This window comes from Mustela lutreola, chromosome 2, assembly GCF_030435805.1.
Source record: "Mustela lutreola isolate mMusLut2 chromosome 2, mMusLut2.pri, whole genome shotgun sequence".
NCBI lineage: Eukaryota > Metazoa > Chordata > Mammalia > Carnivora > Mustelidae > Mustela > Mustela lutreola.
Window position 1 is genome coordinate 91,007,029 of NC_081291.1, and position 72,089 is coordinate 91,079,117.

The following is a 72,089-nucleotide window of genomic DNA, read 5'->3' on the forward strand; positions in this document are numbered from 1 at the left end:
AGATGACTTGAAGTGGTTCTAAGCAGTCAGTGAACTCTCATCTCCCTTGATCAGTGACTTGGTTGTGGGGAGGTTATTTACCAGTGAAATCAAAGTCATTTCTGGCCAATGAGAGGAAAGTCAAAGTCTACTGGCTAGGCTTTACTAGAAAACTTCAGTTTTCTGCTAAAAAAATGGACAGACCCAGATAGAATGGCCTTTGCTTTTTGTCCTTCCTTCTTCATTCAGACTGAAATATTTTGGGTGATGTTTATAGGCATGGCAGTTATCTTATGACCATGAGGCCCCAGGTCAAGTACCCTGAGAGTAGAGAGATGGAAAGACAAGGAGAACCTGGTTCTTGACAACATTACCGAGCTGCTGCATCATCTCTGAACTATGTACTTCTGACCTCTTCTTGAGTGAGAAAAATAAGGCCCTATTGGTTTAAGCTAGAGAAGTTGAGCGTTCAATCATTTGCAGCCAAATATATTCCCAACTGATGAGTCCAACAGAACTCTACTAATGAATCATTAAACACTACACCAGACACTAATGATGTACTATATGTTAGCTAATTGAATTTAAATTTGAAGAGAGAGAGAGAGAGAGAGAGAGAAAGATTCTCTGAGGAAATAACATTTACTGAAACCTGAGAGACAAACACATGCTATTTGAGTGGAGAATGAGACAAAAGTATTGCAGGTAGAGGGGCAGCATGTGTAAAGACTGTTGGCAGGAAGAAGCTTGGCATGTTTGACAAAAACTAAAAGAAGGGCTGGTGATCTGAAGTTAAGAGGGCAAAGCATGGCCAGATCAGGCTGGGCCTTGTAGGATGGGATAAAGAGTTTTCTTTTGCAATCCACACTACACGATTTCAACATTTAGAAGATCGGAGTAATGCAGCCCACCCTCCAGTCCCATGTCAACAACGCCAACCATGTGCTCTCCCAGAGTACACGGCATGTGCTACTGATCTCTTGCTGCGCCTGGACAAACACTTCCCTTTATCTTTCCCTCAACCCGATTAATTGTGAATATGCAGGCAGAGTAGGAAAATGGGACAAAATATTTGGTAGTTTGATTACTGGCTGGCTTGCCTTGGTGCTAGCTATTGATCATATAAAGAGAAAAGTAGGCATCTTTGCCCTTGGAGTATGGATTGCACCATTTTTGCCTTGACAATGGAAGGCGGCTTTTCTTTTTTTTTCTTACTATGAAGAGAGTTGATAAAGGCACTATTTTTGAACTGTGTAGAGAAACCCCAAGGCATGATGCAGTATTTTTGAGACTGGTAACCAGAGGGGACTGACACCACCTCTAGAGCTGAAGGTGCCAGGAGAGAGAATGTTGCTTGAGGACTCATAAGGGTGGACATAGCAGAGACCAGAGAAAGAAAGAGTTAAGTGATAAGGGCTTCCTGAAGGAGCTGTGACCTGTCGAGGGACAATCAGCTCACAGAGACTCTGCAAGGAAGGAACCAGAAGAATAAGCATCCACCTTCCATCTCCTACTCACTCCCATCTCCCCCACCAGTGGTCCTCATTGGCAAAGTCCAGCCAAAAGCCGGAAGCATGGGAGGAGATCCCGCTGACTTTTAAATGGTGAGCAAAGGGAAGGTAGGTTTTAATGTAACAGAAAAACAATATAAGAAGGAAATTTTCCATTACTTTTGGAGAAATAACACTATTTGTTTATAACTATTATAATTTTTAAGAGTCTAAATTGTGTCCATTTCACTCAGGACACATCATCTCTACTTAGAACTCCAGGCTGCCGGAAAGAGGCAGAACCATCTATGTTAGTCAGGTGTCTTTGGGCTCCAGGAGATGAAATGACACCAAGCCAGTTGGGAGGCATGCTGGTGGATGGTTCCCTCCTTCACTCCCCACATTTGCTTTAACACATGTGCTGAGCCCTCCTACCATCCCCACCCTACTGTTGATGGTGCATGGAGCCATTTCAGACCAATGACCGAAATGGGGACTTTTAGAAGCTTATCCATGGGATCTCAGAACACGCAGTGAGAAAATTCTCTAGTGGGGACAGCTGAAACCTAGACTCATGTCCAGTGGATTGACCTGGGCAACTTGGCTTCGGTCACCATGACTAGGCATTCACTCAGGGAAACACTGAAGTAAAGAATAATGAAATCCCCAAGTGCTGATGGTAGGAAACATTCACATGCACCCCATGAGCCTATAAGCACATTCCTTCTCTACATTTCCCTTGGCAAAGGTGGGTGGGACTTGCATTGTCCTTAGTATGGGCTGCACCCCAGAGTGGGTATACTTGAGCCGCAGGGTGGCTTGCCTTGAACATTGCTGTGTTTAGAGAAGGCCCAGTACACCTGGGCCTATTGAGGAAGAGTAAAGATGAGACAAGATAGAACACCAAATAAATCCCACACACAGGATCAGAGTACCTTGACCTCCTCCCATTAGAAAATCATGGACTGGTAAATGTAGACATCACTTCCCAATGCTTGGGTCTTGCTGCCATCTCCACCGAACCACCCAGTATGTCTGCTTTTGCCCCCCCCCCCCAAGTCTGGAGTTGCCGTCTCACCACCATATTGTTTCACAACATCTGAAGAACACGTCCTTTCTAGGATAGTTTCTGACCCATTCCTGACGCGTACTAGCAGATCCGCCAGAGCGAACTTCACATCCGCAGCTTCATGACTCTAGGTGATGAGATTTCTACAAAAGAAAATCAATATTTAGTTGCCACAGTGGAGATTTATTTATTGTATTTGCTATTACAGTCTGATGGCTAAAATACGTCAGTGGCCATAATTGTCATTGGTTGGTGCACAGATGAGTTAATGGAAACAAGGAGGGCTGGGTAGGAAACACACAGTTTTCACTCAGAGCTGGACTCCATATTTGCACCTGCACAGCAAAAGAAAGTCATGGACTGACTATCTCTCAGGCACCAGCAGAGATTTTACCAACTGGGTTTGGGCTGAGAGGGAAACTTCTGGGACTTTGCCCATGAGGCTTGTGTCTTTCCCCTTCCTCCTTTCCACAACCCTCCACCCTTTTTAAATCCTACTTGCCAAAATTGCCCCCAGAACATGCCCATGCTTCTCCCCTCAATGATCCATAAGTCCAGCCTTCAGAGATATCTCCTTTTGGAACTCTGTCACCTTTATTGTCCAAGGCCCCAGCACCTCCTTTCCCACCACCTCCACGGCCCTGACTTCGGCTGTCACTGACCAAATACTGCTGTTCGAGAGTTTTTCCGAACTGAATTGTAATCTCTTGGCAGTCAAGGCCTCTTTGTGATCCATCTCAGTCATGGGTCCTTATAGTCATTGTCATGGATGATAAATTAAGGTGTGATTCTATCCTCTGTGATAGAAAGAAATGCCACACCTCCTATTTTTCTCCTTTGCTTACTGAAGTTAAGATATACTTGGTCATCCAACTTTCTTTTTACCCTCACCTTTCAGGAAAAACTGCTTTGGGATTGTAAACATTGCTTCCTACCAGTTATCAACACAGGGACCCCAACCCTCCTAAGGGTTTTTTTTTTTTCTGGGAATTTGCAGGGGATGAAGTTATTTGTTTACTGAAATTGAATGGACAAGGTGCTTAAGGCAGCATTCACAATTCACATGTTCTCAAACCTCCAGAGGTTCTCCAGAGGGGAGGAGATAGTAATCCGTCAGCCTCAGGAGTTGAAATCAGAGCCTGGGTTCATCTGGAGTGTCCCAGTGGAGTCACATTAATAACGAAAACCCAGGTTCTCTCTCTCTCCTGTAGGGCCATCACTTCTGGGCCCCCACGGAGGATGTCTCCAATGTGTTCTCAGAAAAGTGCTCTTGGCCACCCTGTGACGGCCACCTTGTTCCCTGGTCCTGCTTGGGTAGCCAGTCTCCAGATGCCCCCTCCCCAACAATTCTTGCTTTCTGGTTTTCGTGCTTTTGTGTAGTTCCCTCCCACACTGGATCAGGCCAACCTAATAGCCAACAGTATTGAGGATATGATGGTGTGTGACTTCTGACTAGGTCAAAGAAGACACTCAGGAAAAAAAAAAAAAAAAAGACATTTTTAATCCTCCTAAGATGGGAAAAATTACCATTCCATTGTAAAAAGAGATTGAAATAGAAAGACAGGGCAGGGGATAATGGTATGAGAATTATCACACAATTTATCAAGATACAAGTACTTAGACAGTCTTTTGTTTCTTCACATCCCACAATAATTATTCTGCTGTGGCAGAATTGTCTGTCCATTTCAGGCAGATCACCCTCGTTCAGCTGTGTATGTTTCTATGCAGCCTCATTCCCTTGCCTAAAATTGGTACCTCACTTTGCTGATTTATTCTGAACACCAAATATATATGGGCTGCAGACATTCCTGTGCTCACTTTGTTTTCATATCTGCAATCTTTTCTGGGGATGCCCCAGTTTACAGGTTAGACACTGAGCAGGTGCAGCGGGGCGGACGAGGGAGGGAAGGCTCTGAGTCCTGGCTGGGTTGTCCTCAACTATGTGCCTCTGGACCACTTTGCCTCTCCCTGCAGGTCTCAGTTACTTTATTTTCAGTAACCCTTCAGGGTTGTGGCAAGGATCAAAGGAGAGTTGGACAAAGAAGCCCTTTGTGAATTGTGATGTTCTATAGAAGCACAAACCTCGAGGTACCGAGGGGAAGGTAGAAATGAGCAGGACTCTGTCCTTGACCATGGGCCCTGGAGCATGAGGTTCTCCATGCACACAGTGGTAAACCTTACTAGCACTTTGCTTCTCTTCCCTTGGTACCAGCCAGCCCAACTAAGCGGCTTCATCACCCTCCCAGGCCACTCGGCCTTTCCCTGGGTCTCACAGGCACTAAGCCAACGATAGAGCAGCCAGGGGAATTGTTTACAAATCTAATCCCATCAGGTCACTCACACACTTAAAACATTCTGGCAGTTTCTTCCAATTGTCTTGAAACCTAGTTTTAAGTTCTCTGTACCCTGAGTTTTCTTTCTAGCCTGAGTTCAGACCCTTCCCAAAGACTCCGTCCCCATTCCTTCTCGGAATGCAAAAGGATTCTCATTGCCTCAGGGCCTTTGTTTGTTCCCTGATCTCAGCTAGAAGAGCCCTTTCCCTGTGTCTCTCTCTACACCTTGTGTCCTTTCCTATCTCTGTGCAGACTTCAGCAGCCCGCAATCTCAATTAGATCATTCTAGTATTCTTTTTCATTTATTTCACAGCTCTTTGTAATACGTATTTTTCATTTGCTTCGTGTATGTCTTCCTGACCCCCTGATAGGCTCTGAAAGCTGTGATTATGTGTGTTTCATTCATTTTTGTATCTGTCAGGGTGTTTTGGATGAAAGCAACAGAAATCAGTCTGGCTAATGGAAGAAAAAGGAAATTCATTGGAAGGACATCTGGAGTTAGTAGACAGGCCAAAGAACAGGGCTTGGAAACAAGCAGGAACAAGGCAGCTCTAAAAAGTAGGAAGCTAAAATGGCAGGAAATGTTCTGGTAAAAACAGCCTGACTGGAGTGTGAGATCCCTGAATGCCAACTTGTTTTCAGCCTCTTTAATAATCTGTTTTGATTTAAAATCCAGAGTGAGAACATTTAATTGGCCTGACTTAGATTGTGGGGCTCACCCTCAGCTTGGGGAGGGAGAGGAGCCTCCCTGGACTGGATCCAAAAGAGAGAAATAATCTCCATTCTAAACAAACAAACAAACACATCCTCGTCGGTCTTCCAAAGGGGAGAATGTGTGCTGCCTAGCCTCAAACGAGGTATCTATCAGGCCACTGTACCGATGCCGGCTGAGCATCCAGACAGGGTAGCTACCCAAAAAAAACACTTGTTCAGTGACTAAATGAAAACCTACTTGAGGGCAAAGTTTAGAGCTTGCTCAGTACATGTACTTAAAAAGAAGTGATTGTAAATACCAGTCTTAGTCCTTCAGAATATAAACCTCGTGGTGCATTTAACAATACTTGGAACTACACATCCTGACTTAGTGTCATGGAATCCATAAGCAGTTGGAGATACTAGGGGGTAGTGTACCTTCAGCTGAGGATAAACCAAAAATATTCCTGAAATGTCATACCCAGTACTACTTTTAATGAACTCAGAAGATGGTAATTTTTATCTCTTTGGGTAACTTTCTCTGGCATTGTCCAGGAGAATTTCCTCTTCGACCTTTAAGGATATACAACCCATCACACACTGAGCCACCTCACAAGAGATTGGGCAATAAGACAGGAGGCATTTGAAGGGTGTTTTCTCTCTTGGTGTCTCAGGAGGACCAAAAAAATCTATGACCCTCCCTTAAACTGATATATTTACTGAGGAGGAAACTAGATACATGAGAAAGGAATGTGGGGCAATGAGTGAGGGCTTGGTCTTATCTGGCTAGTTGGTGGAACATTCTTATACCTCATGGTTTAAGGATTTATTTTCTTTTCAGGATTTGTGAGTAAAATATTTTCAATTTATAGGAGAGGGGGAGAGAACAGATACATTTACAGATTCCATTTCCAGGACCCTTTGGCTACATTCCCAGTGCCAGAAAATTTTCTCCAAGGGTCCTAGGCCAGACATCTGGATTTCCAGATGAGTTTTGTAGCCAAGAAAATTTTAGAGAGGAGACATGTTTCAGTCATCTTTTGTAGATTTACATCCCATTCCCAAAACAGTGACATAAAACGGCAGTGCTTTCTAATTCTTCATGATTCTGTGGACAGACTTATATCAACTGAGTTGTTCTTCTGTTCCACATGGTACAGCTGATATTTGACTATATTCTGCTGCGAGGCTAACTAGATCTGGGTCATCAAAAATGGCCTCTCATCCTCTAGGCCCTCTCACCAGTCAGTAGTTTAGCCCGAATTTCTCAATATCATGGCAGTTGACTTTCAAGAAGGAGCATTTCAAGAGGACAAGCCCCGACGTGAACTCAGTTATCAATTCTCTGTTGGCATTACCTTGCTAATGTCTCAATGATCAAACCAAGTCTTGTGGTCAAGTGCAGAGACAGGGAGGGGAGTACAAAAGGGAGTAAAAGCCAAAGTGTGGTTCATTGGAGACCAAAAATGTATCAATCCACCCCCAAAAGAGCAGGGAGCTGGGCAGCTGAGTCTTCCCAGTTGTCAGTGATTGTCAATGATTTTGCCATTCCAGAAATTCACTGTGATTGGGGTACATCTAGCCCCATCATTTTCTCTGCAATTGCCTCTTATCTACAGACCCTGCCAAAGAAATGAGTTGAGGTTGTCATGTTTTTATTTCAAAATCTTTTCTCCTTTATTTCTATTATAAACGACTGGTATTTTTAAGGTTGTTTATTATGCAACATTATTATGCCAATAGCTGACTGATACAAATCTCGATGTTAAAGGTCCTGATTGGCCAATTTTCTGCTCCACTGATCATTGAGGGCCTCAGTCTCCTTAATCTTGTGGTTCTACCAACCCCTAGGGTAGGATCCTGAGCTGCATGTTTGGAACCTGATTATAAGCCTATTCAGGCTTTGGGAAGAAGAAAAACATTCATCATCTTTGGGAAGAAGAAAAACACATGAAGAACCACATAGGTAATATTTAAAGGCCCAAACTTGGAAGTTGAGAGTATCAATTTCACTTACATTCAGCTGGCAAGAGTATAGTTAACTACATGATCACCCCTAACTGAAAAGGAGGTTAAAAATATAACCTCTACCTGAGTAGCCAGGAAAACAGCTTTTGGTAAACTACTGGCAATCTCTACTTATAGATGGGGAAAATGGCTAAAAATCTTTGAAGGTTTTCATGGATAGTAAGAGAGCGTGAGTTATCATAGTGACATAATTTGTGAAACAAACTAGACAGGGAAGCAGTTATTTGATTTATACAAGTAATGGAGAAAATGTGATAGTCCTATTTCTTCTATGCTGAGGACTTGGGGACTTGAACATTAAAGAGCGTATTTGGGAAACAAAATGACTACCTTCAAATGTTTTAAAGTATGTCATGGTGAAAAGAGATAAAATTTATTCTGTTAAGTCTCCAGGAATAGATATAAGATAATAAAAGGAAACTACAGAGAAATATTTTTATGTTCACTATGAGAAAAGGAGGTTCTAGCAGAGAGATCCAAATTGATTTATGCCTCAGACACATTTGGGGCTAGAAGCTACTGAAAAAATGCTAGCTCTTGTCGAGTACCAACGATGTGCCCGGTACAGCTCAAGCACTTTCACATACTCTTCTTTCCAAACTCTGAAAGTCTATAAATGAAGAGGCCATGCCCTACATTTTCTGAAGTTTTCTGAAGAGGCCACTTCCCTCCACATTCATTCCTACTACTTCCTATCTGAGAGTTTCCTCTTTTCCTGATGTTGTCTCCAAATTCCAGAGGCAATTTACTTCAACTCTGTGTACTTTTCTTCAAATCCTATTTTTGGGGACCCACTGATGATCCTGCAGAGAACATATATGAGTTAAATGTGTGGGGTGGAACTTCCAAGGGAGAAAACCCCGGGGATGTTGTATGTATACCAAGTTGTGGGTTCCATGGTGGGTGGAGAAGCTGCCATGGCAGGGAAAGAAGGAATCCTACAGCTTAGTAACTTTCCGATTCCCAGCAGAAAGCCAAGATCCTTGAGAGGGACGAGTATAGCTTTGTGGTGACCCTCATGACTACTGCGTTACCACACGGGGGAGTCTAGAGAATGCTGCCAAGGAGAGTGAGTGGGCTGGTTTGGAAGCTCTGTCCAATGCACAGATGTCCAGTGTCTTCCACATACCTCTTTTGGGAACTAGTGGTGAAAGAAGCCTTTTCTGATACATTAGGAGTTCCTCTTTCCTAATGAGAGTGAAGATGCCAAATTTTCTGGATTTCTCAGATTTTTCCACTTGATTCTCTTTAAGTTCAATAGTCACTTCAGTCAATCCAGAACCTCTGTTATGTTATTCTTCCAGGGGGAATCCCAAACGGGAGACAGAAAGTGACATTAAGGTAGAGACCCTAAAACTCCAAATCTCCTTAAATGGTGTGAGAAACTTTAATGTTTTGTACACACCTGCAATAAGTGGTAAGAACTTCCGGCATATTCCCAGGAAATTGAGAGAGAGCTGAGAGGGTGAGGTAAGAACCTAGATGGACGCATAAATATCCCAGTTAAGCTGTCAGGGAGACAATTCAAGGATCCTGGAGTCATACAGTGGTGCCCTGAAGAGCCTAGTTGGAGAGCAAAGGTGATCTATCTCTCACCCACCCACAGTCCACCTCCCAGTCTCTTCTTGTGTCTTTGAAGCCCTAGAGCTTCCTATTTGGCTAGAGGTTAATAGATGTTTGCTATGCTTGGGAGTCACAGGTTCTAAAGTGTGATTGGGAAAGTTCTGGTCTCACTAGGGGCTGGAAATATTTGAAAATTGAGCTTAGAATAAATCCTTATTCCTATGTGAAGCTCCCACTCTGAGATTACACCAGCCTCATTACACATTAGCCATACATTTGAAATGAACTCACCACATCAACTGGCAACATTTTGTTAGTAAAGGAAATAAGGAAAGGCAGTCTTCTTTCAAAAAGAAAGAAGTGTCCCCAGGAAATCTCAGGTTTCCTCCTCTAGGTAATTTGTTTAAATGTTCCTGTCATTAAAGCATTTGCATTGTCTCTAGTCTCTTCGGGGAACAGGCTAAGGAAGACAATAGGGAAAAAGAAATGTTGAGATCTCCATTAAGTTGCCCTCCAGTTTGAGCTATGTAGTTAATTAGGCTGATTTTGGCCGCAAGTAAGCAAAAAACCAACTCAAAAAATAATTTATAATCTCCCACAGAATGGCCCAACAATGTTTGCAAGGACACTGATTCTTTCATCTTCTACTCTGTCATTCTCAACATGTTGGCTTGCCTCCATGCTAACTCTGCTCAGTCACAGGACAACTGTGACCATATGTTGCTGCCATAGCCTCATACAGTTTCATACAGGTCGAGTCTAAGATGTCTATTAGACATCCAAGTGTGACTGTGGAGAAGGCATTTGTGTGTGTCTCTGGAGTTTAGGAGAGAGATCTGGTCTGGGTGTATAAATTTGTGAGTCACTGGCATAGAGGGGGTGTTTAGAGGCATGAGACTGGATGTCATCAAGAAAGTGAATGCAGACCAAGGAAAGATCAAAGATGGGTCTCTAGTATTAAAAGGTTAGAGAGAAGTGGCAGAGCTGGCATAGGAGCATGAAAAGAAGCAAACAAAGGGATGGGAAGAAAACCAGAAGAGTGTGGCAGCTAGAATCCAAGCACAGGAAGGACACCGAGGAGGAAGGAATTATTAACTGTACCCAGTGCTACTAACGGTCAAGAAAGAGGACTAAAATGCAAGAATTAAGTCTAGCAACACAGTCATTGCTGTCCTTAATAAGCACAGTTTTCCTTTAGTGTAGGGGCAAAATCTTGTTTGGAGTGGTTTAAGAGAAAATGGTTGGAAAGGAGTTAGATACTGTGAGTTTAGAAAAATCCTTTCAGTTTTGCCACAAAGGGAAGCAAAAAAGATATAATTGAAAGATTTTTTTTTTGATGGGAAGATAACAGCATATTTGTATAAATAGGAATGATCTTTAAGAGAGTGAAAATTAAAAATAAAGAGGAGAAGAGACAAGTGATTGGTGTCTGAGTATAGGAAAATGACTGGGAATTTCTATTAAAACAAGGTATTTCTTTCTAGAGAAGTACAGATAATCCATCTATAGTATTAGGTGGGAAAGCAGATGGTGGCTGGTGGGAGTTCATAAAATCTCTTCTTTAATTGTAAAGAACAAGGTCATCAGCTAAGAATGAGGATAAACGGGGTGGAATTGGAGGTTTGAGAAGAAAGAAAAAGATGTGAAATCATTGTGTGAAGGTAAATAGGAAATACTTAGTGATTGGCAGCAACAAGAAAGGCACATTTGAAGTTCATGCCTATAAAATGGGGATGATAATAAAAACACCACGTCAGGCTGTCATGAAGATTAAATAAGTCAATTTATGTAAAGTAGTCAGAACAATGCTTGGCATGCGGTAACACTGTGAAAGTCTTAACCATTATTCGTAGTAACAGAAAGGGATAGGTTTGTTAATTCAGCAGAACTTGAGCAGTGGGTGAGATTCCAGCTGTGTTATATTATTTATTATCATAGATCATATGTCTAATAATAAATATAAGTAATAATAAATACAAGAAATAGCAGTTAAACTAGGAGAAGGCAGAGCACCTCTATCTTGGGATGACTTTGAAACACTCACTCAACGTCTACTTTATGGTGGTCCTTAATTCATCTAGGTGTTAGAGATCAGGAGAACTGTTGTCTTGTGGGGGTGGGGTGAGTCAAAAGGGGAGTGAGAAGGTCTTCTGAGATGCAGAAGAGAATTCTGTTTCTTCAACTGGTGGTGGTTACATAGGTGTGTTTCATTTGAAAAAAAAAAAAGTATCAAGCCATACACTTGAGATATATGTACCTTTCTCTCTCTCTCTCTCTCTCTGTGTGTGTGTGTGTGTCTCAATAAAAAAAAAAATTTAAGCACATAAAAATTTACTTAAAAAATTTTAATGAGCATAGAAACAGGGAGATGAATGTCTGCTAATGTCAGTAGGCTTCCTCGGAGAATGATAAACTTTATCCTTATTTAAATTTTCATTTTTTGGACTTAAGCTATCTCAAGTAGGTTTCTTCAGCCTGGAGGATGAGTCATTGATTCCCAAGCCCCTTCTTCTAGAAGCCAGTCCTCCATAATGACAGATTGGGGACCCAGAACTCTTCCCTTCTCTCCCTTGAATCCTGGTCATCTTCAAAAGTAGATGAATCTGTACCCTGCAGAAAGCTAAGTCATTTTCAAATTATTAATCTCTACCATCTCATCAAGATCAACATTTATCAAATTCTGGTAAGGGTCTTGAGTTCTTGGAATGAAGATAGTGTGAACCACTGGTGACTAAATCTCATCTAAGAAGTCACTTCAAAACAGAGGCTGAGTCTAACTATGAACATTCTAGAGTCATCTTGCCCACCAAATGTTCTGCCTCCACAGAGGAAAAGCAACATCTACCTTGGGCCTAGAGTGTGAGATGGGGATGCTAGAGGCTGGATCATTAGCCAACACAGGGTCAGGACTCACAGTCTGAGATGTCTTATGATCAGCCCAGACACTGGGGACTGTGGTTAAAGCTATGGTCTCAGAAGCTTGGTGATATATACCTCCACCTCAGTACCCTTGATGGCTTCATTAGAAAATAGAAACCAACTCAAGGTTCAATTCCTCCCAAACGACTTCAAGAGGACACACATCCAGCGCATGAAGCAAAGGTGGCAGAGCAGGGAGGTGTTTGCTGCCAAGCAGAGATCAGACCCTCAGTACTGAGCTCTAACCCCCTCCAGATGGCTCAGCCGCCAAAACCTAACCCAGACCTAGACAAATGAGACAACACCTTCTCTAGACAGGCTCAGATTGACCCAACTTCAGCCAATACAATAATTATTGCAAAGCCAAAGCTATGGAAACTCGACTCTTGACATCTGTTCTTCATGTATCTTGTATGACCATTTTCCCTCCAGTCTTTCTTTTTGGATGGAATGGATGACTTCACTTGCCTCCAACCACAATGACTAAGACTTAAAGACTGTGTTTGCTTGGAAATAAAATTTAGCTTCAGAAGCATCATTCTGCCTCTGTGTGGATTCTATGTCTCCAGATCTCCTGTACTGTCTAGAAGACACGAGTTCTGAGACTGAGTGCTTGGGGCAAGCCCACTCACTGTCATGGCCGAGTGGGAATTTTATTCATTTACAACAAATATATAGTGAGCACCTATTTCTTTGCCATGAACCATTCTATCTACTGAGAATATGTCATAAACAAGATAAAGTCCCTTCTGTCATAGATTTTACATTCTAGAGAGAGGGAGATAGGCAATGAACAAGGAAACACAAAATCTTTAAAAAGTATTTTATTTATTTATTTGACAGATAGACAGTGAGAGAAGGAACGCAAGCTTGGTGAGGGGTAGAGGGAGAGTGAGAATTACGTTCTCCGCTGAGCAAGGAACCTGATATGGGACTCGATCCCAGGACCCCAGGATCATGACCTGAGCTGAAGACAGACACTTAACTAACTGAGCCACCCAGGCACCCCCAGATAAAAATTTTAAAGATGGTTTCAACTGTTGATAAGAGCTGTGAATAAAAGTGAAACAATGTGGTGAAAGCAAGAGTGGCTAAGGTGGGAGCGAGCTGCTTCGGTGGGGTGGCAGGAAGAGAACTCTCCGGGGGATATCACGGCTAATCTCAGATTTAAACTACAAGGAAGCATATCCCAGCAAAGATCTGGGGGAGGTATTCCAGGCAGAAAGAACTGCAAGTGCAAAGGCTTGAAGGCAGGGACCAGCTTGGTGTGTTCAGGAACAAAAAGAAAGTCAGTATGATTGGAGTAAAGGAAAGAAGACCAACAACGCATGCAGGGGCTGTGCATTGTGATAAGAAATAAAATTTGCCTGCCTGAAAGGGATGGATTGTTCAAATGTACTGGGTAACACCAAAGGGGGAAAAATAGTTTTGAGTGTGAAGGAGGCACCTAGCAAAGTGGTTAGGGGCTCAGGCTCTGGAAATAGTACTCTCTTGGGCTATATCCCAGCTCTACACTCTGCTATGTGAGCTCGGGCAGGTGGCTTAACCTCTTGGGGCCTCAGTTCCCTTGTTTTAAGTTAAATATAATAGTAGTTTCTACCTCAAAGATATTATTTTGTTTTGAGGATTAAATAAAGTTTATATATTTATGGAGCTTGGGATAATTCCTGGCATGTGGTAATGCTTCTATTTTGTGTTTCATTGTTGTGTGTTATTACCTTTATAGACTTCTTTTTAATGAGAGAAAAACTTTCAGTGTGTTCTTTACTATGTCACATTTTACATTTTTAATGGTTATTGGAATAACATTGTCACAAGTTGCATTATGTGTCCTTAACTCTTCCTTCCCTTTCTTCCCCTGCCATGGCTTCTGTATTAGTCTGCGAAGGTGAACAACACAAATTTTTCTTATTTAAAATTAAAAAGGGGTGCCTGGGTGGCTCAGTGGGCTAAGGCCTCTGCCTTCGGCTCAGGTCGTGATCCCGGGATCCTGGGATCGAGCCCCGCATCGGGCTCTCTGCTCAGCAGGGACCCTGATTCCCCCTCTCTCTCTCTGCCTGCCTCTCTGCCTACTTGTGATCTCTGTCTGTCAAATAAATAAATAAAATCTTTAAAAAAAATAAAATTAAATTTTAAAAAATCTGGGTGGCTCAGTCAGTTAAGAGACCAAGTCTTGGTTTCAGCTCAAGTCTTGACCTCATGGATGGTGGGATTGAGCCCCTCATGGAGCATCACACTCAGTAAGGAGTCTGAAGATACTCTCCTTTTGCCATTCCCCAGACTTCTGTCTGGCCATGTCCATGCACACAACTTCTCTCTCTAAAATAAATGAATAAATCTTTGAGAAAATAAAATTACTAAAATTCTTAAAAAACAGAAATTCATTTTCTCACATTTTTGGAAGTTAGAAGTCCAAAATCAAGTTATTAGCAGGGTTGGTTCCACCTGAGGGCCATGAAAAGCAGATCTCAATTTCCAAACGACCACCTTCTCTGCCTCCACATTGTCCTCTCTCAATCTGGCTCTCTGTGTCCAAATTTCCCCTTCTTATGAGGACACCAGTCATTTTAGATTACGGCTTACCTTAATGACCTCATCTGAATTCCATTACCTCTGTAAAGATCTATTTCCAAACCAGGTCACATGAGGAGGTACTGGGGGTGAAGACATCTCCATAGGAATTCTGGTAAATGTAATTCAACAGGTTCGCTGAGGGAAATACACCTTTTCATCCCACTTACTTGGGACTTAGTCATATGACTTGCTTAGGCAAATAGAATGTGGGCAAAAGTTTCGAATTCCAAGACAAGATCTTATGAGATGTTACATGTTTTCACATGCTCCTCTTGATCATTTGATCTCTGCAATCAAAATGTCACACCCCAGTCAGAGTTTCAAAATAAAACTAAGGAGAACTTAACCTAAAGTCTTGAGTCCAGCCTAGCTAAGCTGATCTACATCTGGCCTGTGACTACCTGCAAACCAATGGGTGAAAAGCAAATATGTGTTGTTATAAGCCACTGGATATTGTGGGTTATTTGCCATGCAGCATTATCACAGTAAAAATGGACTAATAAAACATGAAACATATTTCAAGCATTTTTCACCCAGAATATAATAAACTGTTCTGTTTTTATACCCCCATTCTTCCCATCTTGACTAAAATCTACATACTTTTATTTTTTTTTTCAGTAGGCTCCATGCCCAATGTGGAGCCTGGTGTGGGGCCTGAACTCACAACCCTGAAATTGAGACCTGAGCCTTGGCTCAGTAGGTGGGGTTGAGTTGGATGCTCAACCCACTGAGCCACCCAGGCACCCTGGCTACATACATTTATAGCGTTATTAATTATGTGTCATTATCATTCCAGGCTCTGATTTTTTTTTTCTATTGAGCACCATGTCAGACACTTTCCATGCAGCTTCACAGTTGTCCTAACAGTCCAATTTCCTGTCTACATAATACCTCCTTCATCTGCTCCTCTCTGGGGGTCACCTGTGAACTCAGGTGATCTCTACTACAGCTTGCTCAGTCCTGACCATTTCTAATGCTTCCAGATTGTTGCAATTATAAACACTGTCATCAAAGGGTGTGGTAAAGCCAAGCTGCCTGCTGGCCTGCCTGCAACCACCAGGAGGTCCCCAGGATGTGCCAGGCTTAGCCATCTTGCCACTGGTCCATGAGTGGTCTCCAGCCTTGCTGAATTTTAGAAGCCCAACTGGGTTGGTACTCCTGTATTAGCCAGAGGCAGAAAGACAGTGATGTAAGCCAAACCGATGCATTTCCAGCAAGGAGAAGCTCCCCAGGTCAGGGATTGCATTGCTTTTATCCCATAACAAGGGTTTCTACTTTGCCAATACTCTTGTTCTTGAGAAGCTGTATTTGTCCCAAGATTCGCAAATCTTGGATCAGAACAAGAGGGGAACGAGGACTCTGAGGGCTGTTTCATCCAGCCTGGGAGAATAGGGCTGATAAGTGACCACATGAGACTGTGCTGGAGATTCAGGTGTCTTACCTCAGGCCTATGTCAGACAGGCACTCGCTCTGTTACTCTCTGACACCTTGGCATTTCTATGTTCTCTACAGAGGAATTGGAGGGCCACAACTGCTGGAGATGGGGAGAATTCCCCTCCTCAAATTCTTTTGTGTGGCTGAAAACATGTACTGTCACCACTTGGGATACTGCACTCGGGTTAATGTCAAGAAATATGCTTGAAGTTTTATAAGAATATTTGGGAACAGAAGACCTAGGCTTGAGTTTTCTGTATTGGCTGAAAAACTTCACCTCTTTGAGCCTCAGTTTCCCCATCTGCCCTCACAGGCAGACTTTCCAAGGTGATCAAGGTGATCAAGTTTTCAGATCTTGTTAGTTGTTGTTTCTACGGCTGCCTGGGGCTCCCCTCCATTGCTTAGAATTCTCCAGACTCACCTAACTCTTTGCAAAGTTTACCAGGGTAGAAGGTACCAATGTCTGTTATACCCCCAAGAGACCCAAAAAAGTCCCTCAGAGGGTAAAACAGCAGCAGGGGACATAAATAGATGTCTACCTTCCACACACATCTCTACTGCTCAGTGACCCGAAGTTGCATCCTTTATCTCCCCTCTTGAAGTCTCATTAAAGACTGGCTTTAACTTGGGGACCCAGGTGCCATCAGCGATGTATGGTGATCCTAGCAAAAATGTCACAGTGTGCAAAAGTGACATGAGCCATGATTAGAATGGCTCACAGTAATCAAGATAATCCTATCTCATGCCTTTCATTTCTCAAAGTACTCTCAGAAAAAAGAACAAAGTCATCTTCAGTATTTGAAAGACATCTATACTAAGTGCTTCTGTGGTTTGTCTTCCTCTTCATCTTCTGGGTGTATTAAAAGCAGAAGGTGCAGGTGACCATTAGCAAATGGTGTGTGTGTGTGTTTGTGTATGTGTGTGTGTGTAGTGTGTGCATTCATGCACACACACGGGGGGACATGAAAAGAACAAGAGACAAGGAAAAAGAGAAGGAGAGGGGAAGTGGGAGGAAAAAGAAGGTGAGTAGACAAGGAAGGAGAGACATTCGAGTCAAATTCAAAGGAGGTTGCAATAAATTCCAAAATAACACTTCATTATCAAAGATAATACTTTCTCGGCATTCACAAATTGCTGCCCACTCTCCTGAACTCCCTATTCCTGGACTCTGATGACATAATCAGTATCAGATTGACACTCTGGCAAGTCTGGTGGGATATTTTGATGGTCTCCCAGAAGGGCCCAGACTCAACTATTTTCTAGCCAAAGTTCTTATTTCTGCCAGTGACTCTTCATGAGGTAGGTATTATCATATCTGTTGTTCAGAATAGAGAACTGAAGATTGTAGACACTAAGGAGCTCGCCCAAGATCAAATACATCGTGAGGATTCAGACGTCAGTCTAACCACAGTGCCCAAAGAAGGTGTGAGCATAGTTAGAAATACACCTGCCAAGTGGTAGACACTCAACACAGCTGCCACCCATGTTACCACTAGACGCTACCACCATGTCCAGGGAAATGGACGATTCCTGCCATGGCTGGCCAAATCAATTCTCTGCCATCTTTGCTTTTTGCATCTCTTAGCTTGGCTCTGAATGCATCTTATTAACTAGCCTAAGTCTAGTATTGGAGCTTCCAAGATGTTCTGGGAATTGCTACATGGTCGGCAGGAAAACCCATAACCACTGACCTGGACTGGTACCCACAACATATTCAGGCAGAGCTCTTATTAGCTGAAACACAACAATACAGCCAAAGCATCTGTTAAAATATTGAAATCCTTCCAGACTAGTTGGTAAGTCATCACTGTGGCCAGCTCTCCTGTGCCCACCGCCATCCAGGAAATCCCAGCTCTTCCCTAAGATACTCCCTCAATGCAGCAACAATGATGGTTAATTTTATGTCACTTTCATCTGTCCTTGGGGTGCCCAGATACTTGGGCAAACATTAGTCTGTGAGGGTTATTTCTATATGAGATTAACATTTGAATCAGTGGACTAAGAATATAGCAAGTTTCCCTCCTTAATGTGGGTGGCCATCACCCAAGCAGTGGAAGACCTGAATAGAGCAAAAAGTCTGGGCAGGAGGGACTTCTTTCTGACTAACTTCTTCAAGCTGGGACATTGGTCTCTTCCTGCCTTTGGACACAGACTTGGGCTGGAACTGACACCACGGCTCTCTTGGGTTTCCAGCCTGCTGACCACGGCTCTTGGGACCACTCAGCCTCCATAGTCACATGAGTTAATTCCTTCTATATTGGAAGCTAGATAGATAGATACAGAGAGAGAGAGAGAGAAAGAGAAAGATTCGATTTGATAGATATTGATATTGATATCTGTTTCTTTGGAGAACTCAGACTAATACATCATCTAAAGCATTGATACCTGACCAGCCAGCAGACTCTGGAAGCTTCCTTGAGCTGGTGTGGCAGAGTGTCATTGGGATTAGTTACTGCCGGAGTAATTAAGCACATTAGCTCCCCCCAAGAGGTGCATGCCTCTGATGGTGCCAGACCACCACATCCCTGGAGAGCACGGAGCGGCCAGGAGGAGTTACTGGCCCGAACTTCTTCTCCATCCCACCACGTCCCACCCATCCTGCTGCTTCTCAAGCCAGCCCAACCTCAGTGCCTATTCGTGATGCCTGAGCCAAACTGCTTCACTAAGTCATTGCCATCTGTGGGTAGAATCTACTGCTGGGAAGTGGGGGGCCCCCACAGAGGGGATGGGGTGCAGTTTACAAGGAGACGCATAGCCCAGAGGTGTCTGGTTTGTAATAGGTTTGCGTCCAAGATCCAGATCCCAGTACCTATAAGTTCCTGCCCAAGGGCTGTGAAAGGGAACCTTGGTTTGTCTTCGTTCTTCCTGGACCCATTCACACTCAGACTCAGATGGGAAGGAGCTGCATGGTCTTTTCCACTCTGTGTGGAAAAGATTACACTTGCCAGTGTAATCAGATGTAAGAGAAAACCATGTGTCGTTGGTGAAAGAAGTCGGTACGTCACAGAAAGTTCTGTAGGAGGGGGAAAGACTCAGAAAAACCACAGGGTAGCAGACACACTCCCAAGCCGATAGGGACTTCCACTGCTGTGTGTCGTCTGTGCTCAGCCATAAAGCCATCTTAACACTGGTGCTTTTGAAAAAAGCCATCAGTTCCTGCATCTTAGTACAGGTTCAGTGGCAGTCTCCGGGCCTCTCGTGCTCGCTGTTCTGCGTGAGATATGTGTGAAAAGAGGGAAAACGTTCGTGTGTAAGTGCGGGGAGAAAGGGGTGGAAGAGCGGGAGAAGGAGAATATAGAAAGCAGAATTAAAGCAGCATTTGAGACAGATGGCAGAAGAGGAAACGAAGACATTTCCTTTCTTGGCGAAACTGAGGCAGTGGATCGGAGCTGAGTGTTGAGTTCCAGAAGACTGCTGTGTGAGAAGCCCCCAGGGGGAGCACTGGGTTGTACCCCGGGAGATGGAGCCACCCAGCCAGGGCTGCGCCCAGAGTCCCGGAGGCTTCTGTGTGGGCATCTCTCTGTCCCCTCATGAGTCTAGGTTACACAGGCTGACCGGAGACTAGCACCTGGCATTCCCTGACACGTTGGTGAAGGCCCACATTGCTGCTTTGTCTTCAAATATTTCTCCTTTCCCTTCTCGCAGCTTTGGGATTTGTTTTGTTCTGCCTTTGGGGGAGGATGCTAGCCATCCACTTGGTGACAAGCTCCAAATCCAGGACTTTTGGGTGGCGGCTGAAGGCCAGAGGATGCCAAGAGCCCAGAGAGGAAGAGCAGACTCCTGCCTCCTCCCCAAAGATGAAGATCACCAAACTGGGAGCAAAGGTAGCATAGGCTCCTGGGTCTCACCTGATAATGAATGGCCCAGGACATGTGCTACGCTGGCTATGGGGGAAGAGAGCGAGGAACAAATGAAGAGTTTCCTGGGCTCAAAGAAGCTTTCGGCCGGACTTGTGATGTCTCCTTGGCATGCTAAAGTGTCAAAATGTCCTTCAACTTTCCCAGGGTGCTGTGAGCCAATCTGGTCTCTGACCTACTCAGAGAATTTTCCAACACCCATGACATTAATATGATAGGAAGGGATTATCTTTCCCTCTGGGCAGAGGGCAGACTGCCACAGACTGTATTGTTCAAAAACAGCTGCTGTGTCTCCCATTGTACGTGTTCTTCTGGAACAGGGGTCAACAAAGCACAGCCAGTAGGCTAGCTGTCTGGCTTTGCAGTGCAAGTTCTATTGGAGCACAGTCTTGTCCATTTTGTCTGAGGCTGCCTTCGTATGACTGCAGGATGCTGAGGAGCCCCAGTGGGCACTGGGAGAGCTCAGGTGGGGTCTTGCTGGCAGGTCCCCGTTGCTGGCCTGAGCCGCTGGCCTGAGCCACTTTCCGTCGCCTCTGCTGGTCTTCATCCCTCAAGGTGATGGGCTGCAGCCTCAGGCCCCCGTCTCCAATCCAGCATCCCTGAACCCCACCTCAGCAGTCTGGGACCACCTGCCTCGCCTTCCCTGTGACTCTCCTTCCTCCCCACTTCTTAGAATTGGAACACGCATGCAGTGGTGGGCCACTCCTTAGGCTAGGATGGAACAAAGAACAAGCAAGAAAAGGGGAAAGCCGGGCTCTGAGAAAGAGGTCACAAATTCAATAGATGCCTTTCTTTCAGGAAGGACTCACAGGGTTCCCCCCATAGGGCAGCTTTTAATTTAAATTACTTCCAACCCGAAGCAGCACTGGTCTTTATCCAAGATGGGTCAGTTCCCAGGATGACCCAGGGCCATGTCTGTGCAGCAAAAGGCTTGAACGGTCGGTCTCGGGAAGCCAAATGGACAGCCAAGAGCCCTGGAGATATGCCCTTGGTGATGCATATGCTGTTGCAAAGGCACTGATATGTCACATCCTCCCCCAAGAATTGTGGATCATTCCAAGTGGACTGGCTGCTCTGGGGAAAGGCACACAAGTTCATCCGAAGGGTGGAGGTCAGGGCACAGTGGGCAAAAACAGCCACTTCATTTTATGGCTGATTTAGTAGCTGTTTCAGCTGGCTTAAATTTCTTCAAGCACTTAGCAATTAACCCTTTCTTAGCATGTTCCAGAAAATAAAGTATCTTGTAGGGTCCACGGAGCATTCAGTTCAGGTCCGTAGCTCGTTGTCTACATGCTCCCTAGCAACAAAAGAGCTAGTGATGGCATTTATGTGAACAGATCAGGTACAACTTATCGATTTGTGCAACCACGAAATTTTTCCCAGGAACAGGGTTTGGTTACTGTCTTTAAAGAATTAATTGTACTTGACTTTTTCATTATGAAGGGTGAGGAAGGAGAAGGTTAATGAGCGTGAAGACCTCAGGCCTTCCCTGGATCTGCAGAGGTTTAAACTCTTGGCTCCTCAGTTTCTCCCTCCAGAAAGAGAGCATGGAATTATCTGCCTTGCAGGGAGGTCGTGAGGATCAAAACGATAATGTGGCTGGAAGACCTCTGTCAGCGGTAAGGTGTTAAAGGCAAATGGGAGACTGATGCAAATCCATGCCCTCCTCTCATACCCTCTCTCCCCCTTCCACACACACATAAATTCCAAGTGTACAAAGTCCAGGTTTGCTGTTGAAATTACAGATGATCAGACCTGGAAGGGCTTGATTTTATTCCAGCTCCATTTTTATGTTGTCATCCCAAAACCAAGCTGTGATTAGACCAAGAGCTCAGGCTAAATGAGTCCCAGATTTGGCAGGATTTGCCTCTAGTCTTTTAACAAGACTGTGCATGTGTGTGTGCCCGCACACACATGCACATGCACGTACACACATGTGTAAGTTCTCATGAATACCAGGCATAATCCCTCACTGAGATCACTCCAATTAATGACATGATAGAACTCGGTGGACTCACCAAATGTCCCTCCAAGACACTCAATCCAGGACCCCTACATGTCACATTCATCTCTGCATTCTCTTTCTCTTTCTCATGGGTATGCAACAAAGAGCTGTTGGAGGAAGGCTCTGAGCATGTTAGGCTGAGCCTGGGGACTTTTTCTGGGATTCTTGTATATTTATTGTATTTGGGGTTTCTACAACTTCATTCATTTTCTTTCCCATGCATGATCTTTGCACTAGTAAGTTGGCAATAGTTCATAGTCCCATGCAAATGTGCCTGCCTTAGCATACTGGCAGCTGCCCTGGAAAAACTCACCTTGGGTTCTAGAAGATCTCCTCCCCTTGCACTTCCAACATACATCCTTTACTGTAGGATAGAACTCCCAAAAGAAAAGAATCCCTGCCCCTGAGATAAATGTATCAATTGTAGAGAAAAGGGGGAAGAATCATAAAAATCATAAAAATTTGGTTGGGCTCTTGAATGTAAAATTCCACCATAGTTTCCTTCCTGCTTTAAAAAAAAAAAAAATGTGTTTTGGAAAAATGACCTTGGACAGGAGGAGAGAGTGACTACTCCAACCAGATCATTTCCACCAGCTCATTCTCCTGGAATCTCCATCCCTTGGAACATTACTTCTGGTTAGCAATGTGGCCTGAAGAGCCAGGCTGACATCTTTGGTGGATTTTGAAAGACAGTCTTTCATGCCTTGGATAAGACAACTTCAACAAAGAACCACAAATTCAGTACTCCCAATTTATTCCTTGAGCTCATTCTGATGGTGTGAGTCTTGGAGGGACAGAGGCCAGGAAACCTGCCGTTTGGTGGCATCCACAAAAAGGGCACAATTGAACAATTTCAGGAAAACATAACCCAAGGTGAGTTCAAAATACAATGTTTTCTACCATCATTTGCAATCAGAGGATTATAAATGGAAATCATTTTGTACAATACATAAATTATTAATGATGTAGCTATGAACATTCCTGCTTCCTGACCTCCAAAATGTTTGTCTCCATTTTACAGACCATCAGATGTCTGTCTCCCAGATCAGCTAATACCCCAAACCATGTTCCCTGCACCACTCTGGGCATACACGGGCCCACCCTGATCTTCTACACTCTCTGCTCTCAAACCCTCCCACTTCGGGTCTCACATTCTGCCTTTGCTAAAAGCTTCTAGAGCCTTGCCATCTTCTCTGAGCCTTCCTTTTTCCTCTTTATCCATTATCCTCTCAAAAGCCTACCCTCCTGGGGCACCTGGGTGGCTCAGTGGGTTAAAGCCTCTGCCTTCAGCTCAGGTCATGATCCTGGGGTCCTGGGATTGAGCCCCGCATTGGGCTCTCTGCTCAGCGGGGAGCCTGCTTCCCCCTCTCCCTCTGCCTGCTTCTCTGCCTACTTGTGCTCTCTCTTTCTCTCTGTCAAATAAATAAATAAAATCTTAAAAAAAAAAAAAAAAGAAAAGAAAAGCCTACTCTCCTATTTCTCCAAATTATATTTTGTGATCCATCTTTCTAGGAATCCTAAGCATCTAGGAGGTTGCTAGTAACCTCCCTCACCCTCCTCCTGCCATGTGCTCACCTGGTTAGTTCCCAATTCAGGTTGAATTCACCCCCCAGTTCAGGTTGAATTCACCCACTCCAGACCTCCCTCTGACTAGAATCACAGCTGCCAAGACATGCCCGCCACTCTCAAATCCAACCCTCATGGACTTTCTTTTCTGTCCTCAGACTGCCCACCTCCCCTCCTCTGGCTTTACTTCCAGATGAGTATCTTATTTTATATTTTACTGAACAAATAGAAATCAGTCAGAAACTCTCCCATATTCCCATTGCCGAATCTGTCAATTTACCTACATCAGTACACAAACCTCTGCTTTCCCTCCTGTTACAATGGATAAAGTATTCCTGCTCCCCTCTAAAGCCAACATCTCCCTATTGCCTTCTCAAGGTTGTCACCCCTGAAGTTATGCCTTCTCCCTAACTCTGTGGACAACCTCAAAGCCATATGCTCTCCCAAGGGTCTCTCCAAAGAGCAGCCCTTATCTCCCACACCTTATCCATGGGCAAGGTCAGGAACTAGCAGGGAACAAGAGAGGCACCAGGGTCACTGTGAGTGTGCCCTTTAATTTTCAGCCCTCAGTGACTTTCTTGCTTCATTCTAGTCCTGACCCTGTTTTTAGGTTTGTCAAAGTCATGCCCCAGTCTCTTTTCTTATCTTTTCCTCAGACTGACAAACTCCTATCTCTGTTATTACATTTATCACAAATATAATCAAATAATTATGTAATTATTTGTCTGATGTCCATCTCCCCTACTGGAATAAAAGCTCCCTGAGGCCAAGACCAGATTGGCTATATTGGCTGTTGTAATCTTCATAAAAATTCTTTGTTCCTCAGTTTCCCTGTCTATTGAATGGGATAATAAGGTACCCAGTGAATGTTGGCATTTCTTATTAACAGTATCCCTAGCAGCTAGTAAGTTCCCAGCACATCAGAGGGACTTCATCAATAATTATTGAATGAATCCATAAATGAAGGAATAATTCTGGGACAAAGTATGGATGCAGATTTCACAGGGTTGAATACTTTTCTGAATGAGTAAACTATGAAAATGTGGCAATAAAATGCAAGCCTTCCTCTCTTTCTGCTGGTTGGTGAAATGTGCTCCCTATTCTCCTCTGTATTCGTGGTTACCTACATTCTGCTGCGTCAAGTGACTGACTATTACCAAACCAGGTCCAACCTTCCCCTTCCTTTCCAGTTCCCAGGGAGCCCCAAGTGTGAAACAAAATCACTAGAGCAGCTTTCCCCTGACACCCTGGCTAAGACTGATCAAGCTCTTCAGGGAAACAGAAAGGCAGGGCGACTGTTCTCTACGTTGCTACAACAGAGCAGTTGCTAAGGAAACAGCCCTATCCCTCATTCCCTTCTGGGCCCCTCAGGGCCTGCCCACTCCTCCCAGGGCCCCTGACCACTTTCCTGAGCAGGCCCCTGTGCCTCTGTCCCCTCTGTGTACTTCCTTTCCTCAGAGAGGAGCAAAGAGAGAACCAGACCAGGCCAGAGAGCCAAGGAAGCCCTGTGGAAAGCTTCAATGCTCTGGCCCCGGTGACCCATGGGCTTCAGAGGCCTGAGCTCTCAAAGCCGATCCTCCCACTCCCGTTTCTCCCCTCCTCAAACACTGCAAGCTCTGCGCCACAAAATGCCCGGATGCAGGTTTCCTCGTAAGCCCTCAGGATTGTCAGAGATAACTCAAGGTTTTGTCAATAATAACTACGACCTGTTCATACTATCAAGAAGTAAGTGGTGTGGTGGCAGCTCCCTGGTCTCTGGCTGTGGTTTCTCTCAGCCTGGTGGCCTGGAGGAGGGCTCAGAGAGGAGTCACATCAGCGCGGCCTGCCGACCCCATGGCTGCATCTGCAAGAGTGATTTTCTTTGATTGCTTCCCCTCACCCACTGTTTCTCTGCCAACCTCCCTCCCACCCTCCCTACAGTCAGGTTTCTGACTTCAGGTTTCCCTTGGGGTCATCTGTCTAATACTTGATTTCACCTCAAAGGTGCTAGGGCCTTCCCTGTTGCCCTCTCCTGAAGTATGACCCAAATCTGAATGGCTCCTGGGCTGGGAATGGGAGAAGCAGCCCCATGCTTCGCAGCTTTCTAAAACCCTCCTGTGTCTGTCTCTCTCTACCCATCAGTCCTTGCTTCAAGGAGACTTTGGCAGACATCTCCATTCCTCAACTCCCCAGGAAAACCTGTGGCTTTGCTATCAGATGGAGGTTCTTTTAACCATACATGTTGCTAGTGGAAATCTCCCTAAATATTTGTTCTAAAATAGGAATTAACAGAAAAACATAGACTCCTTCCAAACCAGCCTTTCCTCTATATTGTTCTGAAGGGACACTCTTGTATCCAAAAGAATAGCATCTTTTCAACTGGGGACAATTCCCAAATGACTTGACTTCCAGTCAATTTTGGGTAAAGAATGATTTTGGTCAGAAACTCATTGTTAGATTTAACTGGACACTGAAAATTCCCATTAACAGTAGCAGTGCCTTATCTCTCTGCCTTTTACAAGCTGGTATGCTGGGCTTTGGGGCAGAAAAAATACATCATTGTTCCCAACACCCTGTGTGCGTTGAAAGCAGCCTTGTTGTATCTTTCATTCCATGTTTGACTGAACTGAAAAATGAAGTAAGGCACAGCGGTATGTGTAGGGACCTGCCTACTTAGCTGTGTGACCTCAGGTGAGTTACAATTCCTCTCTGAACCTCAATGTCCTCATTTTTATAATGGGGATAAAACTGCTATCTTTACGCCATTATTGTTAAGAATTACATTGAGAGAACTTATGGGAAGCACCTTGTAGAGTTGAGAGAGGAAGTGTGTGAACTGACTTTGACCCTAAAAGGGGAGACTGAAAAGGGAATGGTAGTTTTGTCTTTTTGAGGCCAAAGCTCTTAGGATCTACTTATAACTTGGTAATGAGCAGTATATGTATGTAGAAAAACACAGCTGGCCTTTGGAAGCTCAGACCCTTGAAGGCTTGAGGAGCCCTTCCTTCTTAAAGGATGGCTGGATCTGTCAGTGTTAACCCAACCACCTCAAGAGGCAAATGGACTCCAAAATCAGCTCCGGTTCCACCCTCATTGAACACTCTCTCACCAAAGGAAATGGCAGGGTGAGATCAGCAAGCAGGCAAATGGCCCCAGTGAAGGCGAGCTTTGAAGGTGATTGAACACAAATTCTGGGCTTTCTGAGATTCCCACTGAGCGGGGGAGGCAAAAGGGTTTCCCTTCACAGCTCAATGTGACATACTCATCCTATCTCAAATGAAAAAAAGAAAGAAAGAGAGTTTGGGGAAAGCAAAATGTAAATCAGAGGTACTTGATATACTATGTGATAGTGGTATGAATCGCCAGTCTCTCCTAACTGTGAATCAGAAGAATCCTCACTGGGGATGACAAGCACGTTTGTGTCCTCAGCCAGTCCTTCCTGGCTCTGCAGTCCTCACTGATCTGCTTTGTGGGTCATGCCTTCCACATTTCCAGATTTTAGGCGGTGTCAGAAGGACACTTTCTTGAATAAAAGTGTCCTGGATATTTTGGCTTCTACACTGAGATTCCCACTCTCTCCAACTTCGGTTTTTCATGGTTCCAGCCTGAAGATTCAGCTGTCTTCGTAGCTTTAACTCTGCCTTTGCTATTGGGACACTAAGGGAATCTGCCCTCCTTTCCCTAGTGGACTGTGAAATGCCTGCTCCTGGTTAACTAGGAATGACTTGTGCTGCCTGAGCAGCTGGGCACTCTGCCTTTCCCCTCTTCGGCCTCTCTGTCAGCCTTGCAAGAGGAGGAGGAGAGATTTTTTTTAAAGATTGTATTTTATTAGAGGTGGAGTTGGGGGGAGACAAGCAGGGCAGGGGCAGAGGGAGAGGGAGCAGGGAGCCTGACACCGGGCTTGATCCCAGGACCCCGAGATCATGACCTGAGCTGAAGGCAGTTGCTTAAGTGACTGAGCCACTCAGGTGTCCCATGAGGAGAAGGAGATTTTAAAGCCGGCCCTGTTTATTGGGTGGCAAGTGATGTAAATATCTTGGAACAGCCTGTCCTGAGTCATCGCCAGCCTGGTTGGCCTTGAGTGGTGCACTGTCCACACCCCCAGCCCTAGCTACAGCTCTCTGGGGTTTTTATCTTCATGGTTTGTTATTTAACTTTTTCATGCCTGCATCCGTGCAAGCTTCCTAGGCAGTGCTCCAGCCACACACTGCCCAGCTCAGTTGGGACCCAGGAATTGAGCCTGGAACTCTGAATTCAACCCCAAACACCACCTGGGTAGCTGCCACTGGGAGCTCATTTAGTGACCCTAAAGGTCCCAGACAGACCTGCATCCCTAAGGCTTCAAGCTGCCTGGGCCAGACATTAGGCTGAAGCTTGAGGAGATTCTTGGTCCCTAATATCAGAATCACCAACATTAGACTGGTGATTTTTTTTTTTTTTTTTTTTTTTTTTTTAAGATTTGATTTTAGATCACCCTGTCTAAAACCTAGGAGGTAAAGGCACTGAAAGGCAATCAAATTATAAACATTGTAGTTTGGGGGTGATGATTGTTTTGGTTGTTTTTAATATTATCAGCCTTAGCAAGAATCTCTGTTGTGTTGACAAAAATTTTATGTCCAGTATGCAGATGTGTGCCATGATTTCAAATTTGTATTTTGCAACTAAAAGCCCAGAGGATCTTTTGAAAACAAAAACACAATCACCAGAGAAGTAATGTAGCAATGATAAGATCCCAAAACAGCCGTGCAGTAAACTTAAGAAAAGTTTTAATGGGCTCCATTCTAATTCCAGCTAAGTTCTCCTCAGAGAATTGAGATAAAGTATGTGTGTGTGTCTAAATGTGGGGGGAGTATATAAATGCATGTGGGAGCGTAAGCCAAGGAGTGTAAGCCCGTGTGTGAGTGGGAATGTGAAAGCATAAGCATGTGCGAGCCTCAGTGTAACTGAATGTAAATGTGAGTTTGCAAGTGGGAATATCTGTATGGGTGTTGAGTGAGAGTAAACAGGAGGGTCTTTGTGTATAAGTGTCGTTTGTGTAAATATGAGCATGTAAGTGTGAGCACAAGTGTGTGCCTATAAGTTATATGAGTGTGAATGAGTGTGTGTTAAATGCATGAGTGTGTAAGCATAGGTTGTGTGGGCATGTGTGGAAAAGTGTGTGTGTCCATGTGTGTGAACATGAAGTGTTTATGAATGTGTGTTCCCAGAATGTGTGTGTTTACTGTGAAAGAGGACCCAAAGATGTGACTTTACAGGATCTTGATTGAAAATCAATCACTTCTGAGTACACACACACCAGCTTGTACCATTCTGGAGAGGCCATTGCAGGAACTGGTAATGATACGAGGACTGGACATCCCAATTTGCTCAAGTCAGAGCTCATGTATGCCTGTTATCCTGGCATAATTATCATGACTTTGTAACCATATTCGTATCATGGCTGCCATTTAGCTTATATCAGTAAAATACACACCTTTTAAGAGAGCAGGCTGATGATTTTTTTACAAATACACATACCCGTGTCATCATCCCCCAGATCAAGATACAAATATTCCCAGCATGCAGTATCAAAAACACCTTCTTGGTCTGAAAGATGAGTTGCCCTAGTAAAGTCTTCCAGGCCCACCTGAAGGACGGTGGATTTCACTGTCCATTGACATTATCCCATATTCTGGCCTTTGTGTCATATTTTACACAGTCTGGAGAACCACAGTAAATGTATTGCAGCTGTTTAGGAAGCAGGAAGGGTTAAATTACATCAGCTTGACTTGACAGGCTCTGAGGATGTGTGGATTCTGGAAGGTGGAAACTATTAGAACAAACACCTTCATGGAAATTGCCATTAATCCAAAGCGTCTGAACTTCCCTTTACCCTGTCTCCACCACTCCAGCCTTCCCCTGCCAAACTTTCCTTTCATTAAAGGAGTGACTCATCCCCATCGGGAATCATATAGGATCTGTGGGAAAGAGTATGGGTCTTGGAATCTGCCAAGCTTGGCTTTGTGACTTGACTGTATCATTAGCTAGCTCTGTGTCTTTGGGTAAGTTCATTAACTTCTCGAGGCCTCAGTTTCCTGATCTATAAAAAGGATAACATGATCTACTCTGCATAGTTGGGGTGCAGCTCAGATTTGATGACTCCAAGGTACCTGACCCATGGGCACCAAATATGTGATAACAAATATTTAAGTCAGATTTCAGGATCAGAATAAAAACAAGATATGGCAGATCAGTTATTCCAGAAATGGCCAGGGCAATGTCTCCAGTCCCATTCATTCTTCTTGAACTTTGCCACTCCTCACTCTGGGTATGGCAGAGTCTCCCACACCCCCACACTCTCCTTGAACCCGACAGGACTTTGTCACTGCCTCAGTGAGTGACATATGGCAGAAGCAATGCTACATGACTTCTAAGGAAAAGTGAAAAAGGCAACACAGCTTCTGCTTAGCACTCTCTCTCTCTCTCAGGATGAGAGTCTCAGTGGAGAGACCCACGGGAAAAGGAACTGAGACTCTCCAGCCAACGGCTACTATCAACCACCAGACTTGTGGATGAATGAGCATTTAGATGATGATCCTAACCCTCAACCACTGAGTCTTCCAACTGGGGCCCCAGAACCGAAGTAATAAATTTAAGCCAATTGAAAAACAAATTTAAGCTGCACCCTATTCAAAGTCCCATGAATCTGTAAGCATAATAAATGCTTATTTAAGCCCCTGAGTTTGAGGATAATTTGTTGTACAATCATAGTAACTGGAGCTCGGTGTAATCAGGGTCTTGTGGGACAGGGCTGACATTTCTCACAAACATCAGCATCAGTCCCAGTGAACGTGAACATAGCTCTCTGCTTTAGTCCATCTCAATCTCCAAGGTGGAAGGGGTGTTTGCTACACACATTTGTCCTGTTGCCTGTGATTAGAACCCAGTGCATGTTCCTGCTCACAAAATGATTCCATTACTCAAACTCGAAGTGATTTCCTATATGCAAACTCCTAGAGCTCTGTCTGTTCTTTAACACTAACCATTTACTAGCCTGTGGGAAATGGAACCATGAAATAATGCAACTATATTAAAACCAAAGATGCCTTAAGTTATATATGCAAATTGGCTGTTATCCTATTTAAACAGCAGTTGTGAAAGCGCTAATGCTATTTATTTTCTGTCTCTCAAAGATGGAAACTTCACCCCGTGCCATGAATGCATCTGGGGAAGGAGAACGTTTTGGCAGACTAGCCAGGCCTCCAGTGAGAACCACAGATCATCGGCAGAAAATCAGACCACAAAATGGGGCAGCAGCAAAACCAGATTTCCACACTGGCCTGAGGCAAGAACAATGGGTCCAATGGCCAAGAGCCTGTCGCACCATCATGGCAAAGAAGTTAGTTCAAAAGAGTGATGAGGGGCGCCTGGGTGGCTCAGTGGGTTAAAGCCTCTGCCTTCGGCTCAGGTCATGATCCCAGGGTCCTGGGATAGAGCCCCACATCGGGCTCTCTGCTCAGCGGAGAACCTGCTTCTTCCTCTCTCTCTCTCTACCTGCCTCTCTGCCTACTTGTGATCTCTGTCTGTCAAATAAATTAATTAAAAAAAAAAAAAAAAGAGTGGTGAGACCATGGACTTTGGATCATACAAACCTGGATTCAAATCTGGTTTCTCCATATACAGGCAGTGGGATCTTGGTTAAGTACCTTAAACCCTCAATTTTGTCAGCTGTGAAGACAGTACTTACATGTGGCAGAGGCTGCTTGTTGTCTACCAAGATATGTATTCCTCTGGCATAATACAGTTATAGCTGGGAAACAGCCACCCAGCATTGAGGTTGGACCACATGACAAGATGACCAACATGACCAATGCATTTAGTGTGCCTTGCCTACACGGTCATCCCCTTTCATGGTGACCTTGAGGGCCAAAGGCTAAAGATGATGACTTGACAGGTTAGAGGGAGGCTGGATCCCTGCGTCACCACTTAGAAGAGGGCCATTTAACTAGGAACATACACATCAGACTTGGTATGAGTGAAATCAAACTTTTGTCTGGTGAAGACACTGAAAATTGGGGTTGTTTGTTACAGAAGCTAGCCCACCCTGACTCATACGTTGTTTTAGGGAATGGAGACATGCATCATAGTAGGTAATTATAAAGAGTTATTTACTATCTCTCTTCCCCATTTGACTGATGCCCCTTGAGGACAAGGACTGGGCCCTGTTGAGCCACAGTGTCCTCCATGGGGCATGGTACATACCAAGCATGTCAACAAATCTGAATTGTTTATCTGCAGCTTGATTAAGAGAAGAGAGAATTAAAATCTGGGCGTTTTAGCAATAGAAGAAAGAAAGGTTGATATTAAAAAAAAATCATTACGTGAATATCTCAGAACAGAATGTACTTATTTAAACACTTATCAAAAGGACCAAAAACAAAAGAACAAAAAATAAAGATAAACAAAAAACCCCACCTAGCAAAAAATTTATCATTCGCCAGTTTGGAACTTTGATGCCAAAGGGGTCCAAAGAAATAAGTTTTCCCATTAGAAGTTTTGGAACCCAAATCTGGCTATTGGGTTTTCTTTCAAGTTCCACAAAGCTTTTACAAGTTAATTAAATGGTTGGCTTAACCACCGGTTCATGTTTCCAACAGATGAAGTGGAGTAAGCTAGGAGAGGAAATGATTGTGTAAATGCAAACTTGGTAGCAAGAATTTGTCCCTAAAAACAATACCTTATCAGTAACATCGGAGTTTTCTCTTTGAATTATCAGGGTGAACAAACAGAATTTGCGTTTTTATGGAGCACTTTCCTTTTTATTGCTCTCACTGTGTTCTCACAATAATCCAAAGAGTTGGGGCACATTTTACTGTTGTCATTTCACAGATGGAAAATCCATGAAATAAAGTGAGCCGTGATTTGGCCAACATCTAATGGTTCGTGCAAGAATCAGAAACCAGGCCCCCTGACTCTCAACTTAGGACTTGCTCTCCACCGGACCTCCCAGGTTGATATGGGTTCAGTGTGGATGACAGCCTATGGGACCAAGCCAGCAAACTGGTTTTGAGCCCAGTCTGGGTGATATCTCATGCTTGCATATCTTAATAAGGTAAAAGGTAAACTAAGACACAGTCCTAAAGTCCAACAACAACCAGAACACCAGGTAGTCTGGATGGAGGAATTGGGATTTCAGAAAAGAGTAAAATTATGTAAGAAAAACTGTCTTATCTTCTCAGCACCCTTCCTTTATTCTTCTGAAAACATACCTCCCTTTCTTCAGGAGGATTGTTCCTTCTCTTATTCCTGTCATTTGAGATTGATTCTGGATGCGGCTGTCAATGACAGCATCCTACACCTTGGCCAGTAGTGGGCATGAGACTTGTTCTAGCCAATTAGAATTCTTAGGGGGAAAAAAAAGAACTGGAACTAAGAGAAGGATGCAGTCCCGCTTGCACGAGACTGCTGGTGGCTACAGGGCCTGCTTTGTGGAAGAGATTGGGCTGCAAAAAGGCAGCTGACATGAGAGATGAGGCAAGAGAATACAGGTGGCATTGGGAATGTGGTTCCAGCTGCCTCTGCCTCAGTAGATCCCTGCCTTTCCTGCAGGATATGGTTTCACTGAGCTAATCATTCTCTTTTCCAGGGGTAGTCAAGTGCAGCTCAGGTCACTGGCCAATATAGTCTTGCCTAAGGCAACAGGTGGAGAGGGGAGGGGAAGCCACCCTCTCTTAAGCAGAAACTACTAAAGGAGCCAAAAGGGAAAGTGGGAAGACACAAGACTTCTTTGGGGACACTGAAGAAGGCAGGGTCGGTAAGGGTGAGGATCAGCATAAAGAAACAGTGAGATGCCAAGCTCTGAGCACACTGATCTCGAGACTAGACCTGAAGGTGTCTGCGGAGATACTGAATGACAACAGGATGGGGAAGTGGGTCTTCAGGAGAAAATAAAGGTTTTCAGGTTTTCAGGAGAAAATAAAGTTGAGCAGCTCTAGTGAAAAGAGTGCTGCACGCAGTGTCAAAAACACTCCAAAGAAATGACTTTTGTCCTGATTAAACCGGTTCACGAATTTAAGAGAATCATATTAATTTGGGAGCTATCTGCATGGAGTTACAACAGGAGTCATAGATGTAGAGAATTCTCGAGGGAAAGAAGGGAAGAGAGTCTTGGATAAATACTCACAAGTAGTCAATACAATAAAAGCATCAAAGAGCCAGGGAAGCAAAGAGCTTAAAGAGGGAGAGGTTGAGCGAACAAGCGAAAGCGAAAAAGTGACACCAGTAAAAAAATAAATAAACAAACAAACAAATAAATAAATAAATAAGCTGGTGAGAGAGAAGTCTGTTTGAATTGGAGCAGCAGGAAGTTACTGGTGAAATAAACTTGGATATGGCAGAATGCCAGCCAAATGATGGAGAGAAGTTATGGGTAAGGTCATGTGTGCTGTCAGTGCCCACCCCCATTCCTTTCATCTTCTAGGGGGTCCTGCTGACTTTCCTTGTGGCATCTGCATCTCTGTGCCTGAGGGATCTTTCTCTCAGAACCACTGAAGGCTAAGCTGCCTGAGAGGCAAGCCAGAAATAGTAAGGAATTAGCTCCCAGGAGCAGCCCTCGGACATACGAGTTGGTATATAAACACCCCACCTCTCTTGCCTTGCATCTGGGATGGGGCAATTCTCAGGCATGGATTTTGCACCATTTCTCAGAGTTTCCACCAAGATCAAGCTCCGGGTGCCCGCTGTGGTAGCTGGCTTCCCAGTGCGTTCTTTCTTAGCTGTGCTGCTCTTCCCGTCTTCTCTCATCCTTGAGCAGCACGGTCCCTGCTTTTCCCAAGTAAATGGCTTGTACTTGAATCCTCGGCTCAGCATCTGCCCTGAGGGAAACTGAGCTAAGACAGGAGCTCCTGTAACTTACAGCACAAACTAGGACACCTGTGGAGAGTGAAAAGGGGAGGGGACACTCTTAATTAATGATGCTGAAACAAGTGGGGCCAAGCAGGATTTTGCATACCTGAAGGTCTGGCTTCCCAGGTTCCGTGCCCCTCCTTTGAGAGGATGGAATTCAAATGCCAGTTCTTTAGAATAACCTGGAGTGAGGACCAGGAAGTGCTGGGAGTAAAGATGCCTTTTCTTTAGTGACCATTGCTGCCCTGAGCCCCATTACCTAGAGGGCTCTGGAAAAGAATACGTCCGCTCAAGTGTGGGAAACTATCTCAGGAGGAGACTGGACCATGAGAAGTAGGTCAGCGTCCAGCCTCCAGGAAGGTGAGAATTGCGCATCTCTGTGATGCTGGGCTCTGAGGCTGCGAGCGGTCCTGTCAACCACAGTCGGTAAGATGCTCCTCTCATGGCATCACTGGGCACCCCCTTCTTGCTTCCTCTCGCCTCCCATTAGTCAGGTCGGTGCGCTCCTCTCTGTAGCTGCACAAACAGACAAATCTCCTCTGACAGCACCTCCCCCTCTCGCTGCTGGTGCCCACAGCCCTAAGGACAGCATCTGGGAACCAGGATCCTCCAGTGACCCAGGCCCTCCACTTCACATGTGTCCACATCTACCCTTTTATCATGTCTCCTCGAAAAAGAGATTTTTTTTTTCTTCTGCCAGAAAAATCTTTCAAGAAAGCTACTCCATTTTCTCGCATGGTTGAAGAGCCGCTGGATGTGATCATGTGGGGAAAGGACAGGACACTAACATTTGTTTCCCCGGCCCCACGCACAGATTAATTCCCATGCCTGGATTCGAGCTGGGAGTTGCTGTGTGACATCAAGTGACTCTGCAGGGGAGGGGTGTAGACCCTCCGGTGCCAGGTATGGAGCTGGCTGCTTCCTGTGGCTCTCAGATCACCCCTTCCCGGAAGATGCCGCTGATTTCTCTGGCTGCCTGTTCTTGCCAATCTGGCTCCCAGCTGCCCCACTCGAATTTGGAGTTGATATCTAAATAGAGAGATCAACACTGGGGCCCTGCAAAGCCCCTTCTAAGGGTCAGCTCACTTCAGCCTCGAGATTCCATGAAGCAAATCTTGTTATGTGTTCTGGGTTGCAAGCGAGAGTGGAGATACAGAGAGATTAAGTAGATTGTCCCAGCTCTCAGATAGTCAGATTTGCAGTCTGAGCATCAAGAGACAGAAAAGCCTGTGGGGCATTCCATTAGACACATGGGTAAAATGGGGCTGGTGGGCTGGGTTGGCTGAGGAAGGAAGGGCTCTGTTGGGTCTCAGTACCACAGACTTCTCATTAGTTTCACGGATTAAAATCCTGTTCTGTAGCTACACTCCTGTCCTAGACCTTGAGCCTGAGGGTATGACACCCCATGGACAGTCCAGGGAGACTTTATCAGAACACCAGATTGTGCTCCTTGTCTCCAAAACACAGCTTCCTTCCCAGCTCCCCACTTTGCAGTGGGCTTTTCTCCTGAGAAAAGCTGCCCACTCATGGCACAGACAAACATCATTACCTCCTCAGGAAAGGCTCTGAAGGCCCTTCCACCCTCCCACTGCCCTCAGATCTTACACACCTGTGTCCTCCTCTGCCTGCCCTTTGCAGAGAACCTTGTTTGTCCTCCATCATGGCCGTTGGGAGGCCATGGGTATCTCTAGCTAGACCAGTCCTAGATGAATAAGCCCCTCGTTTCTAATTCAGAGGGCTACTTGCTGAGCCCAGCTCCTCGATACTCCCCAAACGCAGTCATAATTTCCTGCCTTGATGGCTTTGCTCATGTTGTTCACTCTACCACAAAAGACTCCTCTCTGAGTGCCCATCTGTTGAAGCATAGTACTGTGTAGCCCCTGCTTGTAGCTTTCACTGAGCCCCTTGCTGAACAACCTCTGAACCTCTTCTGAAATGCTGAATGCTTTTTGTCTGTATCCCTTTCAGGTCACACATGTGTTATCTTCTTCTCTGAGATATGCATGTTCATGTACACGTTTTCTTTGCCAGTCTATGGGTTCATCAAAGGCTGAGCCACAGTAATTCAACTGGGCTTCTTCCAATTCGCTTAGCAGAGAGCCCGGCATGTGGGGTGTTCTTGAATGAAAGAAAAGGGTAGATTCACACAGACAGGGGAAACAAGCAATGTCTGGTTAGGAAACCTTTGGAAACCACAAATAACGTTATTTGCCAAATAGATGATGTACCAGATACATCAAATAAAATAATACTTACATTCTAGTTCCTGTCCTTTGGATGTGGGGTCCAGGGTAACTCTGAGAATCCAACTCTCCACTTAAAAGAGTAGGTTCTGGGGGCACCTGGGTGGCTCAGTTGGTTAAGCAACTGCCTTCGGCTCAGGTCCTGATCCCAGGGTTCTGGGATCGAGCCCTGCATTGGGCTCCTTGCTCAGTGGGGAGTTTGCTTCTCCCTCTACCTGTGCTGCTCCACTTGCTTGTTTTTTCTCTCTTTCTCTCCAACAAATAAATAAATAAAATGTATTTTTTAAAAAATGAGTAGGGACGCCTGGGTGGCTCAGTGGGTTAAACATCTACCTTTGGCTCAGGTCATGATCCCAGTGTCCTGGGATCGAGTCCTTCATGCACTGGGCTCCCTGCTCAACAGGGAGCCTGCTTCTGCCTCTCCCTCAGCCACTTCTCCTGCTTGTTCTCTCTTTCACCAACAAATAAAAATGAATAAACTTTTTAAAAAAGAGTAGGTTCTGGGTGCTTGGATGGCTCAGTTGATTGAGCAACTGCCTTCGGCTCAGGTCATGATCCCGGACTTCTAGGATTGAGTCCCGCATCGGGCTCCCAGCTCCTTGGGGAATCTACTTCTCCCTCTGACCTTCTCCTCTCTCATGCCCTCTCTCACTCATTCTCCCTCAAATAAATAAATAAAATCTTAAAAAATAAATAAGAGTAGGTTCTATCATTTAATTATATTACTCAGGGAAGGAGGCTTGAGAGGAGGTGTCTCAGGGTTGACGTCCTTAGCTTCTCTCCTTACCTTCTATCTTCCGGTGAAATGTTGACAAACCAACTCCAAGGAGTCATATTTTCTTGGCAATTTTTTTAAAAGAGTTTGATACTGAATTAATACCATAAGATCTATAGCAGGGTCTTCTTCATTCTTTACTCTTTAGAAGCCATGTACCTTCTGGGTAGATTTGAGGTAGATCTGGTAATGATAATAATGATAGTACCAGTAGTGTAGCAATAGCTGCCAAGCTCCTTGCAGAACTCCTCACTCAGAGAGTGATCACAGGCAACAAGAACTAACTCTGGCTAATTTAAGCAGAAGAGGGCATTGAGAAATGTAATATATGCTGTCAGTGGTCCACTCGGTATCTTTGGCACAGTCATCCACCAGCCACTGTGAATGTTGGTTACAGACAGTGCATAGCTGTCCCCTTCTCCAGACAACTGGCCTCTGCCAACAGGGTTGGGGGGTTACTCTCCACCTCCCAGCAGCTCACAGCCAATGACTAACTGCTTTGGGGGTCAAAAAAGGCCAACCACCTTGCCTCAAGGAGAGATTTGCTCTGTAGTGCAATTCATACCCTAAGCCACTAGGCTGAGGCTAGACCCCTGCTGAAAAAGTGTCCTGGCTCTTTCCTTGCCCCATCTTGCTTCCCTCACTTCCTTCCAGATTTCTCCTGAGGGCATCAATAATCCATATGGCAAGAGGCCCCTCCCGAGGCTCTGTTTCTAGGGACCCCAACCTAAAATCAAAGGGCATTGGGAAGCCCACAGAATCAAGAGGACAAGACCCACAACAGCCCTCGGGGTGGGGGTGGGGTGCTCTGGAGAAGGAATTGAAGTCTGATCTCTTAAGTCTGCCTATTTCAGGATGAATTGGCTCCAACCATTTTCAAGGGTTTTTTTTCTGCCTGTTGAAGATCCAGATTAAAAAAAAAATCCATATCCTTGATCACATGCCCAACTTAGTGCAAGGGTAGAACAGGCAGGGCATTTCCTTTAGTTGTCCTCCCAAACTACCCAGTTTCCTGGTACCTTGGCACCTTGAGGTAAAAAATAGCATCTCACTCAGTCCCTCACAGATGTGAGGTAAATCTGTCATATATCTGAGGAAACTGAGGCACAATTCAGAAAAGAGCAGGAAGCACGTGCAAAATTTTTTGATTAAAGGATCATACATTTGAATAACATGATTCCAGGAATATGGGAACACAATATAGTCTTGGCTCAGTGGTTTCTTAACCCCAGGTCAAAATCAAATGGGACTGCATCAGTTCTTAAACATTTTTGGATCATGAGCCCATTTTGGGAATCAAATGAATGTTGAGGACCAACTCCCAGACAAATAAACAACCAAGCAAAATATCTTTTTGGGCCATGGGCCAGCAGCTTCACAAACCTCATCTTACTGAATCTTTGAAAAAAATGCCAAGGTAAAGGGCTTCCCCCAGACTTCCATGCAGGTTCAGAGATGACAGGTGTCCTGGGTGAGGTCACCCAGCTACGTGTTCCATGGTCCTGACATACAGGCCTTCCTTGTTCCCTCACAGGCCTGCCATAGATCACTAACCAAATTTGTAGCCTGGAAAAACATTTTCATGTCAATTCTGCTGTAAGGAAAGAGACGCATTCTGAGGAGAAGGCATCGTGGGATGTAGAGGTAGTAAGATGAGGTCCACCCAGGTCACCTGAGCCTGATGAGGCCTTCACTCATCGGTTTTCTCCTTCCTTCATTCTTTCAGACATCAGAGCATCGTAGGTGACAGGCACCATACCAGGATCTGACACATGCAACATTACAGAAGGAATCTGTGGCAAGGAGGCCTGGATTTGGATTCTAGCTCCAGCAGTTAGCTGCTATGTACCTGGAGGGAACTAATTAATGCTCTGAGCCACAGTTTTCCTCATCTGTAAAGTGGGGTGAGTGGTGGGGGTTGTCCTGCAGATGAAGGGGACCTTTGTCAGGAAAGCCAACTATCCAGGGCCTGCACAGCATGCCTACTGGACAGAGGTCACTTGCAAACACATAGAATCTACTTTGGAGTTGTCAGATGAGAAGTCCTTAGAGGAAAAAGAAAAAGAAAGAAAGAAAGAGAGAGAGAGAGAAGGAAGGAAGGAAGGAAGGAAGAAGGAAGGAAGGAAAAAAGAAAGAAAGATAGAAAGAGGAGGAAAGGAAAAAAATTCCTGCCCAGGAGAAGGAGCCAGTGAAAGGGCAGAGCAGGGACCTATACGGACACAGGGAACATTAGCTTTCTCTTCTCTCCAGACCACTCAGCTGACACTCCCCTTTGTTTTTGTGTTGCAAAGGGAAAAATATTTTCCTGGCAGCTGGAAGCAGAGTTTTTCCATTAATCTTCTCTTTGCCTGTTGTTTCACCAAGGTCCAAAGTGACACAAAACAAACCCCAGAATTTCACACCAAGGAGGATGGAAAAATACACCCTTGCCAGGGCTGGGCACAGCTGTCTCCAGGCAAAGGAGCAAGGAGTTGTCTCATCAGGGGAATTAGCAGCACCCCGACAGCTGTACCCCAAGAGCACACACAAAGGCAACTTCCCTCAGACCTCCCCAAATATTTGACGGCAGTCCTGAAAGAGTGCCTTAGACCTTTCTGGGCATCTAAATAAAAATGACACGCCTAGGAAATAGGAAGACTGCCACTGGGGGGCCAGCCAACCGCATGAGTCCTATCTTCTGCCCCAAAGTCTCCATCAGGGGATAGTCCTCAATTTTTATATTCAGGGGCTCATCAGTTTCCTCCTAGCCATGCTGGATAATATTTAGAATGAATTCCTATGGCCAGTCCAGTCTGATATACTGTCCAGATGTGGCACCCAGATATGGACTGGATCTCCACCACACATATAGAACAAAATAAACAGGGAGAAGAAAACCAAAGCAGATGCCAGCCCAGAATCTAGTCAAGACTGACTAGAATGAGCCTTGAAGTATTCTCAGTGTTTGGCAGAAAATCAGCCTCCCCTCTATCAAGAGGATGGTTGTTTTGCCACTGTACAGCTAGCTATTGATTGTGCCAATGGGTCTTTTCTTCCACACCAGGGTGGGGCCAGGGTTGGGAGGGTCAGTCAGTCATCTGGATGTGAGCATCTTGGCTCTGGACACTATCCTGCTACTTGGAGGTTCCTGGGTGAGCAGGGGAAGGAGGCGGGGAAGTAAGATGCTCCTAACTTGAGTATCTCTTCCTCCATGGGTACATGGAGCCTGGGGCTGTTTCCTGTCCAGTCTATACAACTCATGGCCATGTGTGTTTGTGATGGAGGAGGGGAGCAGAGAGCAACAGTCTCTCTCTGGTCCATCTTGAAGCCCTCCTCCCAAACCCTCCCAAAGAAACTCATCCCTCTCCCTCCTCAGTCAAAGAACAAAACCTCTGTGGATATTGACCCAGGGATAGGTCTCCAAGAAGTCACAACCTATCAGTTCCACAAAGAGCCAGACTTGAATCCCAGGGTGGGCTCAGTGGAACACCCCATTCTCTTTGAATCCCAGCCACTGGCTACCACAGTTGAGAGCACAGCTCCTGTTCACATTGACCCCTTCATATGCATCTCTCCATTTAATCTTCACTCCCACCCTAAAGATGAGGAGGAAACAGCTGCAGGAGATTGATAATTTCCCCAAGGTCACCCAGCTAAGAAGCAGAAAGCAGGGGTTTGAGCCCACCACAGCTGAATGTTCTCCCAACATGTTCTGCTGCCTCCCACTGGTTGAATGAACCCATGGCCCCTTTGTGGTTCAGTTTTCTCATCTGAAAATGGGTTATTCTAATGTTTGCATGAGTTAATGTTTATAGAGCCTCACTATGTATGTTGGTTGATAAGGCCTTTTTCTTCACTTATGTAAGTGTGTGAGAAGTGGTACAAGATGCATGTTGAGTAAGAAGATGTTCAGGAAATTCAAGTGTGTGAAATGGATCTTTTCTGCTCATAGACAGCCAGCCCTTTCTGAACACATTTTACTGGTTCTTTTCACTTCTCAGCACCCTCTTCTCCCAGATGGCCAGAGTTTTCCTGCATTCTGCTCTCCTGTCACAGAGGAAAACACCTAAGATGACAATCCTACTGGGGGTTGGAGAATCTTGCCATGTATGAGCTCTTGGACATTTTGCATCTTTTAAAAGGCCATCAGGAAGGAATGCTTCATGTAACAGATATAATTACTTGTGGTGGGATTTGAGGGACTGTGGTGTTTGTGGTTCTGCCATTTAGATGACCTATTCATCAAGTTGGTCCTCCAGCAGCCATAGACCAGAAGCATTGCTCACTGCCCGAGAACCAGCCATGGCCACTGGAGAGGAGCAACAAGTCCAGATAGAAAGAAAGGTAGAAAGGCTGCCTCCAGACTACAAAGTCACTCCTGCTCCCAACTAATAAAGATTCTGGGAAGGGGAGAGAGAAGTAGGACCCATCCTGGGCCATGAAGCAGAGCACTTGAGTTCAAGTTCTCCGTGACTACTCCAGCCTGCTAGACTCCCCAAACAGTGAGACACTAATCACACATCCAACCTCACCTCCCCACCCCGACCTGACTCCCTTCTTGAATTTTCCCCAGCACCGCCATGATGGACTGATCTGGAAGACTTGGAGTCATCAATTGTTCCTTCTGGCCCTTGGCCTCCCCACCTTACATCCACAAGGTCTCGGGCACATTCAGTCACCTGTTCCCTCAGTGAACGTGCAATGAGACCTGATGTAAAACTCTCAGCCACAGAACAGGTACTCAAGAACAATTTGTTGAACTGATCGGACTTGTTTGGCTTCCACCCACTTAGCAATTGCCCGTTACTAGGGAATTTCTGGACTCCAGGTGCTGAGCCAGGTATTTTATACACATCCTCCTTTGTCACCTTCTTATCAACCCCACATAGGAGGATATTTTATTATACCCATTTTGTGGGCCAAACTGAGGCTCAGAGAGCTAAAGTAATCTTTCTGTGGTCTCTTAGACACAGGGAAGAGCAGAGACTAAAACCCAGGCCTTATTGTACTGCCACAGACTCTCTCAAAGGTTTCCTTCTTTGTAAACACAAAGCTGGGTGTCCTCCCCTCCCCACAGATATGCCTGGAGAACCAAATGGGAGATCAACCCAGAATGGTAAGCCTGGGAGGGCCCTCAGAGACCATCCTGTCCAATCTCCTCATTTTGTAGTTGAGGAGACTGAGTTCTCTTTCTGAGGTGAACCAGGAAACTCACCCAATGCCCAACAGCTACTGGTGGAACCTAGAACCACAGGTTTCTAACCAATCTTTCTTTCCTTGTGGAAAGATAGCCTGCATACAGAAAATTAAATGGCTTAATGAAATATTCAAAATGAACACTTTTGAATCACCAGACATGTCAATAAATAAAACATTCCAGCAGGCCAGTAAACCCCCATCTCATTCCCCATTCCTTGTCTCCCTCTTAAAGGTAACCATGATCCTGACTCTTAGGGGAATCATTTACTTGCCTTTTTTTTTTTTTTTTTGTAAGATTTTATTTATTTATTTGACAGAGGGAGAGAGAGACATTGTTGAAAGAGAACACAAGCAGAGGGAGTGGGAGAGGGAGAAGGAGGCTTCCTGCTGAGCAAGGAGACCAATGCGGAGCTGGATCCCAGGACCTTGGGATCATGACCTGAGTCTGAGGCAGACGCTTAATGACTAAGCCACACAAACATCCCTAGAGAGTCATGTCCTCATTGCATGTAGTTGTAACCCACTCATTTTCACTGTTGTATTGCATTTGTATGGGGTAGAACACTGTCTCCCAAAAATTTCACTTCACAGAACCCCAGAATGTGACCTTCCTCAGAAACAGGTTTTTTTGCAGATATAATCAATTAAGATGAGGTCATACTGGATTAGAGTGGACCCGAAATCCAATGACTGGAATCTTTATAAACAAGAAGGCCATTTGAAGACACAGAGCAAAACAGAGAGAAGAATACCATGTGAGGACAGGCAAAGACTACAGCGGTGTAGCTACAAGCCAAGGAACGCCAAGGATTGCTGGCAACTGGCACGGGAGAGACACAGAACAAATTCTCTCCCTCAGAGCCTTCAGAAAGAGCCAACCCTGCAGATATCATGATGTGGAACTTCTAGCTTCCCAAACTGAGAAAATAAAGTTCTGTGATTTTAAGCAACTCGGTTTGTGGCAATTCGTTATGGTAGCCCTAAGGAACTATGATAGTACTCCACCATGTCTTGATCCATTCTGTAGTTGAGGTAGCTTGGATATTTCTGGTTGGAAATGATTATGGATAATGTCTCTGGGAATATTGTTGTTCATCTGTCCTGCTGCAAAAGGACATGTGAGTCTCTGGAGGGTGTGCCTCCAGTGTGCCCTATGGCTACCTGAGTGGTCATCCTTCTATGGCCATGGCAGTAGAACGTGCCAGTTCTGATCAGATGAAGGCACATAGGACAACAGTGCAATCAGCAGAACTCTACTGGAGATGGACCCTCTGATCGGCCCCAGCTCCAGTGCAAGCTGCAGAATCAGGGGCCTCTCAACTTCTCCTGCCCAAACTCTCCCCCATGCCTCCAACCCTGGCCTTGCTGTGGCCCTGAGCCAGCTGTCACCTCCTGTGTTCAGGAACCCCCATCTCTCCCCCAATGACTTTGGCCTTTTTGGTCCTTCACCTGCCCCTAGCTAGAGTCTCTGAACTCCCTTCCGGTCCTTTCTTCTTTTGCTGGTTAACTGTGTTTACAACTGGACCCTACTCTTTCTTTGTTGTCCACTGGGCTCAGCCAATGCATCTCAGACCAAAAGTCCTTAACCATGGGTCCTCCATCCAAGGGGAGGCTTCGGAAGTATTTTCTTTCCATCTACCAGGAAATCCATTGGCTTTGGGGAACAGCCACTCCTAAGGACAGAAAGGTTGAGGACAGAGAATACAGACATCATGGGGCAGAAGAGGGAAATGGTGTGTGTAGCAGAAGGAGAGACCCCAGTGCATATGACTGCAATAACATCTTCCAGTGGCAAAGTCACAAGAAAAAGAATGTTTGTGTCAAACTCCAAAGGGCTGAGGTAAACGCCTGCTTTCACTTGGTGCCTTGGTAAAAGATGAGTCACTTCCTAAACTTCCAGTGCTATGAGTACGATTGTTTATCTGACACGAACCTCAAGCTTGTTTTCATTGCTGCAACACTATCCCAAAGCATACTGGGTTGCCTTGTTTCTGAGCAACAACATCCTCTTATTATGAATTCTGTATTTCATTTGGACATATCTTCATAGCATTCATATTACTCTGTACAACTCATTCTGGGAAATTGTGAAAATAGCAATACTGAGGTGGATAAAATTCTTTTTCATTCTTTTATTTTTAGGGAAATCCTACTGCTTTGATTTTGAAATCTGATGGCAAATCTGTGGTTAACTCCACCCATCGGTGCTCTGAAGCCAGGAGTTGAATTTTTTTTCCCCCCTCTGAGGATTTCAGCAGCCAATATTCATTCACTCTTTCTCAAAGTCCTCCTACAGAGAAGTTCTGGGGAGGTGGTGGGTGAAGGGGAAGTGCAGTTGAGAGCCAAATGCCTAGAGTTAAGGTAAATTCAGAATTTTTCAAAAGAACCATGACTTTTCAGTGATGCCAATGTCTTCCCTTCCAAATCATAAGCTAACTGGGGGTTGGAGGTGTATCAGTCAAGTTTCAATTAGGGAAGCAGAACCCTGAGAAGTAACACAGAAAAATGCAGATTTGGTATAGGGATTAGACCTTGAGTAATGGTGGGAGCCAGTGAAGATGTCTGCACAGAGCTGTTCCCTTTCATCTGGTGGGAGTCAGAACTGAAGTCTCTGTAGGTTAGCAGGAAGGCAGGACATGAGTGGAGGAAAGCAAGGCAAGATAATTATAACCTATGGAAACAACAGTGATCCACAAGGACAATCTGAAATCCATGAGGACCAACTGCACCCCATAGCTATGTCTCCCATCATTTCAACTTCTATTACATGGAAGCTGGGACCTTTCATCATGGAGCTGCACACACACCTGGCCAGGGCTCAGAGAAGCTGCAGGAGGAAGGCCAGAGGGAGTAGAGGACATGCAGGCCCACTGCTGCCCTGCGCCAGCTGAGTCAGCCTGTAGATCAATGGGTGAACTACAGCAGCACCTTGTACCCTATGCTAACCTTCAGAGCATGGTGGCCACAGCTTCACTTCTGGCTTCCAAATCTCATGCAAATTTTTCATACAGCAGTTCTAGCCCAGATCATATAGGGAAAGGAATTCTGGGAAATATGGTTCTGGTAACTAGGTCAACATAATACAAAACCATCACAAAGGTGCAGTCAGAAATACCGGGCAGATGTTAACTATGGCACTCCATTTGGGAGACACCACTAAGCTCACATATACGTACTACTTACTGTTTGCCAGATGCTCTCCTAAGCATTTACATATATTGATTACATATACTCATTTAAGCCCTATGGAGTGGTTGCTTTCATTTTCCTTATTTCACAGATGAGAAAACTGAGTCCTGGAGAAAATCACAAAGCTAGTAACTGAGAGGCAAATCCTAACGCAACAGCAATAATGCTAGGCAGTCTTTCATTCATAATTATTTTTTTATGACCTGCCATTCTTTAATCCTGAATCCTGCTTTTGTTTATTTTTCTACTTTTTAAAAACATATTTGTCCCTCTCTCTGAGAACTGAGGACCTTTGATGGTGGTCCATGAATGTATTATCCTGGTATGATTATAGCTCTCCTCTTCCCCACAAACCATCTGAAAAAAGAAACCTATGTATTTTCTCATCTAGTCTTTATTCCAGGGTAAAATTCTTTACCTGGGAAGAACTCACCAGAGTTTTAACCAGATGCATTTCTCAAGGTTTTATAAGGAGGTGATTAAGAGCCCATATTTTAATTCTATCTTCACAGGGTACCAGCTGAGTAACCTTGGGCAAATTACTGGCAAGTTGAGCTGATATTATTAGTGGTAACAGCTGTAGTAGCATCGGTTAGTCATTGCTGCATAACAAATTAATCCAAATAACAGTTTAGTTCTTTTTAAAGATTTTATTTATTTGACACAGAGAGAGAAAGCACAAGCACGGGGAGCAGCAGAGGGAGAGAAGCAGGCTCCCTGCTCAGCTCCATCCCAGGACCCTAAGATCATGACCTGAGCCAAAGGCAGACACTTAACTGACTGATCCACTCAGACACCCCACCAAACAGTGGTTTAAACAGCACTGATTAATTCTTGCTTGTGTGTCCAAGGCTTTGTGTATCTGTGGGTCTGTTGATCTAGGCTGGCATCAGCTGGGTGACTCTACTTCCAGTTGAAGATCCAGCTGAGTTTCAGTCTTCATTGATTTGGGGCTTATGTCTTTTCCATGTGTGTTGTGTTGCTAGGAGGCAACAGCTGAGCACAAGCTCTTCCCATGGTGATGGAAGAGGTACAAGAGAAACAAACAGAATCCAGCACTGCCCCTTTAGACCTAGACTCAAATCTGTCATACCATCAATGTCTATTCACATTCCATTGGCCCAAGCGCAAGTCAAGGTCAGGGAAGTACAAATATACATGGCAAATATAGATGGCAGAGGGTGTAGACAAAGAGAGGGGGAAGAACCAGAACCAATAATTTATGACATTTAACAATATTACTATTATTATTAAAAAGCAAACAACTATTCTTGGGTTCTCCTTTAAATACATTTCTAGATCTCAGAAATATAACAATCAGAAGAAAAGCAGAAGTGAATGGATATCTCCAGTTTGGACAGTTGACTAAATGGACAGCAATTCAGAAGAGAATTTCAGGCTTATTTCTCTGCTCTCCTCCCAACACCTCTAGGTTAAATTCTGCCCCATGATATCCATTGTAAATTCCTGTGATCCATGGGCCTGGGTCAGTTGGTCAATGTTAACTACATATTGGGATCCTTCCAAATCAACTGCAGGCCTCAAACATGATTAGTGAACTTGAAGCCTGACCTAGGGGGCAGAGGGCCCACCCCAGGGTCTCACCATTTCCTTTCTAAACATCTCACCCAAGGACATTTCATCCCCAACATATAAAATTGGGACCATGATTTTCAAGAATTCTAAGGACAGAGCATGCCTCCAGGGAGAAAAGTCTGTTCTGTCTTTGTGACCTAGGTACATCAGAGGCACGCAGCTTGAACTTCCTTACTTCTACATGTCTACATCCTCTATCTTCTTATTTGCTTGCTAATGTGGCAGTTGTTTAAAAAAAAAAAAAAAAGTGTCATCTCTATTGACTCTCTTGGGTGAGCTTGCTTCATTTATTTCTTCTGGGGAAAAAAAAAATAAAATAAAATAACGGGTTTCTTTGGAGCAGAATCAACATCGGTCAGCTGAGTTCCCTGTAATTGGGACAGCCTGCCCCTGAAAGAAACTTTGACTCGCAAAAATCTTAACAACAACAATAGCATCAAATCAAAACCAACTCCCATTGCCAATTCCCCACCACACTACAGACTTCTTGAAGAAAACTAGTCATGTTGTCTTCATATTTAAATTTGCACAAGGCATGGCTCAGTTGGAATTCAAATTACTTTTGTTAATTAAATGAGTAAATTCCAAACCCCTGTGACAGAGTCCTTGTAGCAAGACTTGTGAAAACAAGAACATTGCCACCTTAAGTTGGGGTGGGTGTGGAAGTTATTTTATAGGGAAGGATCCATACGAGGGAAATTTATGGCTTGCACATACAATTCTCTTCAAATCTCAGACTCTCTATTCTGTAGGCCTCACTCTCAAAGTCTTCCTCCCCTACCCATGACACAAAAATATAGATGGGGTTTAAGGCTATTTGTTTATTCTGATTCACAGTGATTTCATGAGCATCTATTAGAAGTCAGGAACTATGTAGATTTGAGGGATTAAAGGTTAAATACAGCATGGTCACTGTCCTTAGGGTGTTCACAGTTTAACGAGGGATATAAATGTGTAAACTGATGTTCATCATACGGCATGACAAACTTCCAAATGGCCTAGGAATCCAGAGAAGTTTCCCCTAGGCCTTCCTGGAAGAGGGGACATCTGAGCTGGTTCTTGTTGGACAAATAAGAGTTGGGGGTGGGGTGCAGCTCTAGCAGAAGGAACAGCATGTACAAGGGCTTGGGTTGGACAGCAGCAGAACATTCTTGGAACACCACAGAGTTCAGCATGACTGAGGAAATGGGTGTGAGTTTGGGTGTGGCCAGAGCCATTACCAGAGAAGGAAGCTGGATCACGCCTGCCACCTCTTAAGGCGTCTTGAGAAGTGTTGATTTATCCTGGGGGCAGTGGGGAGTCGCCAAAAGTTTGTAAACAGGAAAGTGACCAAATCAGATGTATGATTTAAAAAGATATAGATGCGACTAAAGGAAACCAGTTAGGAGACCGTTCCAATTATCAAGCAAGAGCAAACAGGCCTTGCTCAGTGACAGGTCAGTTGTGACACAGTTTCACCCTGTAATGTCCTGCACAGGCTTTGGTCTATGTGTCTTTAACGCATTACAAGCTTTGGCTCCTTGATTTGCACTTGACTGGAATTTCCTTGTTTGGTGGTCATTTTATCCTGCCAAGTTTGAAGCTTACGGCCTACAGCGTTTGATGGCTTTTCAGTGCATACTTTTCAGATCTTTTATTTTTTAAGTGGAAAACTGCAGGGATTTTTCATGCTTGAAACCCAGGAGTGCATGAATGACTTAGTTCAAACTTTTCCCAAAATATTGACGTTGGGTCAAGGCCAAATATCTGAATTTCGGGCCAGAGCTCAATAATAGGCTAGATATCTTTGTGGTTCCCTTTTTAAAGAGAGAGAGAAGAGGAAAGAAAACAAGAGGTTTCTCATTTCATCATTTGAAGAATTAGCATCTGAAAAAAAATTTTAAATATCCATGTGAATTTCTCTGATTCTATAAAAGATGGCAGTATTAAATTCTGAACCTTTTTTTTTTTTTTAAAGATTTTATTTATTATTTATTTGACAGAGAGAGAGATCACAAGTAGATGGAGAGGCAGGCAGAGAGAGCGAGAGAGAGAGGGAAGCAGGCTCCCTGCTGAGCAGAGAGCCCGCCCGATGCGGGACTCGATCCCAGGACCCTGAGATCATGACCTGAGCCGAAGGCAGCGGCTTAACCCACTGAGCCACCCAGGCGCCCAAATTCTGAACCTTTCGATTGAAATGTCCGACTCCGTATCCCCCATCATGCTGAACCCTCTCCTGCTGTCTTCCTTCCCTTCCTGGCTGTCCCTGCAGATCCTCCCACCAGGGCAGGATCCCAAGCAAGACTGACAGGCCTGGGCTGTTTGTTACTAGGATATAAAAGAATTTTCCAATGATACTCCAAAGAGAGGCAATTACCTAGTAAAATTAAAATTTTGATTTCCATTTTCTCAGGCCTAGCTACCTACCTGATGCTGAAGCTCTATTAAGGTCAAGTGTAATGCAATGGGATATAGCCCATCTTCTGTCCCCTCAACAACCCCTTTATACCAGGGTTCCGAATACGGTGGAAATTTAGGAGCTGTTTTGGTTAACTATCACTGCAAGAACTGCCCTAGGTCATAAGGACCTAGAACAAAACAATTGATTATTTCCCACAATTCTGTGGAGTGACCAGGTGTTGCTTATGTCTTGCTGGTCCTGCTGGGGGTATTGAGATGGTGGGAAAGTCTGAAATGGCATCATTCGCAGGACTTCGACTTGGTGCCAGTTGTCCCCCGGGAGCTCAGTTGGGGCTGTCTGCTAGAGACCTCAGTTCTCGTCCACTTGGGCCTTTCACATGGCTAATTGGACTTCCTTGCCGTGAGGCAGATGGGTTCCGAGAAGGGATGTTCCAACAGGTGAATGAAGATAGAAGCTGCGGTTCTCACTTTACATGGAGTACTTCTGCTATGTTCCGTTGGTTAAAGCCAGTCGCACGCCTAGCCCAGATTCAGGGGGAGGAGAAAGAGACCACCTCTTGCTGGAGACACAGCAAGGAAATATGGCAGAAGAGCACGAGGGATGGGAGATAACAACTGTGACGTCTCCGGCAGGTAGAAGAGGAAAGCCAGTTCGAAGAGGCTATGGACACAGCTAACTTTGAGGTGCTTAGACCTAGATGCAAACTGTCAGACACAGTGGTCCCGGGGAAGGATCAGTAGGTAGCTAAGCACTCACCCTATAAAGAACAATCTCCCTCATAAACTTATTGTCTGGAAGGTGGTTAAAAATATGTCCTGTAAAAATGTTCTATTCGGTCTTTGTAATTCTGGCCCTGCATGCAACCTCATCCTGAGGAAAGTAGTCATTGTAGTTTCCTTCAACATAAGTGGCCAAGCCAGCTATGAGACCCTGGTCACAGGTGAAGGACTCAGGAGCCCAGGATGGGGAAGCTGGACCCAGCAGAGAGCAGCAGCCAATAAGAAGACCTAGCATGAAGCTCTGTGTGGTAGGAAACTTCTTACTGGCAGTGAGGAAATGACTACCAGGATGCTCAGATCCTCACCGTAGGGAAATGTTAATGTAAAACGAATTGAGAGAGGGATGGTGGGGCAGAAAGCTGAAAAGAAGAAACAGAGAAAGAGAGAAGTAGAGGCAAAAAGCAGCTGAGTAATGAGGTTCTGATGGACTCAGTGGAGAAGAAAGAAGTGGACTCCCAGTGCTGGGGAATGAGATGCTTAGGACACAGAGCAACTGTTGGGTTGGACAAAGAACATATTAGTTCTCTTTAAGTCCACTCACCTTTACTCCCTGTACTCCAGCCCCATGACCTTCATGTTCCTTAAACTTGTCGAAGTTGTCACTGAAGGAGCTTTGCACCAGCTGAGCCCTGTGCCTGAGACATTCTGCCCTGGCCCTTCTCCCACCTGGCTCCCTGGGAGCTCTCGTAGCCTGGCTACAATATCACTTCTTCAAAGAAGTCTTCCTGGTCCATGCAGTCTGAAGTGGCCTCACACCCTTCTTCCTTCTCCCTCTCTATCACATCACCAGATGCTTTTCTTCGTAGCACTTATATTTTTGTATCATCTGTCAACCCTTCCTTGAGTGGAAGCTCTATGCAGGAAGGAACCTAATCTGTCTTATTTACCATCTTACCAACCATCTGACTTGGTTGGTGATCAATGAATGTCTGCTCAGGAGAGCATTTCCTTCATCTCTCATACATTGAAACAGCCTCACACAACAGGTAGAAGACTTTGCAGTGAGGGACCCATTATACCTACAGCAAGGTAGCCAGAGTCATAGAATCCATCTGCATTGATGAATATTTAAGTTCCCTAAAAATACAACAGAAGCTATTCCCCCAAATAAAAGTGAAGCTAAGGCCATTTTGCTCCCTTTTAATTAACAATATTGGAAACTTTCCATTCACACTCAAGGACAGTCAAGATGAGTCAAGTAATTTCTGCTCACTAGAAACTTTTGAGGATCTTCCTTCCCTCAACAGCTCACCATCTGCCCTCCCACCTCCCAAAAACATACATTTTAAGGTAACTCTTATGAATACCTTTGGATTTGCAGATGATATGTCAGAGCTCTGTGCCGATTTCTGAGTTTGGTCCGCATTCAGTGCAATTGGCAAGCATTCAGTGTCCAGGGCATTTTTGCTACTAGATCTTATAGGCAGAGCTTCTGAGGCCAAAAACTTGTGAATGTCCTCAAAAAGATCTGACACCTGAAAAACACATTTTTTTTTCAAACAGAATAAATATAATTCAAGAAATAAATATAATTCAAGGTGAAATGTATGCCGAACAGGACACAATGTCTACCCGTCCACTGTACTACATTCCTATACTTCCCCGGGGCGGGGAGTGAGGGAGGGGTCAGAGGGCCTTTTAATATTTTGAGGGGAAAGGGATGCTATGTGCCAAGCATTGCTGGACCTCTAGAAATGGCCTTCACACTTTTTGATGTGCCTAAGCCTTGACCCACACAGCCTCATCTACACACATATACCTGTATGTGAAATCCTTGTTACACAAACAAGATCTAGAGAAGAAAACTGGCATGTACCTGATTTTTTAGTTAGGGCTTAGTATGGGATCTGTGACTAAGATTCCCAATTCTCTGGGAGAGACCCAGTCTCAAGTACATCCCGTTTTCCCTTAAGTACACTTGTCCTTATGAGATCCTATGTCCTTGCTTTAGTGTAGAGGACAAGGATCTTGGGGTGTGGCTGGGAGAAGGGAGTCTCAGGGTCAAGGTTTCCTTGACTGTTTTACAGGCTCCCTCTCTCATCCCACTGCCTCCATGTTTCCTAGCAAACGCTGCAATAGGGAATTATGGGCCCATCAGGAGAGTCTTCTGGAAGCCTTGCGAACTGGATGAGGAAGGAGATCAGGAAGTGGGGAGGGAGAGTGGGGAAAGCATGCAGAGATTACAAACACCCTTATATAATTAATGGAGGTGGGATGTTACTTAATGGGAAAAGTCCTGTCAGCCCTTGAGAGGTTGGTTTTGAAACTCCATTTCTGTGGTGGATATGATTTTCCATACAAGTTAACTCTCAGAGATTCCCCGCCAAATATTAATTTTCTTCCTCCACATTGGAACTCTAGTGTCTCTGCTTGTTGCAAAGCATCTTCAATATGTATTTAATATTGTGTGGGCAATCGAAGAATGTGGGGATCTGTAACAAATCTAAAACAGCTTAAAATCAAGGGTTTGGTATAAATAAAGAGCTTTGTGGTTATCATGTTTTCAGTTTTTTCACAGGCTCTCATTCCAGACCATGCCAGAGGGAAGAGAAGTCATCCTATTTTTAAAGACCTCCAAAGTACATTCCACTGTCTTCTTTCATAGTTTAGTCTGGTGTCTACCAGATATCAGTGCTGGCAAGTCCTCCTGGGGCTCTAACTACATTCTGCCTGCAGAAGCAGCTCTGGCCACCCAGCCAGGGGAACCAGAGGAACTTTCCGCCATCTTTGATAGCATCTTCCTCAGGCCTTGCAGGTCAGTGAGCCTTTGGAACCTAGAAAATCTTAACTTCCATAGCCTCCTTTGAATCTGGAGAATCTGTTGTTCTAGAAGCTCAGTATTGAATATCTTCACTGAAGAGGTCTTTTTGCCTGCTGGGGAGAAGGAAAAGCAGCTCCAAGTAGTGCTGTGAGCAGAGCTTAGTTTAGAGGGTGAGTATGTGAGGGAGCCAGAGGGCCCTGTGCCCACACAGGTCTGCTGGCTCCTACTCCTAGGCCTGCCAGCAGCTGGCAACTGCTCCCCCAGCGCTCTGTCAGGGGACTAACATCCCTCCCCTGTGTGTGTCCTCTGCTCTTCAAGGGGTCAGAAGCATCAAGGAAGCTTGGCCTCGCCCGAGAGGAAAAGGAAGCTCAAAGGCCGGGTCAGAGGGTGAGATACTGCTGGGCCGTAGGATGCATCTGGCTTTAACATTTCTGAGGAAGGAAGGGAGGAAAGAAATCAGATCCTGGTGGCCTTCTGAAGGCTGCTCAGCCTCTGAGATTTTTCCCACATGCCTCTGGTTGCCCAGATTAAGGCTTCAAACTGGCTTAAAAATCTCTTACATCTCACATCCTCACTCCAAGAGATGGTAGGTCCTGAGCACAAAGAGTTGCCATGCCATACAGTTCTAGAGGGTACTATTCACACAGGAAGGTGAAAGCCTGAAAAACAAAGATGTGTGGGTAAAATGTATATGGGGGGGCCCTGCCTATATTGGGAGAATGTCCTTGAATAAATGCACAGTTTAGGAGCCCCCAGACTCCCCATGGCCTGGGTGCATGGTGTCCTTCAGAAGGCAGCTCATAATGACATGCATAGTCATGGGGGTAAAGAACACTAGCCTTCAAGTGAGAGACCTGAGTTCCACCCCGATCTCTAGGGAGCCACTAGGGACCTTAGATTTTTCTGGGCTAGATCAGTGGTTTCCATAGAGGCTACCCATTTTGTGCCAAAAATTGTCACAGACAGACCTCCACATGATATATCTTCCATGGTGAGTTGAGTTCTAAAGATAAAATAGAGGGTGAAACTATTGCCCAATAAAAAATGTTCCTTTAAGATCCTTTAAGTTACACGCAAACACAGAGATGCACTTATTCTGATAGGCATTTGTTAAGATCGGAGACCCACTGAGGGGAACAGTCCCATCTATCAGTCATCCCCAGCCCAGGCAGCCCCTCATCAAGAGGAACAACAGTCAAATCACCAGCCTTATTCAGTGGTTACAGGTTTAATTTTTGTTTTGCTGTTTGTGAGTTTGTTTGCTAAGCCTATATCATCAAATTTCAGTACACACAAGATGCAACTCTATCCTAAATGTGTTTACACATCTTTGTTGGTTTAAAAAATTACATTGTGATAAATGTGACTAGAAACTCAAAAAAGTTTTTATATGCATGTGTTTTATTTATTACAACAACATCTATGTACATTTGCAAGAATTTTTTTTTTTTTTTTAATGTGCAGGTGTGGTGAGATAGATGAATTATCCAGGGATAGACGTTGCTAGAATCAGATGGCCTAGCTGGCCCCTGGCTCTGTGGCCAAGATAGGAGAGGGAGAGCCAAGTTAATGAGATGGGCTACACTAACCACAGCTTGAATGCGTTTACACTCTCTAGGCAAGTCCATGATGACTGACCCAGGAGGATACCTTGGCTTTCAACCCACATTCAAAAACCAATTTTGAAAAAGGGTAGTTGAACTTAGGTTTGTTTAGCCCCTGGATTCCAACTATACCTTACATGCTGCCTTTGTCATTTTGGTGGTGTTCGTTTGCCTTATTATCTATGGCTATTGGAACAGCCCTGGGAGGCAGGCAAAATGAGTATGTTTCCCATTTTCCAGACACAGAAATCAAGGCTCCAAAATCCAGGGGTCTTGTCTGAGACCCAACAAGCTCAATAAACATTAGAATTAGAACCAGAATCCAAGTTTTCTAGTTTTAAGACGGTCTAGTTTCCAAAATATTAAAAAAAAACACAGACTTTATCACTGTGCTTATCTAGAAAGGTCTGTTTACTCTTGCCTAAAACAGAAGCATGCCTTCTGAGTTCTCCTTCCAGAGGTAGAATCATTTAAATTCTCAGCCGGAATTCTTCTACATGGGTGCTATTCTCTGGACCCTGTTCGTCTGCCCCCCTCTGGTGGCCATTACACAAATAACAGGTGGTAGAGCCGCTCCCAAGGCGGTGTTGGTTTCTCTCTCATCAATCATTCAGGCCAACAGCACCTACTATGTGCCAGGCTCTGCACTAGGTGCTGGACACACAAAAATTAATCATCTAGGACGTTGCCTTCGTAGGTGGTAGACAAACAAGTAAGAAGATGGTTACAAAATAGCAGGGCAAGTGTCATGGGGAAGTATGAAGAAAATGCTGGGAGTGTACCAAAGACACCTGGGCTGCCCTCGTGAGGGAAAGAGTAGATACCTAAGAAAGGGAAGGTGGTGCTGGAGCTGAGTTCCCAAGGCCAAATAGGAAGAGGAAATGAGAGGAGGCCTTAGGAATTCAGAAAGCTGCCAGGATCGAGTTCAAGATGGTGGAATTCAGACCACCAATGCAAGGGACAAGGGCAAGAGGAGGGTCAGAGGGATTGAATGGGGTCAAATTAGGAAAAGCTTTTTATATCATGCTAGCATTTGAGCTCAAAACCTCTAGGCTAGTGGTCTCCAAACTTTTTTTGATCATTTTCCCCATCAATAAAAATATATGAGTGCGCATCCCCAACTTTTACATATTTATTTAAACATCATATACCCAAGCAATATAGTGTAATGATCAAGAGCATGAGGTCTAGAGTCAAACTGACTGGGTTCAAATCCTGACCTATCTACTTACTCATGGTGTGATCTTGAAGAAATAACCTTTCTATACCTTAACGTCCTCATCTGCAAATAGGAATATAGCAGATCTAACCTGTGGGACTGTGGGGAGGAGTAAATGAATTCATCCAGGGGAAAGCTTAGGAAAATGCCTGACACATAGGACATGTTGTTGTAGCTAGTAGCTGTATACGCGTTTGCAGTTTGGTGTTTTTATAAAAGTGGAATTGAGATTTACAACAAGTAAGGGCCCCATTTACTCCCAGAAGTTCTGTTTCAGCATAAACTTACTTCAATGTCAAGAATTATTCTAGTCTTTAAAAACAACAACATGAAGAAGAGACCGTTTCTCCCACACCCCCCACCCCCCAGCCCCACCAAACACCTACCTAAAAGAAAAACAGCTTTGTCACCCCTGGATCCTACTCATGCCTAAACTCATGCTTGAGGGTGACTTCTCTTCTTAATTCAATTTGTCCATGGAGAACGGGCCAGAAAGACCCAGGGGATGATGCTACCGGTCTGCGCACCAACCTTTGGAATTTTAAAAGGAAAATATAGGTACACCTGTGTGGCTCATTGGTTAAGGATTCGACTCTTGATTTCAGCTGAGGTCATGATCTCAGAGAGATCCAGCCCTGCCTTGGCTCAGTGCTGGGCGTGGGGCCTGCTTAAGATTCTCTCTCTCCCTCTGCCCCTTTCCAACTGCCCGGTCATGCTTGCTCTCTAAATAAATAAACAGATGAAAACTATAAATATGTAATAAACTACCTTTTAAAAACATTTTCATTTTTCATTTTAGGGGCACCTGGGTGGCTCAGTCAGTTAAGCATCTGACTTGATCTCAGCTCAGGTCTTGATCTCAGGGTCATGAGTTCAAGCACTGCTTTGAGCTCCCTGTTGGGCATGGAGTCTACTAAAAAAAAATTTTTTTTTTTCATTTTAATTATTAGGATACAAGCTATTTTTGCTCTAACGAAAATGTGTTTTGGCAAAGATAAAACTTGCTTGATTTTTCTTTTTTTTTTTTTAAAGATTTTATTTTATTTATTTTACAGAGAGAGAGAAAATCACAGTAGGCAGAGAGGCAGGCAGAGAAAGAGGGGGAAGCAGGCTCCCAATAGGAGATGGAGAGGGGGAAGCAGAGAGCCCAATACAGGGTTCGATCCCAGGACCCTGAGACCATGAAGGCAGAGGCTTAACCCACTGAGCCACCCAGGCACCCCATTGATTTTTCTTTATAATCTCAGTTTTACACTCTGTAATGTAATCATTCAAAGTTCTCGTTCCAAATTCAGATTATTCCAGTACGTGGTTTTGAAATAACTGAAAAGGAGCTTCACCAATATGCATAGATATCAAATGCAAGAAGTGCTTTTTGGATCATGCCTAATAAATAGTGATAGTCGTCTTCCCGTTTCCTCCACCAATTATGCAAATGTATTTGTTGAAATTTAGCTGACAGTTTCCATTTTTCCTGAAGTCAATCAGTTGTTCTTGCAAAATAATTGGGCGATTTTACCTTTTCAAACTGTTAACAAATTGGTTTATTTTAAAAAGATTTGTGTATATAACATCAGAATATCCTGTCTCCAAGTTTTTAAAGTAAGTAGATAAATGAGCTTTTATAAGTGTCCCACTTACATAGTTTTCAGCCTCAAAAATCACATAACTCTGGAGAAATTTCCACTATCCATTTTCAGTGTAAACCCATGGTCTCCAAAGCATGAGTTTATTTTGGAAAGCTATTACTCTCTCACACTTTGTTACAACATAACCTTTGCCTCCAAGGGACAAGTGTATTTATTTTTTCTAAATATCTTGTAGGTACATTTTACTGACTACACTTTCATCATGGAAAAGGTCAACAGATTTAAAACATGGTCTGTTTATAAAAGAAAGATTCATAACAGGTTTACGTTTGACAACTCTTTTAAGCACGTTGCCACAGGGAAACCCTTGTCACCTTGCCTTGTATTGATTGTGAGACAAACTGTATTTCTCAGCCCCATTTTTCCTACTTCTGGGTAGGGAGCTGTACTTTTTTTTTTTTAATCAAAAAATTCATATATACACACATATACTAAACAAAAAAAACCCCATTGCACCTACAGATAAAAAACCTAACACTCCTGCCTCGCATAATTTTTTTTTTAATTTTTTATTTTTTATAAACATATATTTTTATCCCCAGGGGTACAGGTCTGTGAATCACCAGGTTTACACACTTCATAGCACTCACCAAATCACATACCCTCCCCAATGTCCATAATCCCACCCCCTTCTCCCAAACCCCCTCCCCCCGGCAACCCTCAGTTTGTTTTGTGAGATTAAGAGTCACTTATGGTTTGTCTCCCTCCCAATCCCATCTTGTTTCATTTATTCTTCTTCTACCCACTTAAGCCTCCATGTTGCATCACCACTTCCTCATATCAGGGAGATCATATGATAGTTGTCTTTCTCTGCTTGACTTATTTCGCTAAGCATGATACGCTCTAGTTCCATCCATGTTGTTGCAAATGGCAAGATTTCATTTCTTTTGATGGCTGCATAGTATTCCATTGTGTATATATACCACATCTTCTTGATCCATTCATCTGTTGATGGACATCTAGGTTCTTTCCATAGTTTGGCTATTGTGGACATTGCTGCTATAAACATTCGGGTGCATGTGTCCCTTTGGATCACTACATTTGTATCTTTAGGGTAAATACCCAATAGTGCAATTGCTGGGTCATAGGGCAGTTCTATTTTCAACATTTTGAGGAACCTCCATGCTGTTTTCCAGAGTGGCTGCACCAGCTTGCATTCCCACCAACAGTGTAGGAGGGTTCCCCTTTCTCCGCATCCTCGCCAGCATCTGTCATTTCCTGACTTGTTGATTTTAGCCATTCTGACTGGTGTGAGGTGATATCTCATTGTGGTTTTGATTTGTATTTCCCTGATGCCGAGTGATATGGAGCACTTTTTCATGTGTCTGTTCGCCATCTGGATGTCTTCTTTGCAGAAATGTCTGTTCATGTCATGCCTCGCATAATTTTAATCCAGTGGTATGCAGTTAAATGTTTAACACTAGGACTCTGAAAAGAAGACAAGACCCTGATTTGTAGTATTTGCCAACTTCCATAGTTAAATATTCTCACTGAGGTCAGTTTCAAGCCACCAACACAATGTCCCCGATCGCAGAGCTGGAAAGAGATGCAGGGCAGCAGACCATTATATAACATGTCCATCCTCCAGGTGCAAGAAATGTAAATGACCTCAAGAGCATGCATAATAGCAACATGGAGTACAATAATTACGAAGTGATGAGTATATTTAAATATGCATTATATTTTTTAAATAATTCAATTATAAGTTTTATGCTTTATTTTTAAATAATGGCTGTGCTTATCAACCAGCTCCAAAACTCCTGAAAATTTAATAAGAAATTATAAAATTTTATAACAATAATAATAATAATAATCATGATCCATTATAAAACTGTTCTGCACATACCACTTTGACCTTGTTAGGCTAAAAGAGGAGGGTCCCTTCTGTATGTGTAACGTGTGCTTGTGGGCATTATGTACATGTTTGTGTATGTTCCAACTATAAAAAATCTTTACTTCTGAAGGAGCCATTTTATATGACTGACTTCTGATTTTTTTAATATAATGAGCTTTTGAAATTAAATATTTTTTGAAGGAATAATTTGGTCAGGTTCTGACAAAATGTTAATAATGTTTTATGTTAGTGTTAAGCATTAATAATCTGAACTGACATTGTATTTGGGGCTTGGTTTGGGAATAATCAGCATCTTTTCAATATTGGCTTTGAAGCTTTAAATGAGCATGTCTCTTTGTTTATTCAAGTCTTCTCTTTGTCTCTCAATAAAGTTTGGAAGTTTTCCTACAGTTAGGCCTTTTTAAAAAGTGTGCTATTTGGTAATACATAATTCTAGTTGCTTTGGTAAATAGAATGGGTTTTTCCCTGATATTTCTATATTGGTTATTGATATTATATATAAAACCACAGATTTTATATATAAAAGCTAATGCTTTTTATACGTTTATTATATAAGGGAGTTCTTATTAAAAAATATCTTTAGGGGGCACCTGAGTGGCTTAGTGGGTTAAGCCTCTGTCTTCGGTTCAGGTCATGATCTCAGGGTCATAGTATCGCACCTATATATAGAAATACTTTCAGATTCCTTCTGAGCAACATTGACATTCTCTTTTTTCTCTTTCTCTTTTTAGCTGAGATTACTGGGTTCTTTCTCTTTTTTTTTTTTTTTTTCCTATTGAATTGGATTGATTACAATTTTGAAAATGTAAAGTAATAATCATGTTATTGGCCTCCCAAGTCTTATCCTCGACTTTGTTAAGTAATCCTTTAGCTTTTCCTTGTTAAATATGGTGATGACAATCAGTTTAAGAAAGCTATTATTACTCTTATTTGCTTAAGAAGTTTTCCCTATTTACTATTTCTTTTAGTTTTTTTAAAGATTTTATTTGTTTATTTGACAGAGAGAGATACAGCAGATACAGCGAGAGAGGGAACACAAGCAGGGGGAGTAGGAGAAGGAGAAGCAGGCTCCCCACTCCCCACTCCCCATGACCTGAGATGAATGACTGAGCCACCCAGGTGCCCCCCGATTTACTATTTTTTAAAGGCATAAGTAGAAGGTAGTTTTTCTCTTTGGGCTATTAGTGAGATTGATTATTGTAAATTATTTTTATATGATTCTTTAATTACTTTAGTTACTCAAGCAATATTTGATCACATTCCCCTTGTAAAAATGTTAAACAATACACAGCTATACAGAAAAGATAAAAGTTGAGGTGCCTGAGTGGCTCAGTCGATTAAGCATTCAACTTTTTTTTTTTTTTTAAGATTTCATTTATTTATTTGACAGAGAGAGAGATCACAAGTAGATGGAGAGGCAGGCAGAGAGAGAGAGAGAGAAGCAGGCTCCCGCTGAGCAAAGAGCCCGATGCAGGGCTCGATCCCAGGACACTGAGATCATGACCTGAGCCGAAGGCAGCCGCTTAATCCACTGAGCTACGCAGGCACCCCAAGCATTCAACTTTTGATTTCGACTCAGGTCATCATCTCAGATCCTGAGATCGAGCCCCATGCCAGACTGTATGCTGGGCACAGAGCCTGCTTAGAAGTCTCTCTCTGCCCCTCCTCCTTTAAAAAAAGGAAGCATTTTAAAAATTTTTAAATTAAAAAAAAAAAAAGAAAAGATAAAAGTTCTATTCTTTAGCTCCCATTACTATCTCCATTGACCCCCATTCTCCTTTCTCAAGTCATCTTCTCTAGAAGAGAAGAGCTTCTTTATATTAATTTACAAACACTTATATAGATATGTGAATCTATACTTCTATTTTTAATATTAATGGATCATTCTATAATATAATTGAGCCCACAAGTTTTGTTTTGTTGTGTATTTTTACCTAATGTGTCAAAGATTTTTCTGTCTCAGTTCATAGAGAGTAACACATTGTTTTTCAGTAGCTGCTTCATATTCTTTAGTATGGAAGTAACACTGTGATTTAGTCATTCCCTTACTGATGAATATTTAGGTTGTTTCTCTCTCTTTTTTTTGTAATTAAAAAAAAAACAAAAAAACCCACTACAGTCAACATTCGTGTCGACATTCTTGTGTGATTATGAAAATACTTTTTAGGACACAGCTATAAGGGATATTGCTGAGTCACAGACTGGATGAATTTCTAAATTTAGTAGATTCCACTAAGTTACCCTTCCAAAGGGCTATACCCATTTATTTGCCTACCAACAATGTCTAAGATATTTCTGTTATGGTCACGTATATGTTATATTTTCTTCATCCTGAATAAATTTTGACTACTTGTGTTTTATTAGAAAATCATTCATTTTACCTACATCTCGTGACTTTTAGTACAGAGTTCAACATAACAATCTATATAATAAAACCTGTAAATCTCCCCTTCATCTGTGGTTACGTTCCTCTCCTCATTCTATGGTGTTTGTTTTTTCTGTTCTTTGTCTTGATTAGCTTTGCAAAAGGTTTCTCTTTTCTTGTATTTGATTAACAATTGACCCTTGAACCACAAGGGTTTGAACTGACTAGGAGTCGACTGCTTTGCAGATTTTTTACAATATAGTACCATAAATGCATTTTTTCTTTCTTTTAAGCTCCTTTGTTCTAGCTCACTTTATCACATGAATACACACAATCATATGAACATAACACACAAAAGAGGTTTTCATCGACTATGCTATTGGAAAGTCTTCTGATCAACAGTAGCCTATCAGTAGTTAAGTTCTGGGAGTTTAAGTTGTACATGGATTTTCACCGGGTGGGGTTCTGTGCCCCTAACACCAGTGTTACTCAAGGGTCAACCATACCTAGCAAACTTAATGATTTTCTCTCTTCTAACCACGAATCTCTGTTTTAATCTTTATCGATTCCATCTTGCTTTTCTTAGTCATATTTTCTTGGCTCTCTTTTAACTTCTGGTTGAACGGTTTATTTTTATTCTTTTTTCCTGTTTAATTATAAAAGCTGTTAAAGCTCCTAGTGGGTCTATATGCACCGCATTGGCCTTCTCGCTTATGTAATATTCTTGTTATCATTGTTTTCTAAATAATCTTTAATTGCACTTTTGATTTTTCTTTGGTCCAAAAGTTATTTAGGAATGTGTGTTTTTTTTTTCTTTTTTACGTTTTGGCATTAACATTAATTTTCTCTGCATTATAGTCCAAGTTTGCGGCCTGAATGATTCCTTCTCCCTGCAATACGTTAAATTTTTTTTCTTGTGGCTTAATCACTGATCATGCTTCACAAATGTTCCATTGGCTTCAAACAGATAGATTCTCTGTAGGGAACAAAGTCTGACACGTATCTATAGTTGGGAAAATATTCTGGTACAACCTGATTCAAATCAGTCAACTGAGTCTCTGAATGAAGTTCTTAACCCACAGAAGACAAAGTGGGTTTTTTGGGTTGTTGTTGTTGTTGTTGTTGTTGTTTTCATTGTAAGTGCCAGGATTTGTTAACATTTTAGAAGAGGGACGGGACAGGGAGGAAGAGGAAGAGGAAGAGGAAGAAAGGAGGAGGAGAGAAGAAAGGAAGAAGGAAAGTTAGTTTGCTCAGAATTCTAGCAACTAGAGTTTAAATATTAAGAACCAATTTTGGAAGACTAGCTAACTATAGAGATTTGTACTGTCAACCCTAGACTTGAAAAGGCACAAAAAAATAATAGAAGCCTAGTTTTCTGTTCTGGAAGGGATAAAAGCATAAGCAGAACAATTGGAGAGGAGATAAGAAAGTTAGATACCGATAAGTGTTTCTATGTGGGGCCTGTGGTCCTGTCCCCTCCCAATATTGAAGTCCTGAAGGAGGGAAGGGAGGATTGGGATTTGAGGGTCTGAAGAAAGCCCTGTTTCTTCCCTGCAGCCCTAGAAGAAGAGACCCTCTCCAAGTGTTCTATATGTGATCACCATGGAGTAGAAAATGGTGACAAGGCTGGTCTAAACAAAGAAAGGACCCAAAGGGTCTCTGATGGTAGGGTTGGAGGGAGAGTTCACCAGGGTGCAGGGCCTGGGGTGCAGGGACCTGCATAGACGGCCAAAGGCTTAGGCTCCAAAGTCACAGACAGACCTCAGGAGATCTACCAGAGGTGAGATGAGACCCAAGACTCCTGGGACCCCTGGGCACAGGTCTGGCTAAGAAAACAGACTATGTATGTCCTTTGGCTACCAAGACAGGAGGCTACCACCAAAGACCAAGTGGGATAAGTGTGCCATAGAGGCCGGCCTTGTCTCACACATTCTCCAAATTATAAGGTCATCTGAGCCTTGAAACGTAAAAGAAACCCAGAGGAACGGGAAAGGCAACTTGGAGAGAAGCAAATTTTCTTCATTTTTTAAATATCTCTGGGATGGGGATGTGAGTTGCAACCAATGGCCCCTTATAGTTGCTTCCAGTTGGCCATTTGGTAGTCATGACATAGCTGCAATTGTCTATTTACCTGTGGAGATCAAAAGTACCAGTTTCAAATCTTGCTGAATAAATGGGCATCAGCAACTTGGAAGAAAAATCCCAAAGTAATAGAGAAGCACTCATTGCTCTTACAAATAAAATGTTTGTATGGAAGGATAAGAGAAACAGTCAATAAAGCACTCCCAAAACAGAACCCAAAAGTAGGGGTTGTAGGTTGGGTTCCCCTAGGGAGTAGACGCTGATAAGGAGATGACCATGCAGAAGTTTTTTTAGGGAATGTCCTTGGGATCAAATCTACAGAAGAAGCAGATGAAGCAGAGAAAGAAATCGAGCTGTGATGTAGTCACAGTGAAGGCCTCAGCCCAACCCATCAGGAGCTCAAAGCTGGGCGACCCTTTTCAGTAGTTTCAAGTTGGGGCAGGGGGCCAGACCTTTATAATCCTGTGCTGGCCAACTTTCAGGAGGCACACTTTGGGCAAGGCGGCCCTCTTCAAATAAGGCAATCCACAAAGAGAACTGACAAGTAAAGGCCATCTGCCAGCAACATTCCCAGCAGCTGGGGGAATAAGAAATTCCTGGATGAAAGAGAATCTGGGTTTCACCACAACAGGCTGGTTCTAGCTAATTGAAAAGGTAGCTTAAGAAGCACCTAGCAGCAAAAGCTTTTAGGTTTTTTATGGCTTCATTTCAAGAAACACTATACCACCAAAGCTCTTGATGGTGTAGAGGACAATATTGGGCAGAGAACACAACACCAATGACTCTGGGTGAAAACAATGATACCTTTGGATAATGGTGCTACATAAGGTTGTGCAGGCATGAAAAGAGGACCCATACCCAGAACAGGGGTCCATTGCTGTGACAACAAATAGCTACCACATGCTCAGTTGGTCTTCTGGAAGAGCAGGGTCATATCGGGGGTGCAACATTGGCTTCTGTTGCTGACAAGTGGGACATTCAGAAGGGGCAAGAGCTGTATCTGTTTTTTGTTTTTTGTTTTTTGTTTTTTTTTTTAAGTGGGAGTCCATTCAGTTAGGTCCATGTGGAACCTCTCTCTCTGTACCATGGCCACTTCATTCACGAGTCCATTTGATCATTTATGATGCCATTCTAGGAGAGCTAATGATGAAGTCTGGCTGATGCCAACTTTGGTTTGGTTGGGCATTTTGTCTACTCGAATGTTCTATTCATGTTCTGTAGGGGATGCTCTATGGTGGACATGAACATATCATGCAAAACTCTTCACACTTGATGCTCAATCCCCATGGCTTGTCTACTTGCCTCTACCCCCAGGGTTTTTTGTTTCAAATCTTCCAGCCATTGTCCCTCTAGACCTCTAGATAGTACATCAACTCTTTGACCATGGCCCATGAATACATAAATATTCTTATCTTGGGCTACTTCTATTTTCACACAAGGTGGATAGCAGGGGCACTACCTGCAACTCTACTTCTTCTCCATTTCCACTTTCTTTCAGTGCCAACTCTCAGTGTGGTTGTGATATAGTACCTTGATTTCATTTCCAGCTTTTATCCATATACTGAACGAACACAAATGTAAACCAAGTTAAGGTTCTGCCTCATCCATCAACTGGTCTTATGGGATCCCTCATGTGCCTATAAAGGTAAGCTGACAGAGGGGTACAAGTGCAAGCAGGGTGAATGATAGGGGGCTATGAGCCACCCACCTGCCCATATAGTTTGCTCATGCCCTCTAGTCTTGCTTAGGTTTAGTTCCAGATGCACCATTTCCATCTTATAGTGGATTGCTGCTCAGCTCACCCAATTTATGACTAAGAAGTTCCAACAGTTTTGTACGAGAAACCTAATTCCAATGTCAAAAAATCAGAGTCAGTCGTTGCTAGATTTTCTCCTTCTTTGGATTTACAATAAATATAACATTTAAGAAGATTTCTCAGGACCTCAAGTTTCCAGATGAAACAGAAAAAATGGGGCAGGAGATGATTTGGCTGTGAGGTAGGGATGCATGATGGTGGGAATCTGGGATCTGGGGAGCAAATTCTGTGGCAATACAAACTAGTTCCAAACGGTATTACCTGTTCAGGGGCAGAGTTGGAGGCAGAGAAATTCCTATGGTAAGTGGTTGACTGAGATGAAGGCATTCATAAACAATGGAGCTACATATTTTAGCTCCATATATTTATATAGAGCCATATCTAGCTCATATATTTAAGGTCCCTCAAGTATCTCTTTTATTAAGCACAGAAGAGATATGAAGCACAGTGGAAAGTGGAAATTGCCTGTATTTGATTATGTGATCGATTAAATACAGTCACAAATTCTTTGTCACTCCTCCCAAGATAGAGTCCCCTCCCCTTGATAAAGGCAAGTTCTGTGACCTGTCTTGACCAATAGAATAGGGTAGACATGTCACTGTTGCACAACTTCCAAGATTAAACCTTCAGATCACCAAACTGTAAGGGAATCAAGTGTGGGGAGAAAGAGAGACCATTGGGAAGAGCACAAAAGCACTACTGATGTACATGAAGCCGAACTTGATGCTAGGTGAAGCCTAATGAATGATCCCAGCTGACATCACCTGCAGCAGAAGGACCAGCTACCTAGCTCTTCCCTGCCTGAATTCCTAACCCACAGAATTGTGAACAGAGTAAATGGTTGCCGTTTTAACCAACTAAGCCTTAACGTAGTTTATTGTGCCGCAGTAGGTAACTACAACAGGTTACTACAGTGTTCAGTGATAAGCGGGCTTAACAGAAACCATCATCTGGATGATGACTCTTACCCCTTTAGACACTGTAGAAATGGAACCATCAGCAGTCTGAGTGAGGAGCAGTGGAGAGAGAATTCAGAGACAATGACTCAGGGAGTCTGTCTCTTTAAAGGGAATTCATTTTCTATTTGGTTTTCCAGAGCTCTCTGTCATAAAGGAGACACTGGCTTTATTATTAGAGCAGCTCATATGATTAAGCTAATGTTTCTATATTCCTCCTCCTCAACCACACCTCCTTCTCCCCACCGCCACCACCACCACTGACAACAACAAAAATCCTTGCTTGAGGCTTATTCTGCAAGTATGACATATGTACATAAAATCATCCAAATAAAAGAACACTTTCAATAAAATTAATTTAGCCCAAAAATTTCTTTAGAATTTTTACAAAGTTTTCTTGACCTTGTTGAAAAAGTAAATGCAGCAGATCCCAAGGACATTTGTCCACTCAGCTCTGCAGAGAATTCCCTGGAACTTTTCCCTTTAAATCCACTTATCAGTGGAGGAAAAAAAAAAAAAAAAGGCCAGGACTAGATGGTGGTGTGAGCTCTGGCAGGGGAGAAACTGATTTCTATTTCCAGTTGCCTCAATAATATTTATGACTTTGAGTAGGCCTCAGATTTCTCATCTTTAAAATGGAGTGTCAATCACTTGACAAGTATTTATTGAGCTCCTACTATGTGCCAGGTACTAATCTAGGCATGAGAATACATTGGCATACAAAATTGACAAAGAAGACAAAAATATTTGTCCTCTTGGAGCTTACCTTCAACTGAGGAGAGACAGACAATAAATATAGTAAGTCTAAATTATACAGTATAATAGAAGGTGATCAAATCCATTGGAAAAATAGCACACGGTGAGTAGGAACAGCATTACAAGAGAAAGGGAGCACGTTTTAATACTGAATAGTACCACACCCACTGGGGTAGATTTCACCAAGATGACTTTTACACAAAGTCATGGGGGAGGAGAGGGAATGACCATGTGGGTACCTAGGGGAAGAGCATTCCAGACAGAAGGAACAATGAGGGCAAAGGTCCTGAAGTGGAAAATTGGATGGTGATTCAAGGAACAAGAAGACTATTATTGTACCTGGTGAAGAGAGAGGGTGGGGAGAGACTAGTAGTCGGTGGGATAAGCGTCAATCACATAGAGCCTTTAGCCATTGTGAGGTTTGGCTTTACCTCTGATTGAAATGGAAGCCAATGGATAATTCTTGGCAAAGGAATGACATATTCTATTGTGCCTTTTTTTTTTTTTTAAGACTTTATTTATCCATTTGACAGAAATCACAAGTAGGCAGAGAAGCAGGCAGAGAGAGAGGAGGAAGCAGGCTCCCCGCTGAGCAGAGAGACTGGTGCGGGGCTCGATCCCTGAGCTGAAGGCAGAGGCCCAACCCACTGAGCCACCCAGGTGCCCCCTATTGTGACTTTTCAACAGAACCCCTCATCTTCTGAATTGAGAATAGACTGTGAAGAGCAAGTAAAGAGGGAGTCTACTCCAATAATTCAAGAAAGAGACAAGGTTCCATGCCCTCTTTCATTTGCCTATTGTGGGGCTCTGTTGAGTAAAGGCCATGTAACACATGGGGGAAAGAATGAGAGGAATGTAAATGGTTTTTCCTGTTCTCTTTGACATACTAACTCTGCACTGGACTGTGGCTGGAGGCTGAATGGGTCCATCAGCTGATCATGGCTGATCTTTTCTGGGGGTTATGACAAATGTGATGAAGGTCGTGAGGGAGAAATTGAGACCGTTTCCTTCCAAGTTTGTTGGCAACTGCTCATCTTAGAGGAGTGGCTGACCGATCCAGAGAAATCTGATCCTGGCTTGATGTGTATTTTGGGGAACTGAGTTCTTGTGCACTCTTTGAACAGGAAATTCAGCCAGCCAGTCAATAATGGCTGAGTTTTAAAGACTGAAAATACATCTCAACCAGGAGCACTGGAACCCAGGTTCCTTCCAGAAGTGTTGGAGGAGGACCTTGCAGCCAAATATTCAGCAGGACATGTGGCCTGGGAGGACAGTAAGTTCTCTTGGGCGTTTGATCTTCTGTTATCACTTCCCTTTACATGTGATTTTCACAGAAAATCCCATGCCTGCTGCATTCAAGGGAGTGTACGATGAATGGTAAAAAGGAAATTGTCTGGAAGGATTTAGCCCCAGAGCTGAATTCATCCAAGACACACATCAAATACTTGGAGAGAGCTGATTACCTTGTGACTCTCCTATTCCTCTAAACACATGATCATCCCCAAACGAACCCACTTCATCCAGGGTTCTTCTCAGTTGTGGCTTGTTCAATCAAAACTTGCTGCAGTTTATACGGAAGTTTAGGAGCCCTAAAGAGACTAGAATGTTAATAGGTGGTCTATTGTATCTTCCATTGTCCCTTTTCTGTACATGTGGCCTCCTTTTCTCTTTTTCCTCAGTTCTGTCTCTAGGCCCTCAGCTCACCCCCAAGACTCTCACTTTTTCTTCCAACCAACTCCTTTAGGGTACCTCCAAGGTACCAAGCACTGAACTCAGCTTTACATGTTCAAAGATAAATAATTCAAAATCCCTGCCTTTCGATTGTATTTGCTGTAGAAAGTAGAGGGACTTGCACTGAACCCTGATGTGCTGTGAATGAGGGCTGTGACTTAGTATCCCAAAGAAGGGTTAGGTTACCCTCTGTACTAGGTCTTGGACTGTAAGATAAAGAGAGAAAAGTATATTCATAGCAAAGGAAATAATAGCTAATAATTATAAACCCCCCTGAAAATATGTGTGTATATATATACATTTATTATAAATCTGTTCATAGGAAAGATATATAGCACACAATTTACAAATAATCACATAGTACACAATACTCATTATTGCAAATTCCATTAGTCAATTAGTTCTCATAAAATGTTCTCGTTGATTTTTGCTGAACTATCCATGGTTGCAACCAATATGAAGATTGGTTGATAATCTGTTTAGGTTAATGAGTGAGATAAAAGTGAGATAAGAATGCATGCCAGAACTTCACTCAGTGGTTGGTAACATGAGCAACTTTGCTGAATCAGATAATGTTTTCAAATATCAAAAGATTATTTTCTTAAGTTTTTATAGTATTCATAATATAATAGCTGTATTCTTGGCACATTTTTAAATTTAATCTGTGTTATTAACATGTACCATCATTTTCTTAAGTGTAGGCAATCAACAAGATAATGCATCAAGTCCTGGTTTGTAACATTTGCTGATTTCTGTAGCAGTCATTGTCAATCTCAAGCAACCAGTGTGGCAAATAGATGTACAGTATTTCCAAAGTCCAGATACAACAGCCACAGCCTTACTGGCATAAATAACAGAAAAGTAGAGCAAATTAGAAAGTGATGAGTTTTGAGCATGTATTTCCCTTTTTAATATAATTTATTTAATTATAGGTTAATATAAGTTAACTTTTAATAGAGGCTGTGTTTAACAACTGTCTTGCAAAATTCCTGGAAATCAGGTACTGGGCTCTCAGAAACCTGTCCAAACCCCCAGCACACTGCTGGATCTAGCACACAGTAGGAATTCAGTTAATGACAGCTAACTTGCTTTCTTTTACTAAGGAACAAAAAATAGAAATGGAGAAGTTAAAGTGAACAACAACAACAACAAAAATGATTGGCATGAGTCCATGAAGAAAGGGCTTTCCAGAAAGCATTGGTGATGTTTGCCCCTCCTTTGTCTGAGTGCTTTCTGTGTCATTTTCTTCCGGAAGCGTCAGCCCCACTTTGCTCTGTGAAGGAGAAAGGTCTCTGTAGAATGACCCCCATGTGTCAGTCTCCCCCCTGAGCAGGCTGAGTGTGATGGGTTTCCCCACAGAGCAGATAACGTTCCTGCTTTGTGTCCAGACAAGGGCGTTCACCCCGGCCTGACCTCACACGCTGTGTCAAGTGACATGGAGAGACTGTCTCCAGCGGCTCAACCATCTTCACACCCAGCAAGATCTGGAAATATTTGTGACTCTGGCACAAAGAGCACTTCTCAAGTGTCAATCAGGAAAACACTCCGTTCTTCTGAAACCCATGTGACAAAACCCACGGGGAGTAAGCTGCTAATATTGAAATAACAAAATCCATATGTTCCCTGACAGCAGTTTGGGTTTTAAAATACACCTCGTCAACTCTGTGAGCTGGTGCTTAACAATCACTCCTCAGACACTTCAGCCAGGCACCAGCGGGCTTGCTCCCAGAATGGCAGAAAACCAGAGTGTTCTAAGTGATGGTCCTAAGGGCTTTGGAGAATGGCATGGCACCTTTTACTAGGAGCTCTTGGCTAGGCTTCCTTTGCCAACAGGTTGGAGAGTGGGGACAAGTAAAGGGGAACAGAGAGAGCGAAGAGGAAGTCATCTTCAAGTTAAGCAAAGTTCCTTCCGGTCAAGCTAGTAATCAATTCCCATTTCCCTGGTTGAGTGTCTGGGGATGCCTGCTCCGTCTTCTTTCTCAATGACCACAAGAGATGGCAGACAGGCCCAGCCTCATTGGACATCTATCACTTTGTCCTTCATTATCTCTACTTCTTGGCTCTTGCCTTACCATTTTCTAAGAATCAAGCCACACAGCTTCTGAGGAAGCAGCCATTTTGTGCGACGTTATCCTGCTCTTCCAGATACAAGTGATCCACTCAGGGATAGGCATCCAGCCCAATTGAGGCTAAACAATCTTATCCCCGGGCTTTGGAAAAGAGATAGGTCTCTCACCAGGATGCTGAACCTGCCCCAAGTAAAACTTTGGTCCAACTGGTGTCTATGCTCCTCTGTGTAGATTATGTAGGAGACAGAATCAGTCATTACAAGAGAGAAATGAAGACAGAAGAGAAAAGCAGAAGCAAGCCATCTTGAGAAATCATTTCAGGTCCATGGTTCCACTTGGATCCTGAGGCCCAAATGCCCTGCTATCTCTATATTTCTTCTATAAGTCTTTTCAAGCCCTAAATATAGAGCTAACTTTCCAGAAAAATCTGTGGTGGCCAGCAGTGTCCTCTGATCGGTTCTTTAGTTTACCATATGGCTTCCTGTCTGCTACTATAAAAAATGACTATTTCTAAATTGTCACCTATGGCAATAATAATATTTATGGAACATCCGTGGGTAGCAAAACAGTGTATAAAGGACTCTACATGAAGCAGTGCTTGGGTGGCTCAGTCGTTTAAGCATCTGCCTCGGGCTCAGTTCATGATCCCAGGGTCCTGGGATCAAGTCCTGCATTGGGCTCTCTGCTGAGCA

At 43.6% G+C, this 72,089-nt stretch overlaps 1 long non-coding RNA gene across 1 annotated transcript; it reads left to right on the forward strand.

The window, feature by feature from the left end:
- Positions 1–24,882: 24,882 nt before the first annotated feature.
- On the forward strand, positions 24,883–30,985 carry LOC131825831 (uncharacterized). Its single transcript, XR_009351324.1, has 3 exons — positions 24,883–25,235; positions 26,129–26,180; positions 30,662–30,985. It is a non-coding gene; the product is annotated as an uncharacterized LOC131825831 (long non-coding RNA).
- The last annotated feature ends 41,104 nt before the right edge of the window (positions 30,986–72,089 follow it).